Source organism: Thalassophryne amazonica, chromosome 1 (assembly GCF_902500255.1).
Source record: "Thalassophryne amazonica chromosome 1, fThaAma1.1, whole genome shotgun sequence".
Taxonomy (NCBI): Eukaryota; Metazoa; Chordata; class Actinopteri; order Batrachoidiformes; family Batrachoididae; genus Thalassophryne; species Thalassophryne amazonica.
Window position 1 is genome coordinate 149693889 of NC_047103.1, and position 72089 is coordinate 149765977.

General features: G+C 40.7%; 1 protein-coding gene across 1 annotated transcript; it reads left to right on the forward strand.

The window, feature by feature from the left end:
* Positions 1-31671: 31671 nt before the first annotated feature.
* rnd3a (Rho family GTPase 3a) lies at positions 31672-52287 on the forward strand. Its single transcript, XM_034175808.1, has 5 exons — positions 31672-31912; positions 33802-33889; positions 47226-47335; positions 49016-49150; positions 50651-52287. The coding sequence occupies exons 1-5, from the start codon at positions 31763-31765 to the stop codon at positions 50897-50899; spliced, it is 732 nt and encodes a 243-aa protein (XP_034031699.1). The 5' UTR covers positions 31672-31762; the 3' UTR covers positions 50900-52287.
* Positions 52288-72089: the final 19802 nt, after the last annotated feature.

Sequence of the window (72089 nt, forward strand, 5' to 3'; positions counted from 1 at the left end):
CAGTGGGTCCTTGTACACTCATTAAAAAAATAAGAACCCACATCTGTGCATGACAGCCACACGTTTCCACACTTTCAAGCGGAAATGTGGCTTAGATCCCAGATGTGCTTAGAGCTGGATTGTTCTCAGAGAGCAAACAGGGTTGAAGAACTCTTGATGAACTTGTCGTCTGGGCCAGTATCAGTCTAATAAATCCAGGTAATTAAAAACGGACATTAAGATTTTGCGTCATTTTGCTGGCATCATTTAGCAATTAGGCTCACAAATACCCTTTGTTCAAGCCGTGTAACTGACAGATATGATTATCGTGCGTCACGTGGCTCATCTCTAGGAAATGCTAATGAAGCCATCATTTCATGCGCCGTTAACTCCCAAACACACACACAGGAAAACACACATGTTCAAAGTTCCCTGAAGAATCAGGTCATCCCTGAAACGAGTCAGCCTTCAGTCCACACAGGAACTGCAGTGACTCACTGAGCCTCCTCACATCAGTGTGTGTCCACGCCTGAAGGGGACATGACTGATGGGAGACACTTGACGGATGGGCTGTCTACTGTGTCATTGCCTTTCGTGTGTGTGTGTGTGTGTGTGTGTGTGTGTGTGTGTGCGTGCGTGTGTGTGTGTGTGTGTGTGTGTGTGTGTGTGTGTGTTGTGTGTGTGTGTGTGTGCGCCTGCTAGCAGACAATGCACAGTGAGGACATTAAGATAATGGGTGATTAAATGAAAATGTCATGTGCTCATAAGCTGAAGGGGCGGGACAAAGAGAAACAAACCCTTTGAGGATTCATTAGGGGAGTTTCAGTGGTTTCAGTTTTTTTGTGCGCTTCAGTCCAGGGCTTTTTGTCTTGACACAGATTACAAGAAATCAGCAATGATCACATACAAACAGAATGTTTTTCACGCAACTGCTGAGTCTCCCTAACTTTCACAACCCAGCTGCCTCTATTTTATTTTTTCCTTTGTTGTCTCTCTGATTTATAGGGGTGGTGGACAAATGGTTAGTGTGCTGCTTTTAGTGCAGAAGGTTCTTTATTCAAACCCGACCCCTGCCATATTTCTCCATGTAATGTGGAATTGCATCAGGAAGGGCATCCGGCGTAAAACTTGTGCCAAATCAACATATACGAGGGCTGTCCGTAAAGTATAGGTCCTTTTTTTTTTTTCAAAAACTATATGGATTTCATTCATATGTTTTTACGTCAGACATGCCACCCTCGTGCGCATGCGTGAGTTTTTCCATGCCTGTCGGTGACATCATTCGCCTGTGAGCACTCCTTGTGGGAGGAGTCGTCCAGCCCGTCGTCGGAATTCCTTTGTCTGAGAAGTTGCTGAGAGACTGGCGCTTTGTTGATCAAAATTTTTCTAAACCTGTGAGACACATCGAAGTGGACATGGTTCGAAAAATTAAGCTGGTTTTCAGTGAAAATTTAACAGCTGATGAGAGATTTTGAGGTGATTCTGTCGCTTTAAGGACTTTTCACGGTGCGAGATGTCGCTCAGCGCTCTCAGGCAGCGTCATCAGCCTGTTTCAAGCTTAAAACCTCCACATTTCAGGCTCTATTGATCCAGGACGTCGTGAGAGAACAGAGAAGTTTCAGAAGAAGTTGGTTTCAGCATTTTATCCGGATATTCCACTGTTAAAGGAGATTTTTTTAATGAAAGACGTGCGGACGGGTCCGCGCGTCGGACGTAGCCGACGCGGCGCGGCGGCACAGGAAAAACACCTCCGTGTTGATAACCATTTGTTAAAATCCAGTTGGCTTTTGATGGCTTTCAGTGGAGTGAGTATATGAGAAATTATTTATCAGCTGGACATGTTCCACTTGTCCTCAAGGCTTCCAACAGAGGTTTTTTCCTGTGGCGGAGCGTCGCGGCGGCTGCGAGCCGACGCTGCAATCCGCCCGCACGTCTTTCATTAAAAAATCTCCTTAAAATGGAATATCCGGATAAAATGCTGAAACCGACTTCTTCTGAAACTTCTCTGTTCTCTCACGACGTCCTGGATCAACAGAGCCTGAAATGTGGAGGTTTTAAGCTTGAAACAGGCTGATGACGCCGCTGCGCGCGCGCCCCCCCCCCCCCCCCCCCCCCCCCCCCCCCCCCCCCCCCCCCCCCCCCCCCCCCCCCCCCCCCCCGAGTCTCGCACCGTGAAAAGTCCTTAAAGCGACAGAATCACCTCAAAATCTCTCATCAGCTGTTAAAATTTTCACTGAAGACCAGCTTAATTTTTCGAACCATGTTCACTTCGATGTGTCTCACAGGTTTAGAAAAAATTTTGATCAAACAAAGCGCCAGTCTCTCAAACTTCTCAGACAAAGGAATTCCGACGAGGGGCTGGACGACTCCTCCCACAAGGAGTGCTCACAGGCGAATGACGTCACCAACAGGCGTGGAAAAACTCACGCATGCGCACGAGGGTTCAAGCATGTCTGACGTAAAAACATATGAATGAAATCCATATAGTTTTTGAAAAAAATAAAAAGGACTATACTTTACGGACAGACCTCGTATATCCACCTCTGATCTGCTGTAGTGACCCCAAGTGGATAAAACAAGGGAGCAGTTGAAAGGACTTATTTTACTGCTGTCTCTCTGATATATTTTAGACAAGTGTTAATTAGCACTCGCCTCACAGCAAGAAGGTCATGGGTTCAATTCCCACCTGTGGCCTTTCTGTGTGGTGTTTGCATGTTCTCCCGTGTTTGTGTTGGTTTCCTCCAGGTGCTCCGGTTCCTCCCACATTTAAAGACATGCAGGTTAGGTAAATTGGAAATTCTATAACTGTCCAGGTCTTCCTTGCAAAAGAGGTCTTGATCTCAATGGGACTAAGTAAGTCCATTCAGCTGCTCCCTTGTTTGCACTGGGGGTCGCCAGAGCAAATCCAAGGTGGATCTGCATGTTGATTTGGCACAGGTTTTATGTCGGATGCCCTTCCTGATGCAACTCCACCGTTACAAGGAGAAATGTGGCAGGGGTGGGGTTTGAACCGGGAACCATCTGCACTGAAACCAAGCACCCTAACCACTTGGCCACCACCCCTGCCTTGATCTCAATGGGACTAATCTGTTTAAATAAAGGTTAAATAAATAAAGAGAATCACTAGTGTGTTGCCCGTTGGAATCTATGGGCTCTAGATTGGGTTGTTGTTCATTCGGCTGCTCTGGTTTTTGTTCGGGGTCGCCACAGCGGATACAGCCAGATCCGCATTGGTAATTGGCATATTTTACGCCGGATGCCCTTCCTCATGCAACTCCACATTACAAGGAGAAATGTGGCAGGGGTGGGGTTTGAACTGGGAACCATCTGCACTGAAGCCAAACACACTAACCACTTGGCCACCACCCCTGCCTTGATCTCAATGGGACTAACCTGGTTAAATAAAGGTTAAATAAAGAGAATCACTAGCGTGTTGCCCATGGGAATCTATGGGTTCTAGATTGGGTAATGTTTATAAAATAGGTAGCTATACATTTTTCAAGAATGGTAATAAATTGTTTCTATAATGAGCGTGAGTCCAGAATGTTTTCAGAACCTTAGACCTCAACAATTTTTAGAAGAAGAACTCAACCCTTTTTTTCCACTGTTAATTGTGAAATTTTTTTTAAAGTGTTATTTTACTGTCTTAATGTATTTATAAATTGTTTTGGTTCTTGCTATCATATACACTATTATTATTATTATTATTTATTTTATTTTTACTTCTGTTTTGATTTTTAAATGGTCCACAATGGAAATAAATGTTTTCACTTTCTTTTGTCATCCATGTATTTTTAACATATTTACATTTACATTATGTACTTAAATTGAACTTACTAAATAAGTTCACACATGCACACACTCTGCTTTTAATATAAAGATGATTTACTGCCCCCTGCTGGAATGGTGTTAGTCCAGAATGTAATTGGCAACGTTAGCTAATATCCATAGTTTCTCCAAAAATATTGCTACTATCAACGTTCTCTTTTGGCAGCATTCAACCTTGGGCCAAAAAATACATAAGCATACCAAACAGCAAATGTCAGCTCTCCACAGTTTGTCCGTGATTGAAGGTATACACATGCACGCATGCATGGAGAGCTTTTTGTCTTTTCTGCATTCTGCTGCGAGCAGGTGCTTTTATTTTCAGACATGCACAAACAGAGACAGTGGCATACGACATAAAATGCAATGCACTTTTCACTCATGGTACCAGCAACATGACACTTAATTCACACATGGAATAAACTGCCCTCTGATATGCGTTCTATAACTGATGTTGGTCTTTTTAAGTTGAGGCTCAAAACTTATTTTTTCAGGCTGGCTTTTAACACTGAGTAGCATTTAAAACTCCAAAACCCTGAACCCCCATGGTGCATTGCAGCACAACATCCATTGTTTACAGGTTAGCTAAAATCTATCAACTTTCTGTTTCGCAGCATTCATCCTTGACCTAAAATACATAAGCATGGCAAATGGCAGCTCTCCCCGGTTTCTCCGTGATCGAAGCCAAACTCACGCATGCACACAGAGGCCACTTGGCTATTATAATATAGATGTTATAATCCAATAACAGGTCAGATCTGGAAGCATGTACTGGTGCCATGCATCAACTCATTCACATATCCAATGAAACATGCCACATGGCTAAAATGTCTGAGCTGACTTTGGTGCTTCCAGAGTGTCAGCTTGCCCTGAAGCCTGAGCCAAAACTTCTCCTAAGCCTTCCAAAACCACAAAGTGACTATATTGTTTTAGCTCTATTATCAGCCAGGATGTACAGGTGGGAAGCAATGGACAACTGGTCAGGCTCTGCAGTCTGATCATTTTTATCTAACATTATACTGAGTGATATCAGATGAGTCCTAGAGGGTGAAATAAACAAACCGTACATTACTCATACTCATTGCTGGTAACACATAAAGGAATCTTACATTTACATTAGCAGGTTTTATGGTCAGAAATCATCATCATATAGATATTTGTGCTCTTGCATGCTTTGCTATATATGATAACTTGAAATGAGACCATCATAAACTAGGAAGAGTTATGAAAACAAGAATAAAGTATTCAGTCAAAACCCAGGAATGCTGACAATCGTATCCTACAATCAGATCCGGAAGTACTGAGACAGTGATGGTTTTTGCTTTTGCATACAGTCATAATGGAGTTGAAATGAAATAATCAAGATGTGCACGTAATATAGACTGACAGCTTTAATTCAAGGGGTTTAACACAAAGGACCATCTATTCATCCATTTTCAAGACCTACTTATTTCAGAGTAATGGGTCAAAATAAACATAATTGTGAATACAAATCACCAAGTACTGTATACAGCCAGTTTTCTTGAAACAAATCAGGGGATGGATACGTGAACCTTTCCAAATCACTGAATATATTTTGGAATTAAAATCCTGACTATCAAGTAATGCTTTCATGCAAAAGCAGATATAGATCATGGTCCCAGAGTAACATGATCTTAACACATACAGTTACCATAGTACTAAGGTCATTTTATTCTTCTTCTTTTTTTTTTTTTTTTTTTTTGGAAACAAGGCCCAGACCCTGATGTCATCCATTTTGACAGCAGGGACGTGCTGACTCTATCAGATCAGTGACAGATGTGGGTGTGTGAAAGTGTCAGAATGACATCAAGCAACTTGACATCAGGTCAACACAACATACAGTAATTCAGTGACAACATACTATTATGACTAAATACAGAACTAGATGTGCCTAAACAATTTGAATCTACCCTTAATTTTCCAGTCATGATGAAACCCCTTCAAATGGAAGCATAACTGTGACCTGCATTCCCCCCAGTAGTAAATGTCATTGCTCCCCTTGTTTGAATATATGTTGACAGGGATAACTTTGGGGCAGGGTGCTGCCAGGGCACAAACAGCGCACTCTGTGTGTGGGGGGGGGGGGCTCAGACCCAGTGACCTAGACTCGTCACACACCTCCAGCACTTCCACAACACAGCAGACCTCAGACAAATCACATTATTTGTCGTTTTCTTCCTCTTGTTCCGTAACTCATCTGGAAAATCTCAGTCCACACTTTCAAACCGTTTCCTGCAATTGCTTAATATTTCTGGAAACTGTTGCAGCAATATATCGAAACCCTCTCCTTTGGACCCGCGAGAAGATTTGACTAATAGGACGAATTACGTGCAGTGATGTATAACCCAGACCTGAACCGTGTTTTGCAAACAGTGATGGTTTCTAACTGTACCAGCCACACAGCTGTGAGGACGGCTTATTGGCAGAAACTCCAATATTGCAACACAATGAACAGTTTCACCTATTTATAGCTTTAAAAAAAACACTGGCACTCATTGCTCATGAATGACATTCATTTAAAAATGTTACAAATGTTGACTCAGTTATGAAAATACAGACATGGATTATTCCAGGCATTTCTGGCCATACATTTGCATACATCTGAACAAAAATGATTTAGAATTTTTCTATTTTATCAATTAATATGCATAAGTGAGTCATAATGTTATTTCCATATTAATGTATTTAAATAATCCATACAAGGTAGATTTATGAGTTTTATTCACCACGTCAGAGTTTGAGTGGGTCAACAACGACTGCCTCTTCAAACAGCACCAAATATTCCATAGCCTTTGGCTGTATTTAGCCTTGTCCTTTACTCTGTTAACGTGTTTGGAATACACTGCAAATTATTTGGTTCTTACCAAGAAACAAAAAAACTTAGATGTGTTAGATAATTTATCTTGCTTTAAGAGTTAATTTCTTATTTTAAGTGTTCAACATTTTGAACACTCAGAATATTTGACACTTCATCATATTTTTACCAAAACATCTGTAGAACAGCAATATTTAGGAAAAACACAGCGGTTCAAGTGGGCATATCAGGTGTGATTAGAAAGACACCTTGTTGTAAGTACACAACGTGTAAAAATAGCTTAGATTTGCTGTTATCGCAATGGAAACATCCACATCACTGAGGCCAAAGAAAACACGGCAGGTGTGCAGAAATGTCATGTTGATAGTTTTTCTGACCTCAAAGTGATGGTGCATCATGAGTATGCACTAGATTGATTGTTTGAATGATTGATTGATTGTTTTTATTAAAGTGTTATGCACCAGTTGTGCCCAGCCCACATGGTCTTATAAGACACTCCATATAGAACACAAGATAACCACATACATGTCACAGGTTCCACAATACAATACAATTTCAGGATACAACAGGGTACAACACATGTTGACTCCTTTCCCAGGCTTTGTTGACAAAAACAGCAAAAGCAAATGTTTATTTTTCAAAAATCCAACTCAAGATTTTCTCCTCAGAAAACCAAAACACATCTATATTATTTTTTTTGCACACATCAAAATAAACAAAATCTAAATAATAATAATACAAAGGACAATAAGAAACAAAATGATACTCATCTTCCTCCACAACATAAAGGTCACAAAAATACAAACTCCTGTTCAGAAAGACCCTTATACCTGCCCACTTCCACTGCCAGAGGGAGACTACCTAGATCTAATCTGGGCACAAAGAGGCTGCTGTTTCTGGGACAAATTTAACTTCACATAAGGCTCAATCTGGTATTCCTCCTTAAATTGTATATAATTTCTTAGTTTTGTTTTCTTACAGATATCATTTTTTCCATTGCATTTTGTAATAACTGAGAAAAATTTGTTTTAAGAAATTTAAATTGCACTGGAATTTATTCATGTAAATGTAATTCAAACTCAAAATTTTGAATAAATTAGTTATTTCTTTGGCCCATGGATAATTATTTGAACAATTGCTTAAGAAATTTTTTTGGTCAGCCTATCCTCTGGCAGCTGAGTGAAACAGTTCCATGAATGAAGCATCTCTGCTCTCTGCTTTATAACACAGGGCCCCCACCCCATGTCCACCCTCTACAGCCAGTTTAGTAGTGAACGTATGGACACCTAAGACGCATCTAACCGCTCTGTTGTAAAGACTACTAATATGCTTGAGTTCCTCAAAGCCCCACACATCAGCAGCATAAAACAACATAGAACCAACCATTGCATCATAAAGTTTGTAAACACAGAGAAACCTATATCCAGTAAGATCTTCATTCTACTCTGTATTGAACCTTGAAACTCTCCCAGAAGATTCTGATAGGTGTTTAGTTCCCTCACTAAAACACATAAATTCATTAAAAAACCAGTCCAAGGTATTTATATGAACTTGTAAACGCGAAAGATGTCTCTCCATACATAAATTGTATGAGCATCTCTGCTCACATTTCTTTCTGAAGTGAATTACCTGTGTTTTAGTCTTATTGAGAGACAGTCTCCATTTTTTACACCATGCATTCAAATATTCAACATTTTTTGTAACTTCACTTCAGACTCTGCCAGCAAGACCAATATTATCAGCATACAACAAGATACTTAGGTTAGGTTGTTAATATAGATACCAAGGATGGGCTTCTTTGATTTCATCTACTAGGTAATTTATGTACAAACCAAATAACATAGGAGATAACACATTGCCACTAGAAGGCAAAATATTAGTGAAGAGTATTATCGGTAGTTCCTGTATCGCCTTCGTGATGCTGGGCACCACAAACAACAAGAATCTGTGGGCGGCAAAAAGTTGCAGCTCCATCTAAGGACCGTGCACCCATTCTGCTCAGCTGATTCAAGCATTCCTGGCCAAACGCAACACTCCTGGGATTTGTCAGGCTCCCTACACTCCTCACGTGCTCCCTCTAATATTTGGCTGTTCCACAAGATCAAAACGACACTATAGGGACTCTATTACAAGAAGGCATCATACACAACGCAACAGCCTAAATCAACACCATTCCAAAAGAGGCCATCCAGAAATGCTTCCAGCAATGGCAGAACCGCTGGGAGAAGTGTGCAGTCTCAACAGAACTACTTGAAGAGGATTAGGATTTCAGACCCCAGGGTGAGTAATTGTATTTTTCCACAGCCAAAGGTTGGATACTTTTCAATGCAGCTAGTATAGTTGTTATTTTCAGGAATTTACATTTTCTACACTATGTTAGAGGTTTCAGATTCTGAATCTGACTTCTCTACACTGCAAACAAAGAGAATAAGATTAGGAGCCCAAATAAGTAATTTAATTAGTCACTCAACTGGAGCCACCACTGGTTGGAAACACATTCACTAGCTCTTTCAACACACAACACACACCCACAGCTGTTATGAAGAGGATGAAGTTAGAATGAAAAGTTGGACAAATTTCTGACGTGATTTTTCACTGTACTGAGGAAGTACAGGAAGTCAGTGCACAGCATCGCGGATCACATTGTCAGAATTATTTTTGAACTATCTAACAAATGATCACTGCTGTATGACAACTGAGCCATAAATTACTTCATTGGAAGGTTTTCTTTCAGTCAGTTATCATCAGATAGACATGCAGCAAGTTGAGGTAAACAAGTACAAGATCCAGTCCTATATCAAAAACTATGAAGTTTTTGACACTGTTGGTTCTGGCATATTTGGACAATACCAAAAAATAAGACAATCTGGTGGAGAAGTGAATAGTGTTAAAATGATCTTTTTTCTTTCTTCCCTGACCTGATAATCAAGGAAAAGCTAAAAGTGAAAAGCAAAGTGCTTGTTGACAACCAGATATCATGCTTTTTATCCATCTATCAGATCACTAATCGAGTTTATTGTACCTCATCCAAGTCACTCACATCATGCTCAAAATGTCCTTGTATTTGGCAAAACTATCTGATCTTTTACAGCTGTCTAATTGATAAAACCATTTGATCTTTTTATAGATGTTTAATTGATAAAATCAATCAGCATGATGGAACACTCTTGTTATTGCGTGACACTACATTACAGACAAAAACACACACTATAAGATTTTACACAACAACCTTGAATGCAACACGGACAGACACCTGCCTATTTCACCTCACTTTGCAGCCAATCACATAGCCGCTGGCCCATGACTGGCTAAGGACCCGCCCACCACATGGGACCGGTCTTGACTCAGGAATAAAAGTTAGAGGACAAAGAAATCTGGGTTCTTTGTTCCAGGTGTTTGCATGTGACCTGGTGAAAAGATTCCAGTGCTGAGATGACTTTCAGTATCAGTGTAAAAACTTTTACAATACAACATCTAAACTTTGAAGTCTGTTTCCTGCCCAATTATTTTGGGGATCACTCACTGTGATAAAAGAACCTAACACTAATAATGTATAAAATATTATTCAAATCAATGACATTTTTCCACAAATCTGATTGGTTAATCATGTGATTTTCAGACCATATAATTTCCTGTGTAAGGTCGCAAAATATTCAACCGTTTTACATTTAGTGTATTACTCCGCACCCTGACTGGCTACGTGCACTGCTACGCAGATGTCAGTAATGGCGCTGTTAGCTGAGCGCGAGAGAAAGTTGCATATCGACAACAATGCCGAAATGGGTGATTTAAGATACCGTTACGAAAGTATTCTGATAGAGAATTACTGTTTCATATTTGATAGATTTTCACATTTCGTGGATTACTCCGCGCCCTGACTGCTGTTGGAGCAACGCTGCCATTGATGGTAAGCCTCGCCGACCGAATTACCTACAGAAAAATAACCATGGCAAAACGATGGAATTGGATTAGAATGGGAATAACCTTGTGTGTGATGATATCCGGACGTCTTAGCTGCATCGGTCAATTTCGACCATATAACAGCATGAACGTCCACAAATCAGACTATTTCCTAAGTGATCAAGCATGTTCAGACATGATACACGTCCAGAGTTTTAGAGTCAGACACTCTCACTGTCATCTCGATGGATTTTACGTAACCTCTGGTGACTTGTGTCAGAAACCATTAAAATTTGGTGACTATCTGGACCTGTCTAAACTAACTAAATCAATTCAATTTGTCCGTTATACTGTTTCTTATCATTTCTTTCAATGTCCTGATGTCTTGTGTCAGGTTTTGACAAACAAAACTGACATCACGATGGACATTAAAGCAGATGTTTTCAGTATATTGAAATGTGTGATGAATCTTATGATGGAAGCTGAATCATCCAAAATCATCGCAGAACATTGTGAAATACCACGATCTCATGAAGGTGGCGATCTCTCCAGTGTCATCACTGAATGCGTTGAGGAAGGGTTTTGTAAAAGCATGTTACTCTGTTTCCAATCAAACTTGCCATCAGTGAGATCAGTTTTCTAGTCATCTCTTGAGTGTTAACTGTCTCTTAATTATGGCAGGTCCTTTCTGGATGAGGAGTTCAATTCTGCGGATCTTAGTGAAGCTTTCACTGTCACTGAGGGACTGTCACAGGTGGAGTGACCACAGGGCACTGTTGTCCTCAGGACCTGAAGCCAGCCAACGTCTTCCTGGATAGAAGCCCAACTAAGGCTCATACAGGAATTTTGCTGAGTAAAATTTACTCTGCTAGGATAGCATTTGATCCCAGTCTAAATCAAGTAAATTACACTCTATCATAGAGTGAATCAGCTTGACAGTTGTCGCAGACTGAACGGTCCGCCCCCTAAACATTGGTCCCCCCCCGCCTATGCTGGAGCCCAGCTGCCCGTGTGACACAGAGTCTCTCCACCCAAAGTGATCAAAGGATTATTATGATTATTAACCATCAGATGACAAGGTAAAACCTCTTGAATCATTCTAAAGTCAGTTTTAAGCAGAAACGAGGCCATTTTAAGCAGAAACGAGGTGATTATCAGTGACCGTGGCTGATGACGTGAGCGCAGTGAAGGGCAGGGCTGACGGAGGACTGTTCAGTCCTGCGACACCATCTGTTCAGGGCAAGTGATTTTACTCCGATAAGAGTTGATTTTACACTCTTTTGTGTTGATTTAGGTTTAGGTTTAAGGATATGATTCCTTCTTTATGTTCTCTAATGCCATATACCAACACAGTGCAGAGTAGCTACCTAAACTCTGTAAGGGAGATAGAGTATCTCGTCAATAGTTTTACATCCTCATTGAAGACAACTTTGGATGCTGTAGCTCCTCTGAAAAAGAGAGCTTTAAATCAGAAGTGTCTGACTCCGTGGTATAACTCACAAACTCGTAGCTTAAAGCAGATAACCCGTAAGTTGGAGAGGAAATGGCGTCTCACTAATTTAGAAGATCTTCACTTAGCCTGGAAAAAGAGTCTGTTGCTCTATAAAAAAGCCCTCCGTAAAGCTAGGACATCTTTCTACTCATCACTAATTGAAGAAAATAAGAACAACCCCAGGTTTCTTTTCAGCACTGTAGCCAGGCTGACAAAGAGTCAGAGCTCTATTGAGCTGAGTATTCCATTAACTTTAACTAGTAATGACTTCATGACTTTCTTTGCTAACAAAATTTTAACTATTAGAGAAAAAATTACTCATAACCATCCCAAAGACGTATCGTTATCTTTGGCTGCTTTCAGTGATGCCGGTATTTGGTTAGACTCTTTCTCTCCGATTGTTCTGTCTGAGTTATTTCATTAGTTACTTCATCCAAACCATCAACATGTTTATTAGACCCCATTCCTACCAGGCTGCTCAAGGAAGCCCTACCATTATTTAATGCTTCGATCTTAAATATGATCAATCTATCTTTGTTAGTTGGCTATGTACCACAGGCTTTTAAGGTGGCAGTAATTAAACCATTACTTAAAAAGCCATCACTTGACCCAGCTATCTAGCTAATTATAGGCCAATCTCCAACCTTCCTTTTCTCCTCAAAAATTCTTGAAAGGGTAGTTGTAAAACAGCTAACTGATCATCTGCAGAGGAATGGTCTATTTGAAGAGTTTCAGTCAGGTTTTAGAATTCATCATAGTACAGAACAGCATTAGTGAAGGTTACAAATGATCTTCTTATGGCCTCGGACAGTGGACTCATCTCTGTGCTTGTTCTGTTAGACCTCAGTGCTGCTTTTGATACTGTTGACCATAAAATTTTATTACAGAGATTAGAGCATGCCATAGGTATTAAAGGCACTGCGCTGCAGTGGTTTGAATCATATTTGTCTAATAGATTACAATTTGTTCATGTAAATGGGGAATCTTCTTCACAGACTAAAGTTAATTATGGAGTTCCACAAGGTTCTGTGCTAGGACCAATTTTATTCACTTTATACATGCTTCCCTTAGGCAGTATTATTAGACGGTATTGCTTAAATTTTCATTGTTACGCAGATGATACCCAGCTTTATCTATCCATGAAGCCAGAGGACACACACCAATTAGCTAAACTGCAGGATTGTCTTACAGACATAAAGACATGGATGACCTCTAATGTCCTGCTTTTAAACTCAGATAAAACTGAAGTTATTGTACTTGGCCCCACAAATCTTAGAAACATGGTGTCTAACCAGATCCTTACTCTGGATGGCATTACCCTGACCTCTAGTAATACTGTGAGAAATCTTGGAGTCATTTTTGATCAGATATGTCATTCAAAGGCATATTAAACAATATGTAGGACTGCTTTTTTGCATTTACGCAATATCTCTAAAATCAGAAAGGTCTTGTCTCAGAGTGATGCTGAAAAACTAATTCATGCATTTATTTCCTCTAGGCTGGACTATTGTAATTCATTATTATCAGGTGTCCTAAAAGTTCCCTAAAAAGCCTTCAGTTAATTCAAAATGCTGCAGCTAGAGTACTGACGGGGACTAGAAGGAGAGAGCATATCTCACCCATATTGGCCTCTCTTCATTGGCTTCCTGTTAATTCTAGAATAGAATTTAAAATTCTTCTTCTTACTTATAAGGTTTTGAATAATCAGGTCCCATCTTATCTTAGGGACCTCGTAGTACCATATCACCCCAATAGAGCGCTTCGCTCTCAGACTGCAGGCTTACTTGTAGTTCCTAGGGTTTGTAAGAGTAGAATGGGAGGCAGAGCCTTCAGCTTTCAGGCTCCTCTCCTGTGGAACCAGCTCCCAATTCAGATCAGGGAGACAGACACCCTCTCTACTTTTAAGATTAGGCTTAAAACTTTCCTTTTGCTAAAGCTTATAGTTAGGGCTGGATCAGGTGACCCTGAACCATCCCTTAGTTATGCTGCTATAGACGTAGACTGCTGGGGGGTTCCCATGATGCACTGTTTCTTTCTCTTTTTGCTCTGTATGCACCACTCTGCATTTAATCATTAGTGATCGATCTCTGCTCCCCTCCACAGCATGTCTTTTTCCTGGTTCTCTCCCTCAGCCCCAACCAGTCCCAGCAGAAGACTGCCCCTCCCTGAGCCTGGTTCTGCTGGAGGTTTCTTCCTGTTAAAAGGGAGTTTTTCCTTCCCACTGTAGCCAAGTGCTTGCTCACAGGGGGTCGTTTGACCATTGGGGTTTTACATAATTATTGTATGGCCTTGCCTTACAATATAAAGCGCCTTGGGGCAACTGTTTGTTGTGATTTGGCGCTATATAAAAAAATTGATTGATTGATTGATTGATTTAGCTCTATGATAGAATATAATTCACTCTATTTGGACTGGGAACAAATGCTATCCCAGCAGAGGGAATTTTACTCAGCAAAATTTCCTGTGCAGTTCCTGCCATGTTTATTATGCATCATGCGGACAAAGTGAGGAATCTTGGGGTACTTTTTGATCCTACGTTGTCCTTTGACCTCCACATTAAAGACATTACGAGGACTGCTTTCTTCCATCTGCGAAATATAGCGAAGATTCGTCCCATCCTGTCTATGGCTGATGCTGAGACTTTGATACATGCATTTATCTCTTCTTGATTGGACTATTGCAATGCTTTATTTTCTGGTTTACCGCAGTCCAGCATTAGGGGTCTTCAACTGGTTCAAAATGCTGCTGCCAGACTTTTGACATGAAGCAGAAAGTTTGATTATATTACACCCATTTTGGCATCCCTGCACTGGCTTCCTGTCTCTGTGAGATCGGATTTTAAGGTTCTGTTACTGGCCTATAAAACTGTTCACGGACCGGCACCTCCCTACCTGGCGGACCTGGTTAAGCCTTATGTACCGGCCCTATGACTTCTCTGTGTTCCCAGGGTGAATAAAACGTCCGCCGGTCACAGAGCCTTTTCATATCGTGCCCCTGCCCTGTGGAACATTCTCCCCCTGCACCAAAGGCAGTCGGACACTGTGGAGACTTTTAAATCGAAACTTAAAACCCACTTGTTTTCCCTGTTTTATCATTAGTATATTATGTATGTTGTTATGTACATTATATTTTTTGTACTTTTTTATGGGTTGCTTTTTTATCACCTTTTCATCTTTTAAATCTTTTGTTGTGTTTTTTCCGTGTTGTCTGAAGCACCTTGAGGTGATATTATCGTGAACTGGTGCTATATAAATGAATACATTTAAATTTGAATTTGCCATTTATTTATTTATTTTTTGTTTTGATTATTTGACCAAAGTGAAATGATCCCTCCACCCCACTTTGCAGTCACAAGCCATAGCTAATACTCAACATATCAGTCAATTATGGTGATGTAATACATAATAGAAATGTTTTACGTGTTTGGCATAATATGACATCATAACCAGGATTATACAACCAACCCAAATATCTGGTCTGGGGGGTGGGGGTGTGAGGGAGCAGGGGTAGTTTGATGTTTTGGTTTGTGGACTGTCAGGAAAAATTGGCATTATTTTTATCTCAACAGAATAACCAAATGGGTTTTTGTAGAGAAGTAACATTTTAAAAGAGATTTACAAGCAGACTGGGCGGATTAAGGACATAAAATACGAACTGCAGCATTTCCTCACAAAACACCACCTGGAATCCTTTGACCCCTGTTTAGCCAGATGATATGGAACCACGGATGGAATATTCCTTTGAGATATTTCTGCATGATGTTGATGTCAGCCAATCTGTGCAGTCACCCTCTGGTCCAAATGTGTGGCTGCACCCAAGTGAGACTGGCAATGCTGCAGGCAACAGCAAGAGAGGAAACACACACACAAAAACAGTTGTTTTTACCAAAACTGGCAGGTAAAAGCAGAGCAATCCTCTGGATCTATTGATGTTTGAATGAGGTCAAATGTATACAGTGCAGAGATTAGAGCCAAATAACCCAAATCTAACACGTAAGTCCTGATTTTTTTCTTCTGCTGGCAGTGTTGAGTCCTGGAGGCAGAGCTCCCACACAACAGACGGGACTCCCACCACACAGCCTGCAGGGTGGAGCTGTCTCACTGTAAAAACGCTGCCAGCGACAGAGAGTGCAATCGCATCTGTCACTGAGGGCAGAGCCACTGATGCAGAACACTGCTGTTTTTAGGATTTTTAGAATATTAGCGGTGATACCGTTTAGGGAAAGAAGCTTGTCCAGGCTTTGACAATTTTTAAAATTCCTAGACAAGGATAAAAATGTTAAAGGAAAGGAAATCCATTACAAAATAATGGGTGTGCACTCGTGTGTGCTTAGTTAGTTCACTGCAAACAAACAGTGTAATGTTAAGTTCTTCCACTTACATGATCAAACTAGTGAGATGGTTATGATGGATTATGGTTTTTTATTGCACATTCACCTAATAGAAGATTTCTGAATGACATCTTCAGATCTTAATTGAATAAAATATTGCTAGAATCAATATATGTGACACAACTCACATACAAATGCAAATGATTCTCCAGCTCATTCAAACCAATCTCACACTGCACAGATATTTTGAGGAGCAGATATTCAAGCCAAAAAAGGGCACATAGTTATTCACACACACACACACAATAAGGACAATGCAAATAAAAAGAAAAAGCAGTGATCCTTACATTTACTTTAACTTCTATTTCACTGGAGACTGTATGAACACAAAATATTTTATGTTTTGTGCTCATCTTCATTTCATTTGTTAATATACATACATTCCTGCATTTAAGGCCTGGAACACATTCCAAAAAAATGTTGGGACAGGGCAATTTATTCTAAATATGAAGATTAAATCAGCACTTTTACAGCCAGTTTGCTTCAGACAATTGAGGGGATGAACTCATGAAGTCGCTAACTATGTCCTGGACTTCATTTTCTTCAATCATGAAGAAATACAAACAGTATGGTACTGTATGGTAAATGTGTGTCAAGTAGGAAGTTGTCAAAAATGGAGTTACTGTGCTGGAACGAGACAAGTGAGGGAAGCCACCAAGACACCCATAACAACTCTGAGCGTCTGTGGATGCGATGTGAGTGGAGAAACTGTGAATGGTACCGTATTTGCCTGTTGCAGCCCTATTCACAACCTAATGTTGAAATGGAGCAGGATGGTAAAACAGGAAAACAAATCAAATCTGACCCCAGGTTTCCCATGTGCCTTTTGTCAAACTGCAGCTGAGGTTTTGCATGTTCTTGTTAAGAAAATCCTCATCTACACCACTTCATCATGAAGCTGAATCCTATTGAAAAGTGTAACCCCATCCCTTGTCTCAAGAGTGTTTTTGATGGTTAAAGCTTGTTAAAATAAGTTGTAAATATGACGCAATGCTAAAATACCTTTGGCCGTATGAGTATTACAAATAGGAAAAAGGATGTGACCTCTGAACTCTTAAAATAGGTCAAGGTTAGCCATGTTTGAACTTGTCCAAGGTCTGTGTCCCAAGAATGTTCCCTGTGAATTTGAAGAGCCTGGCAGTAATTGGACTGGACTTATGCTGAGCACAGACAGACAGGCAGGCGGACACAAGGCCTTCGCAATACATTTGTATGTATACGTTTGGGCACCCCTGATGATTTCCATGATTTTCCTTTATAAATCATTGGTTGTTTGGATCAGCAATTTCAGTTAAATAAGTCATATAGCAGACAAACACGGTGATATTTGAGAAGTGAAATGAAGTTTATAGGATTTACAGAAAGTGTGCAATAATTCTTTATACAAAATTAGGCAGGTGCATAAATTTGGGCACCCCAACAGAAAAAAATACGTCAATATTTAGTAGATCCTACTTTTGCAGAAATAACAGCTTTTAAACGCTTCCAATAGCTTTCAGTGAGAGTCTGGATTCTGGTTGAAGGTATTTTGGAGCATTCTTTACAAAACATCTCAGGTTTGTTGGTTTCTGAGCATGGACAGCCCGCTTAAAATAACACCACAGATTTTCAATAATATTCAGGTCTGGGGACTGAGATGGCCATTCAAGAACATTGTATTTGTTCCTCTGCATGAATGCCTTAGTAGATTCTGAGCAGTGTTTAGGGTCGTTGTCTTGTTGAAAGATCCAGCTCCGGGACAACTTCAACTTTGTCACTGATTCATGAACATTGTTCTCAAGAATCTGCTAATAGTGACTGCAATCCATGTGACCCTCAACTTTAACAAGATTCCCAGTACCTGCACTGGCCACACAGCCCCACAGCATGATGGAACCACCTCCAAATTTTACTGTAGGTAGCATATGTATGTCTTGGAATTCTGTGTTCTTTTTCAGCCATGCATACCACCCCTTGTTATGTCCAAATAACTCAGTTTCATCAGTCCACAGCACCTTATTCCAAAATGAAGCTGGCTTGTCCAAATGTGCTTTAACATACCTCAAGCGACTCTGTTTGTGGCATGTACGCAGAAAAGGCTTCCTCTGTATTACAGCATCATACAGCATCTCTTTGTGCAAAGTGCGCTGTATAGTTGAACGATGCACAGAAACACTATCTGCAACAAGATCATGTTTTAGGTCTTTGGAGCAGGTCTGTGGGTTGACTATGACTGTTCTCACCATCCTTTGCTTCAGCTTATCTGAGATTTTTCTTGGCCTGCCACTTCAGGCCTTAACCAGTACTGTGCCTGTGGTCTTCCATTTCCTCACTGTGTTCCTCACAGTGGAAACTAACAGCTGAAATCTCTGAGATAGCTTTTTGTATCCTTCCCCTAAACCATGATGTTGAACAGTCTTTGTTTTCAGGTCATTTGAGAGTTGTTTAGAGGCTCCCATTTTGCCACTCAATAGAAGAGATGAAAAGAGGGGAAACATTTGCAAATGGCCACCTTAAATATCCTTTCTCATGACTGGATTCACCTGTGTAAGGAGGTCAAAGGTCAGTGAGCTTACCAAGCCAATTTTGTGTTCCAATAATTAGTGCTAAATGTATTCAAATGAATAAAATGACAAGGGTGCCCAAATTTATGCACCTGCCCAATTTTGTTTAAATCATTTATTTATTTTATTTATTTTTTATTTATTTATATTTATATAGCGCCAAATCACAACAAACAGTCGCCCCAAGGCGCTTTATATTGTAAGGCAAGGCCACACAATAATTACGTAAAAACCCCAATGGTCAAAACGACCCCCTGTGAGCAAGCACTTGGCGACAGTGGGAAGGAAAAACTCCCCCTTAACAGGAAGAAACCTCCAGCAGAACCAAGCCCAGGGAGGGGCAGTCCCCTGCTGGGGCTGAGGGAGAGAACCAAGAAAAAGACATGCTGTGGAGGGGAGCAGAGATCGATCACTAATGATTAAATGCAGAGTGGTGCATACAGAGCAAAAAGAGAAAGAAACACTCAGTGCATCATGGGAACCCCCCAGCAGTCTAAGTCTATAGCAGCATAACTAAGGGATGGTTCAGGGTCACCTGATCCAGCCCTAACTATAAGCTTTAGCAAAAAGGAAAGTTTTAAGCCTAATCTTAAAAGTAGAGAGGGTGTCTGTCTCCCTGATCCGAATTGGGAGCTGGTTCCACAGGAGAGGAGCCTGAAAGCTGAAGGCTCTGCCTCCCATTCTACTCTTACAAACCCTAGGAACTACAAGTAAGCCTGCAGTCTGAGAGCGAAGCGCTCTATTGGGGTGATATGGTACTATGAGGTCCCTAAGATAAGATGGGACCTGATTATTCAAAACCTTATAAGTAAGAAGAAGAATTTTAAATTCTATTCTAGAATTAACAGGAAGCCAATGAAGAGAGGCCAATATGGGTGAGATATGCTCTCTCCTTCTAGTCCCCATGTCTTTATGTCTGTAAGACAGTCCTGCAGTTTAGCTAATTGGTGTGTGTCCTCTGGCTTCATGGATAGATAAAGCTGGGTATCATCTGCGTAACAATGAAAATTTAAGCAATGCCGTCTAATAATACTGCCTAAGGGAAGCATGTATAAAGTGAATAAAATTGGTCCTAGCACAGAACCTTGTGGAACTCCATAATTAACCTTAGTCTGTGAAGAAGATTCCCCATTTACATGAACAAATTGTAATCTATTAGATAAATATGATTCAAACCACCGCAGCGCAGTGCCTTTAATACCTATGGCATGCTCTAATCTCTGTAATAAAATTTTATGGTCAGCAGTATCAAAAGCAGCACTGAGGTCTAACAGAACAAGCACAGAGATGAGTCCACTGTCTGAGGCCATAAGAAGATCATTTGTAACCTTCACTAATGCTGTTTCTGTACTATGATGAATTCTAAAACCTGACTGAAACTCTTCAAATAGACCATTCCTCTGCAGGTGATCAGTTAGCTGTTTTACAACTACCCTTTCAAGAATTTTTGAGAGAAAAGGAAGGTTGGAGATTGGCCTATAATTAGCTAAGATAGCTGGGTCAAGTGATGGCTTTTTAAGTAATGGTTTAATTACTGCCACCTTAAAAGCCTGTGGTACATAGCCAACTAACAAAGATAGATTGATCATATTTAAGATCGAAGCATTAAATAATGGTAGGGCTTCCTTGAGCAGCCTGGTAGGAATGGGGTCTAATAGACATGTTGATGGTTTGGATGATGTAACTAATGAAAATAACTCAGACAGAACAATCTGAGAGAAAGAGTCTAACCAAATACCGGCATCACTGAAAGCAGCCAAAGATAACGATACGTCTTTGGGATGGTTATGAGTAATTTTTTCTCTAATAGTTAAAATTTTATTAGCAAAGAAAGTCATGAAGTCATTACTAGTTAAAGTTAAAGGAATACTCGGCTCAATAGAGCTCTGACTCTTTGTCAGCCTGGCTACAGTGCTGAAAAGAAACCTGGGGTTGTTCTTATTTTCTTCAATTAGTGATGAGTAGTAAGATGTCCTAGCTTTACAGAGGGCTTTTTAATAGAGCAACAGACTCTTTTTCCAGGCTAAGTGAAGATCTTCTAAATTAATGAGATGCCATGGTTCTCTGGGTCAGGGGAGAGTTACTGCCCCAAGTGTAGGAGTTCAAGTATCTCAGGGTGTTCTTTTACAGGAGTGTGTGTGTGTGTGGGGGGGGGGTAAGCGCTGTACTAAACCATTGTGGTGAGCAAAGTCTTGGGCCAGAAAGCAAGGCTCTCGATTTACCACTCAATTTATGCTCCTATCCTCACCTATGATCATCAATCAATCAATCAATCAATCAATCAATTTATTTTTATATAGCGCCAAATCACAACAAACAGTTGCCCCAAGGCGCTTTATATTGTAAGGGAAGGCCATACAATAATTATGTAAAACCCCAACGGTCAAAACGACCCCCTGTGAGCAAGCACTTGGCTACAGTGGGAAGGAAAAACTCCCTTTTAACAGGAAGAAACCTCCAGCAGAACCAGGCTCAGGGAGGGGCAGTCTTCTGCTGGGACTGGTTGGGGCTGAGGGAGAGAACCAGGAAAAAGACATGCTGTGGAGGGGAGCAGAGATCGATCACTAATGATTAAATGCAGAGTGGTGCATACAGAGCAAAAAGAGAAAGAAACAGTGCATCATGGGAACCCCCCAGCAGTCTACGTCTATAGCAGCATAACTAAGGGATGGTTCAGGGTCACCCGATCCAGCCCTAACTATAAGCTTTAGCAAAAAGGAAAGTTTTAAGCCTAATCTTAAAAGTAGAGAGGGTGTCTGTCTCCCTGATCTGAATTGGGAGCTGGTTCCACAGGAGAGGAGCCTGAAAGCTGAAGGCTCTGCCTCCCATTCTACTCTTACAAACCCTAGGAACTACAAGTAAGCCTGCAGTCTGAGAGCGAAGCGTTCTATTGGGGTGATATGGTACTACGAGGTCCCTAAGATAAGATGGGACCTGATTATTCAAAACCTTATAAGTAAGAAGAAGAATTTTAAATTCTGTTCTAGAATTAACAGGAAGCCAATGAAGAGAGGCCAATATGGGTGAGATATGCTCTCTCCTTCTAGTCCCCGTCAGTACTCTAGCTGCAGCATTTTGAATTAACTGAAGGCTTTTTAGGGAACTTTTAGGACAACCTGATAGTAATGAATTACAATAGTCCAGCCTAGAGGGAATAAATGCATGAATTAGTTTTTCAGCATCACTCTGAGACAAGACCTTTCTGATTTTAGAGATATTGCGTAAATGCAAAAAAGCAGTCCTATATATTTGTTTAATATGCGCTTTGAATGACATATCCTGATCAAAAATGACTCCAAGATTTCTCACAGTATTACTAGAGGCCAGGGCAATGCCATCCAGAGTAAGGATCTGGTTAGACACCATGTTTCTAAGATTTGTGGGGCCAAGTACAATAACTTCAGTTTTATCTGAGTTTAAAAGCAGGAAATTAGAGGTCATCCATGTCTTTATGTCTGTAAGACAATCCTGCAGTTTAGCTAATTGGTGTGTGTCCTCTGGCTTCATGGATAGATAAAGCTGGGTATCATCTGCGTAACAATGAAAATTTAAGCAATACCGTCTAATAATACTACCTAAGGGAAGCATGTATAAAGTGAATAAAATTGGTCCTAGCACAGAACCTTGTGGAACTCCATAAGCCATAATCATGAGCTTTGAGTAATCAATCAATCAATCAATCAATCAATTTTTTTATATAGCGCCAAATCACAACAAACAGTTGCCCCAAGGCGCTTTATATTGTAAGGCAAGGCCATACAATAATTATGTAAAACCCCAACGGTCAAAACGACCCCCTGTGAGCAAGCACTTGGCTACAGTGGGAAGGAAAAACTCCCTTTTAACAGGAAGAAACCTCCAGCAGAACCAGGCTCAGGGAGGGGCAGTCTTCTGCTGGGACTGGTTGGGGCTGAGGGAGAGAACCAGGAAAAAGACACGCTGTGGAGGGGAGCAGAGATCGATCACTAATGATTAAATGCAGAGTGGTGCATACAGAGCAAAAAGAGAAAGAAACAGTGCATCATGGGAACCCCCCAGCAGTCTACGTCTATAGCAGCATAACTAAGGGATGGTTCAGGGTCACCTGATCCAGCCCTAACTATAAGCTTTAGCAAAAAGGAAAGTTTTAAGCCTAATCTTAAAAGTAGAGAGGGTGTCTGTCTCCCTGATCTGAATTGGGAGCTGGTTCCACAGGAGAGGAGCCTGAAAGCTGAAGGCTCTGCCTCCCATTCTACTCTTACAAACCCAAGGAACTACAAGTAAGCCTGCAGTCTGAGAGCGAAGCGCTCTATTGGGGTGATATGGTACTACGAGGTCCCTAAGATAAGATGGGACCTGATTATTCAAAACCTTATAAGTAAGAAGAAGAATTTTAAATTCTATTCTAGAATTAACAGGAAGCCAATGAAGAGAGGCCAATACGGGTGAGATATGCTCTCTCCTTCTAGTCCCCGTCAGTACTCTAGCTGCAGCATTTTGAATTAACTGAAGGCTTTTTAGGGAACTTTTAGGACAACCTGATAATAATGAATTACAATAGTCCAGCCTAGAGGAAATAAATGCATGAATTAGTTTTTCAGCATCACTCTGAGACAAGACCTTTCTGATTTTAGAGATATTGCGTAAATGCAAAAAGCAGTCCTACATATTTGTTTAATATGCGCTTTGAATGACATATCCTGATCAAAAATGACTCCAAGATTTCTCACAGTATTACTATAGGTCAGGGTAATGCCATCCAGAGTAAGGATCTGGTTAGACACCATGTTTCTAAGATTTGTGGGGCCAAGTACAATAACTTCAGTTTTATCTGAGTTTAAAAGCAGGAAATTAGAGGTCATCCATGTCTTTATGTCTGTAAGACAATCCTGCAGTTTAGCTAATTGGTGTGTGTCCTCTGGCTTCATGGATAGATAAAGCTGGGTATCATCTGCGTAACAATGAAATTTTAAGCAATACCGTCTAATAATACTGCCTAAGGGAAGCATGTATAAAGTGAATAAAATTGGTCCTAGCACAGAACCTTGTGGAACTCCATAATTAACTTTAGTCTGTGAAGAAGATTCCCCATTTACATGAACAAATTGTAATCTATTAGACAAATATGATTCAAACCACCGCAGCGCAGTGCCTTTAATACCTATGGCATGCTCTAATCTCTGTAATAAAATTTTATGGTCAACAGTATCAAAAGCAGCACTGAGGTCTAACAGAACAAGCACAGAGATGAGTCCACTGTCCGAGGCCATAAGAAGATCATTTGTAACCTTCACTAATGCTGTTTCTGTACTATGATGAATTCTAAAACCTGACTGAAACTCTTCAAATAGACCATTCCTCTGCAGATGATCAGTTAGCTGTTTTACAACTACCCTTTCAAGAATTTTTGAGAGAAAAGGAAGGTTGGAGATTGGCCTATAATTAGCTAAGATAGCTGGGTCAAGTGATGGCTTTTTAAGTAATGGTTTAATTACTGCCACCTTAAAAGCCTGTGGTACATAGCCAACTAACAAAGATAGATTGATCATATTTAAGATCGAAGCATTAAATAATGGTAGGGCTTCCTTGAGCAGCCTGGTAGGAATGGGGTCTAATAAACATGTTGATGGTTTGGATGAAGTAACTAATGAAAATAACTCAGACAGAACAATCGGAGAGAAAGAGTCTAACCAAATACCGGCATCACTGAAAGCAGCCAAAGATAACGATACGTCTTTGGGATGGTTATGAGTAATTTTTTCTCTAATAGTTAAAATTTTGTTAGCAAAGAAAGTCATGAAGTCATTACTAGTTAAAGTTAATGGAATACTCAGCTCAATAGAGCTCTGACTCTTTGTCAGCCTGGCTACAGTGCTGAAAAGAAACCTGGGGTTCTTATTTTCTTCAATTAGTGATGAGTAGAAAGATGTCCTAGCTTTACGGAGGGCTTTTTTATAGAGCAACAGACTCTTTTTCCAGGCTAAGTGAAGATCTTCTAAATTAGTGAGACGCCATTTCCTCTCCAACTTACGGGATATCTGCTTTAAGCTACGAGTTTGTGAGTTATACCATGGAGTCAGACACTTCTGATTTAAAGCTCTCTTTTTCAGAGGACCTACAGCATCCAAAGTTATCTTCAATGAGGATGTAAAACTATTGACGAGATACTCTATCTCCCTTACAGAGTTTAGGTAGCTACTCTGCACTGTGTTGGTATATGGCATTAGAGAACATAAAGAAGGAATCATATCCTTAAACCTAGTTACAGCGCTTTCTGAAAGACTTCTAGTGTAATGAAACTTATTCCCCACTGCTGGGTAGTCCATCAGAGTAAATGTAAATGTTATTAAGAAATGATCAGACAGAAGGGAGTTTTCAGGGAATACTGTTAAGTCTTCTATTTCCATACCATAAGTCAGAACAAGATCTAAGATATGATTAAAGTGGTGGGTGGACTCATTTACTTTTTGAGCAAAGCCAATAGAGTCTAATAATAGATTAAATGCAGTGTTGAGGCTGTCATTCTCAGCATCTGTGTGGATGTTAAAATCGCCCACTATAATTATCTTATCTGAGCTAAGCACTAAGTCAGACAAAAGGTCTGAAAATGCACAGAGAAACTCACAGTAACGACCAGGTGGACGATAGATAATAACAAATAAAACTGGTTTTTGGGACTTCCAATTTGGATGGACAAGACTAAGAGACAAGCTTTCAAATGAATTAAAGCTCTGTCTGGGTTTTTGATTAATTAATAAGCTGGAATGGAAGATTGCTGCTAATCCTCCGCCCCGGCCCGTGCTATGAGCATTCTGACAGTTAGTGTGACTCGGGGGTGTTGACTCATTTAAACTAACATATTCATCCTGCTGTAACCAGGTTTCTGTTAGGCAGAATAAATCAATATGTTGATCAATTATTATATCATTTACCAACAGGGACTTAGAAGAGAGAGACCTAATGTTTAATAGACCACATTTAACTGTTTTGGTCTGTGGTGCAGTTGAAGGTGCTATATTATTTTTTCTTTTTGAATTTTTATGCTTAAATAGATTTTTGCTGGTTATTGGTAGTCTGGGAGCAGGCACCGTCTCTACGGGGATGGGGTAATGAGGGGATGGCAGGGGGAGAGAAGCTGCAGAGAGGTGTGTAAGACTACAACTCTGCTTCCTGGTCCCAACCCTGGATAGTCACGGTTTGGAGGATTTAAGAAAATTGGCCAGATTTCTAGAAATGAGAGCTGCTCCATCCAAAGTGGGATGGATGCCGTCTCTCCTAACAAGACCAGGTTTTCCCCAGAAGCTTTGCCAAAAATGACCAAAAGACCTAGGTCACAAGCACGAGTGGTGGAAGTGAGGTTTCTCCTTCAGGTATCTGGGCTTACACTCCTGGACAGGGTGAGAAGCTCAAACAGTTGCTGCTTCTTCACATTGAAAGGCGCTAGCTGACATGGTTTGGGCATCTGCTGAGGATGCTCCCTTGTCGACTCCCCAGGGAAGTCTTCCAGGCACATCCAACTGGGAGGACGCCTTGAAGAAGACTCAGAAGGCTGTCAGAATATTCCATGATGCACGTCCAAATGTCCTCAGACCACTTAGTGTTACAAACTGGATTTGACATGACCGCTTTACGTACAGCCAAATGCCTCATTTGCGTGAAGTCTAAACTGATAAAACCAAGTGCTTCATATCTGTCTGGGTCAAACCTCTGCACCTGATGGAATGTTCCGTTATTGCTTATCACGCTGACACAAACACATTCATCACAAAGTTTTAGTATGATACATGCTGCCTGAACAAATGATGCAATCACGTAACCTCCTTACCACATCAACGCACCAGTATTTTGCAGCCAATCACATAGCTTCACTGATACACACAGCGGGGAAAAGACCACTCACCTGGTGACAGGTCGAGTGCAGGCATAAAGAGCAGCTTGGCCCTAATGTTGGGGCTCTTGTTTTGCAATGGTGCATGTGACGTTTGCTTCAAGACCCAGAGCTGTCTTAGTGACTCGGTTATCATTATAGGCATCTCTTAATGCAACATCTGTTTTTTAAATCTGTCTGCTGTCAGTTTTTGAGTTCGCTCACCACATAAAAGATGTGTTTTCTTTTCCTTTTTTTTTTTCTTTTTTACAATCAGCCAGAACCTTACGTTCCTGGGTCAAACATACGAGGTCTGTTAGAAAAGTAGCCGACCTTTTTATTTTTTGCAAAAAACCAGTGGTGTCAAAAGTACACACATTTGTTACTTAAGTAGAAGTATAGATACTGCAGTTTAAAAACACTCTGGTAAAAGTTGAAGTATCAACTTGACCTCTTTACTCAAGTAAAAGTGAAAAAGTATGTGCTCCAAAACCTACTTAAAGTATAAAAGTATAAAGTAACCTTAAAAAAAAAAAGAAAAAAAAAAAGATGCCACTATATGAATTGAAAGCTTAATTTAAAAACTGATTCGTTCTACATGTGGCCCAAGACCTAAAACCCCAAATTATCCCCCAACACCACCTGCACGAAAATGTTTCAATTCTAGAAGCTCTGAAATGCAATCTGGGACTATTCCAGACAATAAACTGCAGTGAGTGCAGCATGCATTTAGTGAAGGAAAAACAAAAACAAACAAAAAAAACCCACAACTTTCCTTATTCAAATTGATTCCAGTAGTTTTCTGCTCTTACTAGGATGCAGCAGTTTTCTAGTTTGGCAGATAGTTCTGGAGGAAATCACTGAAGAAATTAACAAATTGAAAATATGGTTTGACCGAAACAAACAGTCATTAAATAAGACAGGGATGAAGTGGAGGTGTAAGAGTCACTAGGTGTTCACAGGAAACACTTATTTATTTATGTATGTATGTATTTATTTATGTATGTTCATTGTTAGTTGCTTTTATATTTTCTGTTGTGTTTCTATTCAGGTTCTTTTTGCCTCTTCCTCTAAAATTGTATATAATAATCATTAGATTATTAATATATAAACAAAAATAAATTTAAGAAATATTACAATTTGAAAACAAATGCACCCGAACGTGATGAGAGCTGCAATTGCTTAATGCTAAGTTTTAACATTGAAAATGCCATAGACATGCTAACGCGTTAGCATCGCTCCGTTTTTAAGTTATAAAATACATCTATCAGCTGTTTCAGAAGACCATAACAGGTCGGTTTAACATAGAAAAGGTAAATAATACTCACAGAAGTATGCTCTTTATGGTTTTAGCGGGGGAAATTAAGCGAAAGAAAGAAAGAATAAACGAAGCAATAGGTCGAAGCATTGCTTCAATCTGCGAACCACTGCTTCGATTGGTTCACGGTTCAAAGCAAAGCCGTGCTGCAGAAAAGGTGATTACAGGCGCACATGACGTGAAATATATATATAAACATTAAACTGAAGCCAAGAGTAACGAGGCTGTTTGTTTTAAAAATGTAAGGAATAGAAAGTACAGATACTTGTGTGAAAATGTAATGAGTAGAAGTCAGAAGTAGGCAGAAAAATAAGTAATGGAGTAAAGTATAGATACCTAAAAAGTGTACTTAAGTACAGTAACGAAGTATTTGTACTTCGTTACTTGACACCTCTGCAAAAAACTGATGGATTTGAATCACGTGTGCTTGCATGAGCAAACCTTGAACGTTTGTGCGCATACGTGAATTTTTTCATGCCTGTCGATTGCGTCATTTGCTGGTAAGCAGCCTTTGTGTGAGGATGGGTGGAGTCTCTCATCGGATTTTCTTTGCAAGGAAAATGGCGGAACGACTGGAGCAGCGCGACTGCATCAAATTTTGCCGGAAACTGGGCGACAGCCAAGTGGAAACCATTCGGATTATTCATATGGCTTTCGGTGACGATGCTATGGGCATCACACAGATTAAGGAGCGGTACAACCGGTTTAAAGACGTCCGCACAATGGTGGAGAGCGAGCCGCGCTCCAAGCGGCCATCAACATGCCGAAATGACCAGATCGTGACATGCTGTGACATGCCCACCTCTTCCACAATTTCTCGGATAGTCACACGACTGAAAAGCCACCGAAAGCCGCCTGAATCTTCCGAATGGTGGAAGAGGTGGGCATCATTTTTTGGAGTCCAGCATGTCCTGTGAGACTTCAATGCGGAGGCGCTTTTGCTCCGTCAGCAGCTTTGTGCCGAAGCCATCGGCATGAATTTCGCTGCAACTCTTTTCATGGCCAAATCTTCTGTCACAGTGAAATTTGCCGAAAAAGTGCTGATGTCCACCTTTTCCACAATTTCTCAGATAGTCACATAACGGTCCCGTATCACCACAGCGTTCACTTTGGAAATGATCTGGTCGTTTCAGCATGTTGATGGCCGACCGGAGCGTGGCGCACTCGTCTTTAAACCGGTTGTACCGCACCTTAATCGGTGTGATGCCCATAGCATCGTCACCGAAAGCCGTCTGAATAATCTGAATGGTTACCACCTGGCTGTTGCCCAGTTTCTGGCAAAATTTGATGCAGTCGCGCTGCTCCAGTGGTTCCGCCATTTTCCTTGCAGAGACTACACCCATCCTCACACAAAGGCTGCTTACCAGCAAATGACGCAATCGACAGGCGTGAAAAAATTCACGCATGCGCACGAAGGTTCAAGGCTGGCTCATGCGAGCACACATGATTCAAGTCCATCAGGTTTTTGCAAAAAATAAAAAGGTCGGATATTTTTCTGACAGACCTCGTACTGTAACAGCAAACCTTTCTGTCCTCCTAAAATCTAAGTTGCATGCTGCTTAAGGTTACAGAGAGTCTGAATCTTTCTTCACAATCCCTTTATGAGCAGTCGGCGGAGCTCAAAGAATAGTGACTGGCCCATCTAATGTGCTCCATTCTGAGCTTTTACCCTCAGGCAGATGGCACAGAGTGACCAACTGCAAACTCAAAAGGTTTAAGAACCCTTTTGTGGCCGTGCCTATTCACTTTTCCCCAGAACACAGTGAACTAACTGTGCATTATGCCTGTAAGGATCCATACAGACGTGGGGCCATGTGGCCCTGCAACACTGAAGCACTAAGACGTGTATATGGGTTATGAAATGTACAATTTTGAGGTAAATAGTTTGATGATCTGTATTGCTCTTTTTATGGTGTGTGTTTCTGTGTTTATAGTTATGCTGCACTACACTGACTCCAAAGGGACAAAGAAAGGATGCCCTTTGTTATTTTTTTTATAACAGTAATAAAGGTAACATTCATAAATAAAAAGGATCATTAATGATATTTGCAGACATGGGGCCAAATACAAAAGTATTTGTATTTGAAAATACTTAAATACATTTTTTGGAGTATTTGTATTTGTATTTTCTGATTTTGAATTCAAAGTATTTGTATTTGTATTTCAAATACATCACCGATCCCAAGTATTAACAAATACTTTTTCAAATACTTTTCAAACTTGGGAATCTCTGTGACACCATGTTGAGACACACCAGAAAACTATCAGCTATGTGTTATTGTGATTGAGATACAATAATACAATATGATGAGACAAGAAGATATGACATTTTATTATTGTTTTGTGATATAGTGGATACAAAAGGATGCAATATTGATGGAAACAGAATATATATTGTGATAGTTTGATTATTGCCTGTGATATTATAATAGTGAATTTGTGATAAAACAGTCAATCCTTTACTTATCAATAGTATTTGGTCATGCTATTTTCACAATAAATTGTCACCGGTTTAGCAGTTTTTGTGTTGATTTGTTGTTTATAGTTCATAGAAAGTATTTGTATTTGTATTTGAAATACTCAAAATATAAAGTATTTGTATTTGTATTTGAAATACTCAAAATATAAAGTATTTGTATTTGAAAAAGTACAAAGTATTTGTATTTGTATTTGGAATTTGAAAAGCTAAAGTATTTGTATTTGTATTTAAATACAATGCAAAGTATTTGACCCCATGTCTGGATATTTGGTGCACTGATAATGAGCAAGATGGGGCACTAAACTGTCCCAGGTTTTGACAGAAAATGCGTCTATGTTTAGTAAAACAATAACTCATTTTTTTTCTTATAATACCAATTTATCAGATGATTTGTGCACTATTATATACCCTTTCACTTTGTTTAATAACCTCTAGCTGAACCTGCACACATGACCCACTTATGTACTTTTATTTTTTTCTAATAATTTTATATATTTACCTTTTTTTTTCGTTCCCTTGATTTAACACAAGTTTTACACCAGATGCCTTTCCTGTCACAACTCCAGGTGAATATGGAGAATAATTCCATCCATTTTTCAACCTGTTTATTCCAGTAAATGGTCATGGGGAGGGTATTATTATTTGGTTGTTAATAATAATAATAATAATAATAATAATTGTTTGGACAATGTTTTGTTTTGCACCACCAACAAAATATGGGATCACGTTTGTTCTTTTTCTTTTTCAGTCCTCAAGAAATTGTATTTCATAATTTTGGAGCATATTTAATTCTACAGACAAGGCAGTAAATAGAACACATATGCCGGAGCCACAGAATGACACATCACTGAAAAAAAAGAATAAAAATGCTTTCATTTTTTTCTGTGCGCTGAGCAGTGAAATCTGTGGTCAGTCCAAAAGGGGGCGCTCTCTAGCAGGACTGTCCCCAGGCTGAGGGATCGTGGGCGTGTCCAGGCGGGGGGGGGGGGCGGGGCGCTGCCTTTGGCCCGTGCGCGGTAATAAATGCAGGCAGATGGCCTTCACCGGTGTTCAGTCAGTGCAGAGTGCGAGCAGTTGCTGTTTCTGCCTTCGACCTCCGCGGCTCATCCTCACCGTCGGATCCGTATTTGAACTCAGAATCCAGGCTGGAATCAATGAAGGAGAGACGGTCGTGTCAGAAATTCTCTCTGAAGTCCGGCATGGATCCCAGTCAGAGTGTGAAGTGTAAAATAGTGGTGGTGGGGGACAGTCAGTGCGGAAAGACGGCGCTGCTTCACGTGTTCGCCAAGGACTGTTTCCCCGAGGTGAGAGACAAAAAACACCCGTCAGTGCTTTAGGGAGGGGGCTTATAAAATGTGCTTTCACAACAGTTATACACCGGCTGTGTGTTTGGTAGTACTGGTGGTGGTTATACTAACCTTGTTAATTAGTAAATAATCACAGTACTTGTCCTAATATGGATGCTGCTAATAATTTATGTATGACTGGTTAAGTCTGTTGCATGGTTTAAATTAATTTGTCTCAGAAGGGTGAGCTAAAGGGCATTTAATGAGCACCAAAAAAGTGGCGTGACGTCATAAAGCCAGCCGTAATTTTAACTAAATGGGTGAAAGTGAAACCTGAAGGTCATCAAAGGATTTAGCATCTCTTGTTTGGTTAGAATTCTCTGTCCTCCTATCAATTACAGGAAATAAAAAAATGGCAATTACAAATTTTCTTGATTCCAGGGCCATATTTGTGTATTAATAGTTTTGTTTTTTGTTTTTTTTTTCCAAATTGTCTTAAAAAAAAAACTAGGAATCTAGAAAATTGTCAAAAAGAGCAAATCTCATGAGAAACTGGGATTGTTTTCTTTCTTGCCAAGTTTAATTGAGAAACTGATTTTTTTTTTTTCCTGTTCATGGACTGTAATTGTCTAAAAAGTTTAAGACAAAGTAAAATTTGGCTGAACCAACAATAACTTGCGTTACGTCTATATTTGTAGTATTCTGATTATCTTTAAGCAGTAGCTCCTGATGTATTGAAATATTTTCTTGGCCCACCCCTAGTCAAAATGCTTCTTCCTTCTTAAAGATGATAAATTAGCTCCTATGTTGTGATCCGCATACCAGCTCCCAGGCTCATGTGCCATTCATGGCACATCTCAGCAAAGTGTATCCCCACCCCGCCCATCCCAGAAGTCATAACTAATTTGGATGTCTACCCAGCTCTGAACCGTATAACCTTATCTTGGCCTAATCCTGCCTCTGAAGCCTGGTTTTGCCAACATGCACAGACTGTAGTCCGTCTGCTCTCCTTCCTAGTTAATCACTAGGGGGCAGTGTTATAGCCCAAAAGCATTCAGAAATTAGCAGCCTGTTAGCCTCGCGTAGTATCTTGTGTTTCTGAAATTCATCTGCAAAACTCTTCACAATTTTCGCATTTAATTTTTTTACATTTTGAGTTTATGCAATGTAGATGATGTGATGTTATGAGCTAAAGTGGAAAAACTGAAGGGTGCATTGAAAAAGGACTCAAGTGCACATACTGAACCAACCTGCGTATTCTAATCCAGAGTGCATCGCTGTGTCCGCTACACTTTATCAAATGTATTGTAGCATATGTTTGTATTTATGCCATTACAGTGTGCGAGTTTAGAAGCTGGTATGAGGATCGCAGCATATTTAGAATCTTTTGATTAGGGGTCGGCCAAGCCAGTATTTCAGGTTGGCATCGGTCTAATATTGGCCAAAGTTAATGGGCTGGATGTCAGAAATTTAAAGAATTGATCTGAATCAGGGCTTCTGTTGCACATCTGAGTCATATTATTGGTTATGTAGGTTTTCCATTAGGGAAAAAGAATGTTTCCCAGTTTGAGTTGTTGCTAACAAAGTACATCCAGACAAATGCCCCTAATTTGATAAATCGACCTTCAGGAACTGATTTTGAAATGCTAAGACACGCAAACAAATCTTTAAAAATTCCAGGATCCTTTACTATCCCAAATTCAAATCTCATCGCTTATTCCAGTTTTGAGGCCTGTATTTTAGCCGTTCAGTGTCAGTCCTTGTAGCTGAACCATTTGGTCTTTTTTTTTGGAGTGGATACACCAAACTACTGTCTGAAATCCACTGGTAATCGAGCTGGTCAGTGACCGGTTCAGCTTGTGTTTAGTGTGGCTCTTAATGTACACTTGTCCTCTGTTCCTTCTCAGAGCTACGTCCCGACAGTGTTTGAAAACTACACTGCCAGTTTTGAAATCGACACTCAGAGAATCGAGCTCAGCCTGTGGGACACCTCAGGTAATCTCCCATGTCTGTGTTTTCTTCATGTTATGCGTCCTGATGTAATGTTCAGATGTGCTGCTCCCTGGCCCTCATCCTCGCTGACCTCTGAGTATTTGCTAATGGGACGAGATTGAGTTAATATTCCCGCTGTTTGGCCATATCTTTATAAACTACCCTGTGTGACACTAATGCTCCGGTTTTGTTTTTAGAGCAATGGCATTAATCTGCGACCCATTTTAATCAAAGCCAAATTAATCCTTTCTCGTAGTCTGGAGCTGCACATTTCCCGTCGGATCAGCGCGCCCTCTTTCATCACCTCTTCCTGAATGGTTTGGTGTTGTCTGTGTTACACACATTCAGCCAAAGTTTGGATTTGATTCACAGATTTAGTAAGAACTGTTGTAAAAGCAGGAATTGTATGGGAACAGGATAAATCGAGCTTTGATAACATTTATCACACAGATGGACACATCTGGAGAACACACACTGAAATTCCTCCAAGTATGTGTTTTTGTTGTGCAACGTGTATGAGCTCTGGAGCTCTAATCACTTTTTTTTTTCTTGCTTGGACTTTGTTTCCAGGGTCTGAACCATCTGCTTGTGTGCGAGTGGGTAAATAAACCCACTCTGCCATCCCTCAGTGCCCAAGCAGTGAATAGCAGTCAGGCGTGAGTGATGCTTGTGGTGGTTTTTTGGGGGGGGAGGTGAGCCAGCTGTTGCTAGTCTTCGGCTTGGAATTTCTGAGAAATGACGATGCAACTTCTGAACTTCCAAGATCAGCACTTTTCCTGATCAGTGTTATGGGAAATGACAGAAGCAACGGGGAAAAATTTAAAATCTGAACAGCACTCGGACTTCCCCCTAAGCACCATCCCAAAAACTGGCTTTACACAAATGCCTTTTGAATAACTCTTTGTCTTTGGAAGAATTAAAAGTGAAAGCTGAAAAAAAAAAAATCCCCACCCACTTCCAAGGTACTGTGAGGAAAAACAAGCAGTTGGAAATTTAAATTCTTTGGTTCTTACAGCGTGTTATGAGAAAGTAAGTGCAAAGTGAAGGAATGAAATCCAGGCAGTGAGAATTTTTGTTTTATTGCTTTGTTGGCCGGATGCCTGGAGCCGTTTTTCTTTTCATCCCTCTGCTTCATAAGAAAGTGTGGGTGTGTGTGGATCCTATTAGATCAGTAGGTCTGAGACAGAAACAGACCCCCACCAACTCACTCCCAAAGACAGATTTGTACAGGTTTTGGCTTGATTGGTCCTTTTGTATCGACACCCATTGACTGTGACTGTTCCAATCGATTGTTTATCTCCTGAGGTGAGGCTGGGGTGGGGGGGTTCGTTTGACCCCTGTGTGCTCTCGGACAAAGACCAGGATGCCGATATGAAGACAAACACGCACACGCTCTGGGCTGCCTCCCCCTCCCTCACATCCACACACACACACACACCTACAAACGCTGTGACGGGTTTGTCTTTGTTCCACGGTGATGAGTGGGCTAATGACCAGCCTGGTGTGGCTGTGGAGGGGAGAATGAGAGCAATTCAGGTCATTAAGGTAGATGCCTGACATTTGTATTGCTTTCCATTTGTCCCTCTCTGCCGGCTCGTCTTTCTGGGTGGGTCTACTGAGGCTGAGACCTTTTATCTAGGGTTTACACTTTGTCTGTCTGAAGCCCTTTTCAGATATGAAAGCTGTAACGTTGCAGGCATTATCTTCTCAATACTCATATCTGTTCTGGAAGGTTACTTGACAAGAGCCATTTGCAGACTTTTGCAGTTAAATGTTTGTTTTTATATCTAGGTCACAAAGCATTGAGAGCACTTATCCCATTTTGGTGTTGGTCCAGTTCCAGCACAAAGTTGCCAACAAATGAATAACTTAGGAACATGGATACTTTTGCTGATGTGCCTAAAGCTGAGGACACACTACAAGATTTTGTGCCTGATTTTACCCACAATTCAGTTGGGTAGAGTCTGCGTTAGTCAGAGGGGCTAGTTGGCACAGAAATCTGCTAGTGTCTGGGGTACAGACCTGAATTGGCAAGTGTGTGAGGGGAACAGACCCAACCAGGTTTCAGTTGGTCAGTCAGCCATGTTTGAATTTTTTTAGTTTACTCTGGACGCAGTCGTATAGTGCGTGCCGATTACCGACCTGACTGCAAACACAGTGCCAACAGCCATTGAAAAGGTAGGTGAGATGCAGGAAAAGGTGTCACAAGACAAAGATGACAGGAAGTAGCCAACGGGAATCTCAAAACTCCAGTTTCAGTATCAAAATATCAGGGGTTTTTTTTTTTTTTCTTTTTAATGGATTTCTCAGAGTAGATAGCTGTGCAGATGGTAACAGCGAGCAGTTTGTCGTCCATCTACATTTACCCTTGAAATTGATACAGTTGAGTTTGAAGCAAACTCTCACGAGTTTAGTTCATCCAGCTGGTTTGACAAATCATGTAGCCTGTGGTCCATCATCAGGTGCAGTCATTAAATGTGTGATCCCGTCTTTCAGTCATCATAAAAAAAATATGCTGAAACCAGTTGATTAGTTGTATAATCTGCCTTTTCAAAATCTCTAACGACTGTGAAAGTTGTGTAGTATTGTTCCTCCTGGTTCTTTCTGTAGATACTGCTCCTTATAAAGAACAAAATCGATATATTCCTCAGTTTGAATTTATTGGAAGTAGCACTGAAAACCAGGCCCGGTCCCCAGAGACGGAGCCCACACATGGACTCCATTTTCTGAAAAGACCTTGAACATGGCCGGCATAATGCTTTTATACAAGACTATATAGGTGGTATAGTGGGTGTGGTTGTCACAACAAACCTAATCTTAGTGGCTCCCCAGACTGAGGGGAAGCGTCACCCCTTGCCTTCAACCAAGTTGTTTGGCACATGGTGGAACCTAATTCCTTTGTTGCTGATCAGATAAAACCAGTTCAGACCAGTTGACAGTCATACTCAAGCAGATGACCAAAACTCACCAAAAACATAACCATTTTTTACGCTTGGTAAAGTTGAGCAAAATTTTCAGCACGAAGTACATGAGAAGAAATGGCAGAATTGAACCGAACAAAAACGAAGTCAAAGAGAAACTTCCTGCCTACATCATTACAAGGAATTCCATGGGAAATACCCCAGCGACACAATGAAAACAGTGATCTTTGTGGGGAATCCTCTGCACACCGCACACAGTGATAAACACGCATCGATGGAATGCGCATGCAGGCCTCGATCATGAGATTGTCTCGTCCCTCACATAGTGAGTCAGGGCCTCACTGGGACATCAAAGTAACCTTGGCCGTGCCTCTTAGGTTGTCCTGAGTTATGAGGTGGGATCTTACCTGTCATAAGCTGTCCAGCCTTCCATACTCACCTCACAGTAATGTGTCCCCAGCTTTAGTATGCAGTTGGTTCATGCTCCCTATCCATAGATGTCTTGCCATGTTGTGTGCATCTAAACCTGAAAAGTGGCTGCCTCTTATACAGTTTATTTTCAAGCTGGTAAAATTACCATGTGGATCCTGGACTTGTCGTCAGTCATGAATGACACCATGGAGTAAAGTTGGTGACAGACAGGATAAAGTGTATGTTTGAAAGACCTCTTTAGGGATAAGAATGCTAAAAGAGGGAAGAAAAAACTCATCAGGCTGATGTCATGGATTATAGTGCTTTAAAATGTGCCACTCTGTACCAGTAGAGGATGCAAAGTGACAAGTTGCGCCTTAAGTCAGGGATGTTCAGTGCTGGAAATGCCAGTACAAGAACCCCTTAATAGTCTTTAGAGTAGCTTGTGTTACTATACCACATGTGGCAATTTGATTGCAGTGCGCCTCATCACTGGGAGCTAATTTGATTTTATTTGAAGCCATTATGTGATATTTGTCAGGCATTTCATTTTGTTAGCCCCAGGAGAGCAGACAACCATTTCAAGATCTCTAGTACTTAAGATGTGGTCATTTTTAGACAATGACCTGATTTGATGTTGATATGACCTGTGTTGTGAGAGGATGGTCCACTGAGTTTTGCCACAAAGTTTGCTTAAAATTGTTCTTTGCCCGTTGATGTTGCCATGGACTGACCAACATGGCCCTTACAATAGTCTCTTTACACTTCACAGAAAGGCTAAACATACTACTTTTCTTGTGCTAACTGTAGAATTTGGCATCTTTATTGGTAGATGTAGGTGTATTTTTGTAACACTATTAATAGCATGGATAAAAATGTTGTGCTCATATATAGCAGCAGTAGTAGTGAACCAGACCACAATAAACTGGAATTCTGGCACTGGCTTGTCAGTGGAGATGGATGTCTCCTACCTGGATGACTGAGAAGCATCATTGATAGAAAATGCAAAATTCTACAAAAGAATATAAAAAAATATGAACTAAGAGCTGGAAAGCTTGTTTGTTTTTTAAAAAACAAACAAAACCTGGAACTGAAATTTATCAATTAGAACTGCCAGTAGATGATCTCTAGGTGTTTGAGAGTCAACCATGAGAAAACAGTAATGTTATGTTCGCATATTGGCAGTATGTACAACCCCTGGCAAAAATTATGGAATCACCGGCCTCGGAGGATGTTCATTCAGTTGTTTAATTTTGTAGAAAAAAAGCAGATCACAGACATGACACAAAACTAAAATCATTTCAAATGGCAACTTTCTGGCTTTAAGAAACACTATAAGAAATCAGGAAAAAAAAATTGTGGCAGTCAGTAACGGTTACTTTTTTAGACCAAGCAGAGGGGAAAAAAAAAATATGGAGTCACTCAATTCTGAGGAAAAAATTATGGAATCATGAAAAACAAAAGAACGCTCCAACACATCACTAGTATTTTGTTGCACCACCTCTGGCTTTTATAACAGCTTCCAGTCTTTGAGGCATGGACTTGAGTGACAAACAGTACTCTTCATCAATCTGGCTCCAACTTTCTCTGATTGCTGTTGCCAGATCAGCTTTGCAGGTTGGATCCTTGTCATGGACCATTTTCTTCAACTTCCACCAAAGATTTTCAATTGGATTAAGATCCGGACTGTTTGCAGGCCATGACATTGACCCTATGTGTCTTTTTGCAAGGAATGTTTTCACAGTTTTTGCTCTATGGCAAGATCCATTATCATCTTGAAAAATGATTTCATCATCCCCAAACATCCTTTCAATTGATGGGATAAGAAAAGTGTCCAAAATATCACCATAAACTTGTGCATTTATTGATGATGTAATGACAGCCATCTCCCCAGTGCCTTTACCTGACATGCAGCCCCATATCATCAATGACAATGAAATTTACATGTTCTCTTCAGGCAGTCATCTTTATAAATCTCATTGGAACGGCACCAAACAAAAGTTCCCGCATCATCACCTTGCCCAATGCAGATTCGAGATTCATCCTTAACCTTGTTTTTTTCTGTTTAGGTGTTAACGATGGCTTTCATGTAATTTTTCTGTATGTAAATCCCATTTCCTTCAGGCGGTTTCTTACAGTTCGGTCACAGACGTTGACTCCAGTTTCCTCCCATTCGTTCCTCATTTGTTTTGTTGTGCATTTTTGATTTTTGAGACATATTGCTTTAAGTTTTCTGTCTTGACGCTTTGATGTCTTCCTTGGTCTACCAGTATGTTTGCCTTTAACAACCTTCCCATGTTTGCGTTTGGTCCAGAGTTTAGACACAGCTGACTGTGAACAACCAACATCTTTTGCAACATTGCGTGATGATTTACCCTCTTTTAAGAGTTTGATAATCCTCTCCTTTGTTTCAACTGACATCTCTCATGTTGGAGCCATGATTCATGTCAGTCCACTTGGTGCAACAGCTCCAAGGTGTGATCACTCCTTTTTAGATGCAGACTAACGAGCAGATCTGATTTGATGCAGGTGTTAGTTTTGGGGATGAAAATTTACAGGGTGATTCCATAATTTATTCCTCAGAATTGAGTGAGTCCATATTTTTTTTCCCTCTGCTTGGTCTAAAAAAGTAACTGTTACTGACTGCCACAATTTGTTTTTTTTTTCCCTGATTTCTTAGTGTTTCTTAAAGCCAGAAAGTTGCCATTTGAAATGACTTTAGTTTTGTGTCATGTCTATGATCTGCTTTTTTTCTACAAAATTAAACTGAATGAACATCCTCTGAGGCCGGTGATTCCATAATTTTTGCCAGGGGTTGTAGTAAAGTGCACTATACAGTCTTATGTCTGCAAGGATGTAATAAAATAAACGTTTATTTGTCTGTCTTTTAGCAAGATTACGTCAAAACTGTTGCATGGATTTTGATTAAATTTTCACCACAGATGCACATTATAGGCCATGGAAGAACCATTACATTTTGGAGGTGATCTGAATCTGGATTCTGGCTCAAGTTTCACTTTATATAAGCTTTGAAGGATTACATCAAAACTATTTCAGATTCTCACCAAATTTGCGCTACAGATAGATATTAGGTCATGGAAGACTCCACTGTATTTTGGAGGTGATCCAGATTGGTGGATGACAGAAATCTCTGATTACTCTTCTTTTCAATGAGAAGGTGATGGAAACCTCCACCATTGACTGTGCGCCATATCTAATGGCTCGTGCAATCAAAACTGGAAGCTTTTCAACTCTTTACAACTGCTACATCAATGACAAAGTTCAGCTTTCACGATTATTGAAGGTAAATCAACATTCAGTTTAACTGTCTTGGTGCCGAGACAGTTTTCAGATAATGAATGTGTAATAATACAATCAAAAGTTGACTTATTAAGCAACAATGGCAGCAATGGTTTGCTGTTTCAATGAAACGTGCAAAACACAAAAACAGTTGTACTTTAGTTGCTTATTGCTTATTTTGTAACTGAGCACAATACTCCTGAGTAGATGTTGGGCAAATCACTCCTCTGTGCCCAGCTCAAATGGGGTAGTTTGGCTTAAATGGGTCTTGCACCTTCACATTGAGTTAGTATTGTTACATTTGAACATAACTGTAAAACAGCTTAGTGGGCTTTACTTTAGATTACCAGCATGTTTTTCCAACTTGACAGATTCCTAAAAGTAGGACAAATAATGGCTCAAATGAAAATCATTATCAAAAATGCAAGATTAGTACCAACTTTGAGTCATTTAAAAAACTGATAAGATGCCCATTGGGGCATCTGGGTCTGCTTTATCATGGGAAATTCTTTGTAGTTAGATTGTTCAGAATATATCAGATTTCTTCACTGCTGAACTGAAGATGACCCACTTTGGCAAAGAGGAAGCATCAGATAAGTCAGTTGGTTTAGAGGAGCTGGGATAATCAGACACTTTCCTCCTGCAGGTTTCAGAGCATACTGCATGAGCCGTTTCTCTGACAGATTAGCGATGGGACGTTTTTCCTGCTCATACAAAGCTAGTCTGCTGCGCTCACACGCCACACCCCTCCATCCGCCATCGGCAGCCATTGTTGCATTGGCTCACATTTCTGGGCTCGGCGAATTGGAGCCGCATGTCTGGCATTCTTCAGACTAAAGATTTCTGCTGCCTCTGTTACAAAGACCTCTATTGTACCAATGGGCCCTGAGCGTTAGCAGAGTGAAAGGGAAAGCGGTGTGGCTCACCAAAGCCTCACCTCGTTTTCAAGGAGAAATTGAATAGCTGTGGAATTTGCCGACTGTTTCGAACCTTGTGGTGCTCCAATGTGTGTGAACTGAAGGAGTCAAACATGGGAAGAGATGAATAGATTGAATGTCCAAGTGTTGAGGAATGACTTTCTGTTTACAGACTTGGCACTGAACACCTCACATTCTAGGATCTCGACTTGCATGTGGCCTGCTGGTCCACCACAGAGAAATGGGAATCTGGTCATAATGCTGACTTGGTGCCTTATCAACAGCACCTTCAGATCTTGTTTTGCTGTTCGGAGCCTAAATGTGTTTGGTGCCTCTGAATGCTTTCATATCAAACTGCAATCTGATAACCTGTAATTGAGTTTATGTGCTTGAAAAGGTTAGTTGATGCATATATTTGTAACTAATCTGAGGAATCCATGAATTTAAACTGAGCCTTCAGAAAAGATGTAGCTGCAGGCACGAAACTTTGATCGCAAATGATTGCCGAGGCTTTCTGCACGTGCATGGGGCACTGACAATCTGAACAGTTAAGCTAGAACCCAGTAGCTTTATTACCTCGTCCAGTGAGTTTGGGCAGAGGTTGTTTTCACCCCTGTTTTTGGTTGTGAACAGCCACAAACCCACAATTTTACATATATTAAATTTTGAGGATCCATATCGTGATAGGCAATAGGAATTTTAAAAAATTCATAACTGTCAAAAAAAATATCGAATTTCTTTCATATTTGAGAGCATTATGTAGGGTGGCATCCTTTATCAACTGGCAAAGTTTGATCTGGATCTGATCCAAATTGTGGACTTTGTAGACATTTTAATTTAATATTGAAAAGCCCATTTGGTGTACATCTTGCAGTATATCTCAATTAAGTGCCTCAGTTACACTCATTTCTCTATCAATTTACCTACACCACCAAAATTGGATGGAGGTTCCAATTTTATGCCTGTTTGTGTCTTTATCAGTCGGAAACCAAGTGCCAAAAAGCAATGATGATTTGCGCACAGCTAATAATCAATGTTCTGTGAAAATTATCTGAAAAAGAATTCAGAAACCAAAGAAATGTCAGTGGGGGGGAGAAATGCCTAACACCACAAAACTCTGATCCAAGTGCATGAACTAAATACATACTCCTCACATTTGATCACATCATTTTAGTTTATGAAAAGCCAGTTCTCACAGGACTTTGACCTTCAATTTTTCCAAGGTAAAAATTTGTGGAATTGAAAACTAGTGTTGACGTAGGTGTGCGTGGTGCTCTAGTTTTAGTTTCAGTTTTTAATGCAGTGTTACTTCAGTGCCTTAGTGTTGGGCATCAAATGAAGACTGGCTCACAACCAAAGCAAAATCAAAATTGACACCACTGAGTGGCACTGGGATGTGCTCTCAGTCCCACTACAGGAGAAAACGCTTGAGGCAAAATAATTTCATAGAAGACTGGTTGTATTTGTTTAAAAAAATCTAATAAAATTGTTACTTGCGATGAAACTTGCAGGGCATATGTGGTAGTAATACGAACGTGGCTGCGTAAATTTATTACTGCCCTCACTTATGACTCCATTGACTCTCTGGAATTTAAGTACCATAATACATTAATACTGGGTTTCTTTCATAGATGCTCAATGTTGGAGCATCATGTACTCTGTACTACTGTGGTCATGTGTGGAAAGATGGGGATCATCCATTCAGGACTGGGATATGTGGGGTCCATGTGAGCTGTTGAGAGCTGGAGCATGCCTATGGGTTAGGTCCTTCAGGTATGTGAGCACACCTCAAGTTGCTAATCAATGTGTGGCAAAGCAGGTAGAGATGGAAAATGTACAGGCTAGTGGATCTCCAATGATTAAAGTTGGGGACCATAGAGTTTGTGAATTGAGCACACACTCACACATTTAGTCAAACTGCATTGAACCACAACCATTTACAACTGGAGGAGGGATTTGAAATTAAAACTAGCCTCTTCGTTACACGTGATGTAGGTCCACTAGGTTGTAGTGGCTCAGGTATCTGGTTGATCTGTTGGGTGTGTGACTGCTGCTGACATTGTAAAATGGTCAGATGTGCTTGTTGCAGTTTTTCTCAGGTGTCCAGTAGGGAGAGACACACACACACACACACACACACACACCACCCTCATCCGTTTGGGCTCGTCTGTTAGCCATGCAGTAAATCTGCAGGCCTGCTGCCAGACCTCCAGTCTGTCAGCTGCAACTGTGTGCATCAGAACTGTCTGAGATAAATTATCATCCATGACGGCATGCCACTATCATGCAACTGCTTCCTGCTGAAAGCAGGAACTTTTGAACATGATGGAATGTTCTGGAGCTGTATTCCATACAGGCACAGTCAGGAAAGCTGATAGTCTGTTGTGGTCTCCTGATTTTGACAGATGAGTCATGTTACAGGAATAGAACGGACTGTGTTCCAAACTCTTCATCTGGACTTGGAAAGGCATCTTAAATAATCTTAAACCTGGAAGAAGGAATGATTTTAAATCTAGGAAGTGTCTGTTTAAATGTTTCATTTTCCGGCCGTGCCGGTGTGCATAACTGTGCTGGTGTCCTCTTGGTGAGACACAAGGGATAATATGTTCAGAAAGATTGTGCTTTTAAAGGACAAAGAGGGAGGGTGGGGGTGTGTATCTTGATTCCAGATTTGGAGATCCTGTGGGAGAACAATGACAGGAGCTAATTAGATGACGGTCATCAGGTCTTTATGAGGCTGTTGGCTCTGGGATTTCCTCCCATCTTTCCGGTTGATAGGAGATAGGAAAGAGCAGAGTTTCGTCTCAGACACAAACGCCTGACACAGCCTGGATGCTGGTCATGCTGTTATAAACACCAGATGTGAACGAGACCGTCCACTATTAGTCTAATCACTGTTGCAGAGCTCAACGCAGACTGTAAACGTGCTATAAATTCAACTCTTCTGTGGGAGTTGCTGCTAAATGGCATCAGACATGTAAACATTGCAGGCAGCATCAGGCCAAACAAGCTGCATTTGGACCTTTTTCAGGTGTGCTAATTGTCTAGCATCAAACATGGCATATTACCCCCCCCCCCCCCCCCCCCATTAGACATTTCTTCCAGACCTGATTGAGTTGGTGGGATTACTGACAACCCTGGTGCCAGATTATCTAGCGTTGTTGTGGTGAGGTAGGGCGTTGGGCCAAGAAAAAGCCTCTTGAATTTGGGTGTGACTAGGAAAAATTCCAGTTATGGTCAAAGGGCTGGAATATTGACTGGATGACTTAAATTCCACATGGCATGCTACATTCCATCGGGCCTGTGCCACGGCTGCTGGAGCTGAAGGCATCTGTTCTAGACACAGCTTGTGATTCCACCAGCAGCACGTTTCAGGTGAACGCGAGAAGCAGTAAATGCATGCAGTCTGTTTTGTTTTTAAACAGATGTTCCTTCTTGCAAATGTCTGACTGGCCAATCAGGTGGCACTTTCTCCATTATTATTACAAGGGTGGTTGTCCCTCCCATCCTTTCTTATCACTACAATGGTGGCTGTATAGTTGTTAAAAATCTAATCTTTGATCCTTTAATATTATAAGCTTATACAGTAAATATTTTAGTCATAAAACAGTAAATGTTTAACACAGTTAAAACTTAAAAAAAAAAAAAAAAATCCATGTTACTATGTAGACTAATCACACAAATTTCAAGGAAAAATAACAATTAACTTAAGGCCATGGCTGAATGGTCTGTTGCTTGTTGGCACCATGAGGGGAAGTGGATTTTATTTAAAGACTTGCAGGTCTAGAGCCAGAAGATGGTGACATCCCAGAACCTGGAAGGTGAATTGAAGCACTTTAAAACAAAATGGCAGCAGCCAAATGTTTAACATTAAACTCCACATGATCCTGACATCATTCAAACTGTCACATTTGTATTTAGTTTCATTATTTGCACGTTACGTTTCTGAGCCTCTGCGTCTGTATTACCATCGGAGGGTAATCTCGCTTCTCGATCAGCACAAATGTTGGTTAGATTTTCAGGTAAATGCACAAGTCTGTGCAAATTCAGATTTATTGACAAAGTCTCACACACATCATTTCCTCACATGGGGTTGAGTCAAACCAGTAGATTTGTTTCAACATATCAGCCAGCTCTGCAGTTTTTCTTGGTCACGGCGGCTGTCGTTTTTTTTTTTTTCCCCCAGTGATTGCTTCCAGGCAGCAGCAGCTAGAACCCCTCCCCTTCAAACAATGCTGCACCGGTGTGATTGATTACAAGACATCCCTGGGGGGGGGAACTGACTCTTTATGGCTGATCTCACATTCCCTCCCTCATGGTTTGTTTTTTCCTGCTCTGTGTTCACAATCCCTGTACACCCCCATCAGAACAGCTGGGTGGTTTCACCGATTCCCTGCCTTTGTAGACTCAAATCAGTCAGTGAGAAATGACAAAACTGTGCTCCCTGCTGAGACAGGATGACTTTGTCCTGTGTATCTACTGTTGTCACCTGAAGCATTTCGGTATCTATACTTGGATTCTGATGTATTGAGAAAAAAAAATCAGTCTGGACAGGTATTTGCGTAAATGCATGAATGTATGCGCTGATATGGTGGTTTTCCTCGTTTGTTTCCATTTTAAACATCTCACGGGGTTGTGTCCTGTTATGTTGTACCACGGCTGGATGAAAGCGTTGTTTAAACTGTCTCTCACCCAGACTGTTTGGATTATGAACACCAGACCTGTGTGTGAGAGAGACGCATTGCATTCCTGAGTTTGTTTAGAAAGGACCTCCCAAGGGGACCTTCACTAACCAAAAACAAAATTCTCCAGATTCTTGGTGGCCAGTTGAGTGTGTATGAACAGCTCTCACTTGTCATGTGATCCTGACTCACCTTGACACGCCGCCACCATCCCTCCCTTCCTCTTTGGAGATGTTGGGGTCTGGCAGAGAGAGAGGGGTGTCTCCATCACATATGGCTTCCATTTGAGGAGGGAGTTATGTTGTTGCTCTGCACTCAGCTTGAAGTTTTGAGTTTATCCAGGGAGGATTGCTTCAACAACTGAACTTGTCATAGTCAGCACCCCCCTCCCCTTTTTTCCCTTATTTTTTGCAAACCATTGTTGCATTGTTTTCCTTGCTTGGTTGCTATGGGTTTTGGGTGAGCTGCACAAGTGCTAAGAGTGAGTTGAAAGCAAAATTGTGGCCAACTGAACACATTCAGGCTTACTTCAAGACACCAAATGCCATTTTTGTTGCATTCCTGTAGATTTGGTTTTCAAACAGCTAACTTGAATTATAATTTATAATGTCAGAGTGAACTGGTCAGAAACTAAATGTATGTCATAATGTCTCAATAGGAGGTTCTCTGGTCCTGATATGCATGTTGGAACTCAAATTGAGCCAAATATGCAGTAGTTTAAGGAGTTATACAATTTTTGAGTACCCATCCACTGACTGACTCCCTGAATCCTATGTTGTCCCTGTTAATCACAGGGACTGACTTTAAACATTTTCAAAATGCTGCTCCACAGTCAAGTGAGTTTTCTTCCAGCTTTTTATTTTTTTTGCATTGGGGCAGGGGGGGAATGTGAGAGTTGATGTATGATCGTAAGGAAAGTGGTTGAGTGGATTCTGCAGGGTGATCTTTAATTTCTAAGGATGCCCTGAATCAGGTTCAGTGACGTTCTGCTGCATAAACCTGAGTTTCTACATCACCCGGTGACAGGAGTCTGAATATTCTTCAGTCCAGTGTCAACAAATGTGATCTGTTTACATGATAGATTGGTTAATTTCTCAATCTGTTTCAGGTTCTCCATACTACGACAATGTGAGGCCTCTGTCCTACCCGGACTCTGATGCTGTCCTCATCTGTTTTGACATCAGCCGCCCTGAAACTCTTGACAGTGTACTGAAGAAGGTTTGTTGCTTTTCAGGCTGTTAGGATGTAACTGTCAAGATCGTGTGCTCTTCACTTTTATTAGGAGGGTACTGTAATCAGCTCTGTCGCACAGTTGATCTGAGTCATGTGACGTTAGATAAGCGACTGGGTTTTTACTCCAGATTTAATCCAGATAGTGTGGATGATTTGGTCCGAATGCAATGAAAACTTTTGCCATTGCTTTGCTCACAAACTGACAGACGACCCGCAGGATCAAAAATATGCATTATTACTGTGCGTGAGTGTAATCGTGGAAATAAGACCTCCCTCAATGTTATGTAGGAATACATATGAAATCAACAAAATACACTGGATCTGTTCAAATCGTGCACCACCTTATCAAGCTAATATGTAGGTCACAAAAATAGATACTGTAATTTTTAGACCCTTAAATATCTAAAGGTCTTGAAATATTCATTTTTCTATACTTGCTTACTCCAGTTAAAGGTCTCAGGAGGGCTGGAGCCTATCCCAGCTGTCATCGGGTAAGAGGTGGGATACACCTTGGACAGGATGCCAGTCTGTCGCAGGGCCACATATAGACAGACGAACCCATGCACACTCGCACGCACATTTAAGGTCAAATTAGGGTTTCAAATTCACCAAACCTGCATGTCTTTGGATGTGGGAGGAAGCCAGAGCACTGGGAGAACCTGCAAACTCCACACAGAACGGCCCGGGTCAAGGTTGTGGGATCAATTCCCATGTTAGGTGAATCTTAAGTTTGTGAAAGCAGTCTCTCCTGAGGATGGTGCAGGTGTCACACCGTGTGCACGGAACAGTGAACACGTCTCTTAGAGGAGGCAAGGGTTCAAATCGTGTCTAAAATTAACAATTACAGACTTAAGTGTTGCATATTTTGAGTTTACACGCACAGAACTTTGACTGTTTCCACATAACTCCAAACATATTTGACAGTATAATCTATTTTGTCTGCAACTCCCCATTAGTTTGTTTGCTGGTAGCTTTTTTTTTTTTCCTGTGGTTTTGTGCTTTAAACGGTCTCTTTCAAGCAGAAACGGCAAAAAAAAAAAAAACTGGCAACAAATCAGACAGTTGCTGTATCACTGTAGACTATGCAGCTCAGATGGGTAAATTGGCAGCAGTTTGTTCTTGGTCTGCGTGCGTGCAAACAGATTGTGCTGATGTAAGGAAAGTCACGAACAAACTGTTCAAAACAACTTCATCTTTGGATGGTGATGAACCTGATCCCCTGACCATTCAGCCCTGAGGCCCATTAAAGACCTGGGAGAAATGCCATTGATCACAAAGCAGTTATTGTTGTCAGGGAGCGAACTTGGACTGTTTCGTGGTTCCTTTCCCGAGTTCAAAGCATTAGGGGCTCCAGGAAGTAGCCGCTTTAACACTTGTACTTGAAGATTGAGGTCATGAGCCGGTGCACATGAGAGCTGCTCATCAACTGCCACATTTCAATTAACATTTTTCTTATTTTTAACACCTGAAATCACACTTTTGAAAAATGCTCTCTTGCTTAGATGAAAAGCATTTGTGTTAAAACTGAGCCACATATTTGGCAGATATGAAAAAACTCTTTCTGACAGTGATTGTTTTTTTGCCAGTTACTACCTGTGCATTTGTTAATGTATTATCGCTGCTTCTATGATTTATGTATGACTGAGTTTGTATCCATCTCCACAGTGGAAAGGGGAGATCCAGGAGTTTTGTCCTAACACAAAGATGTTGTTGGTTGGATGCAAGTCAGACCTGCGCACAGACCTGAGTACGCTGGTGGAGCTTTCCAACCACAGACAGACACCAGTTTCTTATGACCAGGTATGCACATTAAATTGAAATCAATTTACTGACCCCTCCCATCGTATCAAATGTGACTTATGCTAGATTGTCACTTATGCAAGCCAACCAATGTAATATTTGAGAGGAGTCTTTAATTGAGGTTGACAACTGGTTTTGCCAAGTACCATGGGTGTAGGCTAAAGCCCTGTTCTTTTCTTGCATCATAACCTTTGACATATGTTGGGAATCCCTTAGAGTCCATAATGTTTTCCAGTATCATGTAAAGTCATCGGCTTTTCTAGAAGTGCTTGCTTAAAGCTTTACTCTGGACATGCTAATTGTTTTTCCCCCCTTGAATTCATCCCATGGTATAAGTGTAGCAGCTGCTCTCTGCGTTATGTTTTGACTGCTCCCATTCGTTCCCCTAGGGACGCAAACCCATGATCCCTGGCATGGATTCTCTAACTAGAAGGCTAAAACCCAGGGCTCTGACCTTGTGACCAGACAATCCTTTTGAACTGTTGGAGTGAGATTTACTAACATATGCACAGCAGCTCCTGCTGGCCTCATTAAACTCACTCCCATCCGGGTCACGGCACCACTCTAGTGGCTGCACTCTGCATTGTTTTGACTGCGCCCATTCACTCCCCTCAGGACGCAAACTCTCGATCCTTGGCATGGGAGGCGTTCACTCTAACCAGAAGGCTAAAACCCAGGGCTCTGGCCTTGTGACCAGAGGATCCTTTTGAGCTATTGGGGAGTGAGGTTTACTAATGACATATGCACAGTGACTCCTGCTGTCCTTCGTTACATAAGACTGGCATGTCAAGTCATTTGTGCAAGTTCACATTTATGTGATCTGTGCATTCCAGTTTCTCACAGTTATAGATGTTTAATTCCAGATGTAGGCTTCAGGTTACATGTCTCTATCATTGGCCAAAATTCATCTGCGTTGTCATACTCCACCCAGCTGTGAATGAGTGCATCCGTGACTGGGAATGGACTGACGCACCATCCAGAGAGTTCTAAATTCTTATTCTTCACCATGGTGTCTCTCTGTATAGGATGGACTACTTCTTGTTGGATGCACAAAGGGGAACAAAAACCCATAGTAGCCTCCAGGTTTAGATTGTTGCTTTTCTACAGACAAGTGCTCTCTAAAAGACATGTGCTTAGATTGTCTTTTGACCAAGAATTAGTCCTATAGAATGAGAAAGCAGCATGCACTTCTTGAAAGTGAAAGCTGATAGCCAAATTTGTGCATCTGGGAAAGGACAACAATTCCAGACCACATAAAACTTCAGTTATTAAAAATCAGTTGGTATAATCCAGCTAACAGACAGAGGATGTAATCTGCTTGATGGGGTAATAGTTTTGTGAAAGAAACGGCCATAAATAGTGTGTTCTCGATAGACCTGCATCATTGATTCGTCTAAAAGGGAAAAATCTAGGTATCATTAAGAGGACCATTTTAAAATCTTCTGCCGACCTGGGCAGCACAGGTTTTCTTCCCTGACCACATTTGACCTTTGTTCTCAGGGTTCCAGCATGGCTAAGCAAATCTCGGCACCCTACATCGAGTGCTCGGCTCAGCAGTCGGAGAACAGTGTCAGGGACATTTTCCATGTGGCCACACTGGCTTGCATCAACAAAAACAACAAAAATGTCAAGCGCAGTAAGACCGCCCGCTCTACCAAGAGGATTTCACACATGCCCGGAAGGCCTGAACTGGCGGCTGTGGCCTCGGACCTCCGGAAAGATAAAGCCAAAAGTTGCTCCGTCATGTGACTTATAAGCAGAACTGAACTGAGGACAGAGCACAGTGCAAGCAGGAAGCTGGAGGGCAAAGCTCTTTCCTGCATGTTTAAGACCCCTTTTTTGTCTGGTAAGGGGTTTTATACGCTTCAATTCATGTACATGTTACTGGAATATTCTGCACCAATGATAACACTCTCAATGCGTAGTGATGTCCCAATCCGAGCAGCCCCCACCAGAAGAAGCAGCCATCTGTCAGCAGGCTACCTGCTCGGGGAAATGACACTCTTCCTCTGGGAGGATGAAGCGGATACAGTCAAGGCAAAATGGAAAAGGGCAGGAAATGTGGTGTCACTAGACGCTGCTCAGATTTGTGAAAGAGGATCAAAACCGGTGGTGAGGGGGTTTGGTATGTAGGAAAATGGAGCTCAGAGGTCTTCGACTCGTCACTGTGGATTGGAACTGATTTGCTCCTGGAACAGTTTGTGTGGAAGATGAGATTCTTTGTCCTGCACAGTGGAAACATGCAGCTGTTTGTTCTGTCTTTGATATGTTGTCAGTGTAATGTGAAGTCATTGGTGTGACGGTCATGTTTTAGCCTCACTCGTAGCAGCTCACTGACTAAACTGATCAGTGTTGTAGAAACCTTCATATGATCTCTCACTATGTACCCCTGATTTTATTTTTATTTTTTTAACTTGTCTGTTTTTTGCTAATAATATCCAAACAGACATAAAATCAAAATAAGCTTATTACCATCCAGTCATTCAGTGTGTACAAAAATGATTATATTTATGTTGAACAAATGACCTGAACACCCCCTCCCCCCGTCACAACAGGCCAGAAAGCTTAACAAGTAAAAATGATTCTGAACCATGGTAAGTCATGACATGTTTAAATGGTGAATCATCCACTGAACTTGGGGGTGGTTGAAGAATGTAGCAGTTACAGAACTTGTTTATGCTCCAGAAACATGTTTCTGGTACTACTGTTGGTTATAAGCTTCATAAATCCCACAGTTTGAAACAGTTGGGTCACTTCATTCTGGAGTTTGATTTGCAGCAAAAAATGTGACCAAGTAATAGTTTAACATTAAGGATTTATGAAAGACTTGATGTGTGTTGGCTGACTTTAACATAAGTTTCCCAGTATGTCTCTAAAAATGATTTGTGACCCAAATTTTTGTTTTCTGATCTGGTGTCGTTTCTGTGCAAGTCTTTTCTTGATTGTCACTTTCAAATGTCTTTGCCATTAATGTTGCAACAGTATTTATTGAATTATATTTTCCCTTTAGAATAAATGCAAATTTACTTGAGGTGTCTTGTTTGATTGCATGAAGAGTATGTTACCATGTGAATGAAGGTACAGTTAAGTAAATGTAAAGGTTTTCCTATGCCTCATTAAATTAATTTGGACATTTTCATGCTTTTTAATGTTTATACTGGAAGCTGAATACTGACAGGCTGTATTAGAGAACTGACCAAAGTTATGACAAAATCTGCTCATACAAACTGATATGCAGCCACATGCATGGTGTTATTTTATGCGGCCTGTCTTGTCAAACCCACCAATTTCAATGTAATTGACTGTATAGAGCAAAAAGCTTCACATCTTAATCTGTTAATTTGTGTTACGCATTGGAACTATGGTGTGTCAGCTTTGTTGCTTATTCCACATTTGCATACACTGATAATCATTGGGACTGTTCTATAAACAAAGAAATTTAGCTTTGCTTCAGCCATGTATACAACCAATCAGGTCAGGCTGACCCTTTACAACTGATGGCAACTCATTCACCTTATGTATATTAGTAAATCTGATCTGGGGTGAGTCAGAACAAAAACAAAGCACTTACTACAATATTTGCATATTTGGCACACACTTTTACATCACACTTTTGATTTAAAAACTTCTATACAATAAAACATCTAGGCATAATGAAATAAAATTCAACATAGAAGTGAACATCCTAATATCTGGCAAGCAAATCCACAAAGTAGAATGACAAGTAAATGAAGCCCGCTGACCTTTTTAACCTTAGGTGCACAAAGTGAGCCCACATCCTGACCCTGCAAGGCACGAACAGGCACATAAGGCTGAACAGTTCATGAAGATAGGTGGGTGCACAACCATTTAGAGCCCATGGCAAACCTTAAAATCTGCTCTTGCATTTACAGGATGACAGTTAAGAGAAACCAACATGGGTGCGATTTCATTAAATCTCTTACTGAAATGTGTAGCAGCCATTAATTCTCTCAAAAGGTGACAGCAACTCCTATAGGTAGTGCAGCAGATAACTGAAACACTCCTTCAAATGGTGATACAAGCACCAAATTTGGCACAAATACTCCTAAGACATTAGTCTTAAAAAAAAAAAAAGATTGGCCACTTGAATTTTCAATAGGCGGCCAGGTAGGGGTCAATTGAATTACACGGGGGTCAAAAATTTTAAAATGCTCCAATCCTATGTTAAACTATGCTAGATTATTTGTCTGCTCATAAAGATTCTGAGATGGTTTAGTTTGGACTATCTGACTGAATGTTATGGGGTAAAAACAGCAAGAATGGTGACAAAGGTCAATTTCAGTTTGTACAGTAGTCAAAAGTTAAAGTAAAAATTGGTGCAAATTATTGGTTAAGCTAATAGGATTAATAAATGGAATAGCTCTGACTGTGTTGAATGCTTGGTCTCCAAAGTAAAGGTCAAACAATGTCGACATCCATTGGATTCTATGATGTGACATGTTACCCAGTGACATAGCTAACATGGTGCAAACTACTCCTTTTAAAACCCTATTAACCCAAAAGAATAATGTCTAGGGAGTATTTGTGCCGAATTTGGTCCTTGCATCACCATTTGCAGGATTAGCCTCCGTCACACAGCAAGAATGTGGAGAAGCCATTCCGACACAGCAAATATTGCCATTATCCGTTGCCATTATTATTAGCACTGGAGCTGTCCATCTGGCCGCACAGAAAGACTGACAGCTGTCAGTGATCACCTGCTTGTGTACAGTCGAGTGAAAAATCCTTTTAGGTGTTTGATCAGTATATACTTGCTAGATTTTATTTGTCCGGCAGGACTCTATAACTGCTGCTGACTGTGCTGGCAGTGCGCCAACTTCCTACATGTGCACAACATTCAGGCTGCAGCCAGTGGACTTTCTCTTTTTTTAAACTCTTGTGGTCATTTTACTTGATATGCATCATAACACAACTGTAGTTGGATTATCGGTGTGGGACGACGCTTCACATGGGATTTATTTATGCCAGAGGTGGATTATGCTTTTGTCATCTGATCAATGTTGCCAGCACGCAGCGCAGCGGGTGAAAGGGACTTGACCGGCTATCTGCGCTGCGCTGTGGAATGCGAGGTACCGGAGGTGAGTTCCATGTTTATTTATACAAAAAATGTTTGCTATACAAACATTTCCGCATCATACCTGCTACAGACTTAGGAGGTGGACGTGTAATAACACGTGCGTTACAGCAGTGACATCCCGTTCGGCTACGTTGCGGGGCGCTGCACTGAGCCTCTGACGCACGCACAGTGCCACTTACATGTTATTACATAATATTTCCTTTGCCCTCCCTGGCCGTGGTCCAGTGGAGGTGGACAAACGTAGCACAGCATGTTGGCAGGCTTTGCTGTGACCGATCGATCTCAGAGCTCAATCAACTGCAATCGAATCGTTTCAGATCCTGTTTATGCCAGCATCAGAATATGTAAATTGCGGTCAGATGGTCATCAGATTACACATGGATTGCTGTCAGATAGGTGTCCCATCTCAATGGCACCCGGAGAATTATGAACATGTATGTCACACTCGGGGCCGCCGGCCAATTTTGACTAACTGTGTGGACTTCCGCAGATGACGATCACAACGTTTTGGAACTGAAATCCAACACCTTTCGGATGTGCGTCAATTCATAACTCCGACGGCACTCTGCGTGATTCCGGCTATGTGTGGCAGGGGTATAAATATTGTATCATCTCCTGCACTAAGGGGAGACCCAAACTTTTCACAAAGTTTTGGAAACCAGTTTAGTCTTTTTTGTGTAACCCTAATATATATATTAATGAAATAAATGGTTGAAAATTGTACCCTTCTTTTTATAGGCAATTTTATGTAGTTGAGCTCTGGTATAATACAGTTTTAATGGTAACTTAAATTGAGGATTCACTTTAAGATAAGCAGCACTGACCTGAGTGGCCACCAGCACCCTGCGATTAGCAACAAGACCTCATAATCACATGCAAACAAATCAGATCTAGTTTACATGTGCCTGCCGAAACGAGCCCAGACATGTCCCACTGTGCCAACATTCCTATTTGACCTAATAGAAGAACTGTAACTGTTAACAGTTGCCAACATGCCCCAAATTAGGGCGTTCCATGACAGCTCACAGCTGTATCTAAAAGAAGCTAAAATTTAAAAGCTGAATATGCAGTCATCTTTACACAATTACTGAAAGAAATTTTGCAGAACCACTCACTCACATACTGACTGACTCCATGATGCCGATGCTTGCACTGCTAATCACAGGGACGAAGAAACACCAGCTGGGATGTTTGGATGTTTGGTCCAAGACGTGGCCTGATTGTTTCCTGATGTGGCACATTGTCACAGCTGAGATGCAATGCAGGTTTTAAAGCAGGATTTTTACATAAATGTGCTCAGACATGCCTGTGATCAGGCACGTTTCATTTCTGTTTATACTTTAACTATTCAATGTTTAGGGTGGGTCTCCTTTTTTAATGACCCAGTTAACATGTTTAAAGCATGTTCGCAAGGGTGTTCCCTCCAAAAAAAGAAAGGAAAAAAAAGTCTTGTGATCATACTTGAAAATGAATACACGCTGATGTAAGAGTTAACGTCCAGCTCCACAACTTTGTTTTTACAGTTGTTCTCCTTCCAGAAAAACAAGTTGAACTTGAGCAGTGCCAGCATCCGAGTCAAAAGTAGCTTTTATAGCAGCTGAACTACACAAAATGCTCTTTGTTAAGTCCGACTGTAAAGAGTCGCAGTATCACAATATATCACAGAGGCCTTGATAGATTCTCAGGGGGCCACAGGGGATGCAAAGTGCTTTGTTCACTCGCCGAGCCTATATATCACACCATGACTTCATCACATACATACAGTCTCGGATGTATGAGGTTGTCAGGAGCTGGGAAATGGGGCCATCAGGTGAGAATAAATGTCATCAGTGAAGGATTCACAACTCTGTTCCTTATGGGTGCTTAGAAATAAAACTTTGGAAATTCAATATTTTTCAACCTGGTCTTTGTGCACTAAAACTTTTTGTCCAGGTTGAAAAAGTGCACCCCAAAACATCTAAAAACAGTCTGTATTTCAACCAAAAAAACCTACATGTAAGGTCATTATATTCTAGACATCGGTTCATGTTGGCTTCTGTGGAGGTTTATCTCAGGAACTGTTGTTCGTAATGATCTTAATTTTGGTGTCAGTATTAAGACAAAGTACAACCCTGCATCTAATTACTCAGTATGTACTGAGGTTGGTGAGGAACCAACTGGAGCCCTGCATTGGACTAATTTCTCCGTCCAGCTCCCGCTGAATTTCGGGCGTTAGCATTCGAACGGACCCGGAACGGACTCTGCTGCAGGAACAGATCCAACAAGTGGATCCGGCGGGACCCAATCCCAATGCAGCCCTCTAGAACCAACTACTGAACCTACTGCCCAACCATTACTGTAGTGTAGAAATAAGTGTACAAGTAGTAAAGTAACGACATACTACGTTGCTCCCATATTACGTGTCCTTTGACCCAGACGTTTACAGCCAGTGCATATGGGCATACACACATATATGCCTCAAACATGATCATTTTGCACTTTTCAGACTTTGTAAAAGGGTTTCTGGTGTATATTTTTATAATGTCTGAAAACTGCTGTTTTTATGTATATCCACAGTCTTTGAATTTTCCAGGGAAGTTATTCTTTATCGTTTGTCAGACTACATCACTGCATAGCATACTGCAAACTGTTTGTATACTATGGACATAGTAGATCATCTAACATTTGACTACTACTAAATGCCTACTGAGTATTAGATAACCCTACAGATTGTGACCCACTGTTTTTTTTTTTTTTGTTTTGTTTTTTTTGTTTGTTGTTGTTTTGTTTTGTTTTTTGTCTACTATATAGTACACTAGCATGTGTATTTGGATGTAGCCCAAGTTTTGGTGGGCTCTGGTGGAACACTCACAAACTATAGTGTTACCATGGTAATGGCCAAAACAACAAAATTCATTCATTACTTAGATCTACTCCTTAGCTTCAGTAGAGACAGATCACTACAGAGCTGATCTTGGGCTTAAATTACTCACAATAAAATAATTCTTACAATAAAATCATACTTAAAATCTTTTCAGTAACAGGTCAGCACAAATCACACGCTGTTTCTCTGGACTTCTGATCTGCACCGATTTGTACATTCAACTTTTTCACTTTTGCTGTCAGGGTTTGAATTCTGTTTTGGTTATCTGGTTTTATTTTCTAGTCCATTTTGTTATTTACTGTTTCTTTGCTTTTCTGTGTGTTTATTATCTTGTGGGGTTTTCCTGCTTGGGTCTTTGTTGTCTCTATTGCTCTTGTCTGTCTCTTGGTTCTTGGTGGTGGGTGTTTCTCTCCATAACAAATGTTGATACTGTGTGAATTGTATACATCCAGTTACATTATAATAACAGCATGTCCAGAATCACAGTTGAGTACCTAACATGTGACTTAGGGTACCTATTATAATGAAGAAAGGAAATGGGTTTTGGATGTTGGTTTTCTATATAGTACTAAGATACAACTGAATGTGTGTATCTGTCCCTCTCTTGTCCAAACGGTACATCAGAATTGAGCCAAACTTGGCACACATATACTTTGACATACAGGGAGAGTGAGACATAGGCTACTGAGCACTTTAGTAGTAGTAATAGTTAAAGCAAGAGACATTTCTGCTGTAGAACTGAGCCAAACCTGGTGCACACTTTATTTTATTTAACTTGTTATTGTCGAGTTTGTGTGCCAAAATAAATACTTTGTTTTTCTTTCAAATATTCAACAAACATGGGAGAAAACACTTTCTCCATATACATTCCAGCCTTAATGCACTGGACTGTGAGGGAATTCCCTGCTTTTAAAGGAGTTTTGCGTTTCTGAACTAGATGTCATTGATCATCATGATCACTGTTCTCCTCATCCATGCAAGATACGGCTGAATGATGAAGTCCAGGCATGTTCTGTAAGGGCACTTCAAAGGTATTGTACATATCTTGAATTTATGTGGTGATGTAATTTAGCTGTCATTTATTTTAATAGATGAATAGTGAGAAGGGGTTAGGACTTTACAAGGGCTTTCTTCTTCCTACTCTTTTTCAAGCATTGTTTCTTGGTTGACATATTTTTATTGTGGATTTTTTTTGTGTGTGTGTGTGTGTGTGTGTTTTCTTTGTTCAAAATAAATTTGTTCATTCATTCATTTTGGGAAATGTAATAGGCAAAGTGAGACGGAATTAACCCGCAAATTCTCCAGCTGTGGTTTCAAGTACAAAGCAACTGTAGGCTGTTTCAGTCCATGTTAAACTTCAGACATTCACTAATTGTAAAAGAACAACTGAGTTATACAAACATGAGGACATCTCTGAGAATGCTTAGTCTCGATTTTTCTGTTGGGTCAAAGCTGTGATGGTATTTAGCCTGACCCAGATACAGTAATAACAAAAGAATCCCACTAAATCAGAGTGCCTGAACATGGCTCTACTCTTAAAATCTCCCCATGGGTGGGCTGTGTTGGCAGAAAATCAGTTTTCACCAAGTCTCCCTACAGTCTGTCCTGTTTTGTGGGTCCCCAAAAGCTCCATTTTATCCAAGTGTGTTGCATTAGCATATAAGCACTGGGCGGTGGAGTGAGCAAATTCATTGATTGCAGATGTGCTGCAAGTCTTTCCGTCCAAGGTTAGTGTTCTTATGATTTGCAGCTGTTCCCATGTGGCAAAGACTTTTTTTAAACTGTCTCTTACCCCTGCAAGAGAATCTGACACAAACATAATTCACATGTACAAAGTGTGACAAAAATGTTAGAAGAAGCCATACTCTCAGATTTGACCCCATTTGATCTTTGCCGCCTACATGGACTTTTGCAAAGCCTCAGATTTGGACTTCATGGTTGAGCGTGTCTACCTGGATGTCCCTGTTATAGCGCTTGAGAAGTTGTAAGGTTCTGCTACTAAACCTATAAAATTATTCATGGACTGGCACCTCCCTACCTAGCTGACCTAATTAAACCTTACGTACTGGCCCGGGCTTTATGTTCTCAGGGCGCAGGACTACTTTGTGTCCCTAGGGTGAATAAGACATCTGCGGGTCACCGAGCTTTCTCTTATCGTGCCCCTGTTCTGTGGAATGGTCTCCCTGCGTCAATAAAACAATCAGATTCTGTGGAGACTTTCAAGTCCAGACTTAAGACGCACTTCTTTTCCCTTTCATATGGCTAGCATACTGGTACAGTTTTGTGTTACGCTTTTTACTCTTTTAATTCATGTTATTAGTAATTGAAGCTTAAGCCCCGTTTACACATAGACGGTAAACTCTCCCGGAAGCGTCCCGGCAGAGATTTTGCCCCCTCCGGGCCGTTTTAGGGATTAAACGCCGTAGTTAACGCCGACGCACGGGGGCGTGGTTTGGTTCCGGCTTCACTGGGAATTGTCGAAAAAAATTATTCAACATGTCGAATAATTCCGGGAGCGCTCCCGGAGAAGTGGCCTGACGACAGAGACAACGCGAACAACAGCGTTTGATACTTTTTAATTGCCGTGTCATCCTGCCCCTTCCTGTAGTGCCGCAGTTTACACCGCCGTAATTGGCGGCCGGCGTTGTATCCCTAACCAACGGCGTCTAAAATGGCGATAGAGCCCACATCGGCGTCTTCAAAGGTGTTTTAACCGGCGACAGAGGCAGACAAAACGGCAGCGCTAGCGGACAGTACGCTGTTCTAAACGCCACCTCCCGGTTAACGGCGTTCCAAATGGCTGATAGGCGGCGGTCAGTATAGAAAAGCTAGCACGCTGCATGCAGGCCTCTCACTCGCAGCCAGCTCCAGATATTTTTGCAGAGAAGCTCCAGTATGCCTCCTAAAATAAAATTGGCAGCGGCAAGGACTTACTGAGAGGTCTGGTTCAGAAGCAGAGGATAGCCCTGTGGTGGAGACGGAGCAACACGTTGAGGAGGGGAAAAGGAGAGAAAAGAAAAGGCTGAGAGATGATCGAGCTCCCTCCCCCTGCAATGACAGCTGCTTCAGCCTATTATATTCTGGGGGCGGTGCCTATATGAAAAGTTCCTGGAGGAACGCAGGATTTGCCTGGATAAATCCAGCGGTACACAGGGCATTATCGGCAGCAGCAGAACACCGCCATTCTCACGCGCGTCTTAACGTGCGATTGTAAAGGATAGAACTGGGTATTAACCCCCATTGCCTGACGTGTGCCGGATGCTACGGCGTCAAAACTCCGCTTTATTCGGCGGATTTAGCGGCGTTTTATCCGCGTATTTGCGGCTAGTACAGCGCTCAAAACGCCGGTGAAATGCTCCGTCCCTTTCCACCGCGAAAACAGACGGAACTACTGTGAACTTCGGTCTACGTACTACCCACCGACCGTCTATGTGTAACCTGGGCTTTAGGGCTAGCAGCCGGCGATCACCTTAGTATTTCTTCTGTTTTTCTTGTTGATTAATGCTGGCAAATTATACAGTATTTTTTGTCTTTCTGATGCCTGATTCTGTTTTTTCTCTGTTTAAAGTGCAACTCCATCCAGAGATGGGAGTTGTATTTGTGTTGGCGACCCTCCTGTCCTGTGCACCAACAGTAATTCTTGTATATTCCTCCATGAAATGTTCTGTGAACTGTTTCTGTAATTTATGTTTTTAGCATGGCCCAAGCAGAGGGTCCCCACTATATAAAGGAAAATAAATTGAAATTGAAAAATTTAACAATTGTGCAAGTAGTTGGACTGTCTGGGCTTGCAAGTGTCTTAGAACAAAAACAACATCCAGAATTTCACCTGAATGTTGGTTTCTGGATGTAGACATCAACAGTGTGTCTATATGTGCTGAGAATGTGAAGACTTGAGGGTTCTTTATTGGATATGTTTCTTAAAGTTATATAAATATGTGAACCCAAATACAGAAAAATTAAAATTGTATGACAGTTTTCTTGCTAGTATTTCATGATCCGTAAAAGGAAAAACGGACAGACAACCATTGTGCCAGTTTAAAACCAAGACCTCCACATCAGCCTCTCTGATGCTAACAGATGATAAACTGTTTTAATATAAAAGCCAAAGTGCTTTTTCTACACTCTCTGCAGCAAAGCGAGTTACAGACTTAGAGGTAGACAGATGCTGTTCTTCACAATATTTGCAGGACTGAAAAGGTTCATCTTGATTTCAAAATAAAATTGCCTTGAACCCTTATGGCACAAGAAACAACTCAATTGAGCATGAAAGGTCATCTATCAGCCACAGATTGCTTTTAACGTGCAGTAAACTTATTGAACACGCCGGGTCATGGCTATAGTGAAAGTCAGCTGCAGTGATTCACAGAAGACACAATAAGGCAGACATCATTTGGCAACTTTTATCTGCCGACTATTCAGTATCTAAATTCCAGAAAAGTGTAATTCAATTCTGACTGCATAAAATAATATTTCCGAATATCATCATTGTAGTTCTTCAATATTTAAAAATGTAAAGGAATGAATGAATATATTCAGCCCATACAGACTCAAAATAGCAAAGAAAACTTGTAAAGAATACAATTTAACAATGTACTCATGTGCCCAAAATGGCGCAGGCAGAAGCAACAGCTTACACCCCCCCCCCCATTTTAACCAAAAAAAGAAGTATACATAGGTATATAAAAATCTACATACGAGGTCTGGTAGAAAAGTATCCGACCTTTTTATTTTTTTCAAAAACCATATGGATTTGAATCATGTGTGATTGCATCAGACAAGCTTGAACCTTCGTACGCATGCGTGAGTTTTTTCATGCCTGTCGGTTGCGTCATTCGCCTGTGAGCAGGCTTTGTGTGAGCGCTGGTGGAGCCGCTCCTCTTTCCATGACAAAAACTCCTGTAACAGTGGAATGTGCCGTTCATTTCTAAACTGGACGCTGTCTTGATCCGGTATGTCATCTGACTAGCACAGGAATTGTGAAAAGAGTGGACATCAGCATTTTTTCGGCACATTGAGACAGACATGCGGAGGAATTCCGCGCGTCGCGGTGGAGTTGCATGGCGCAAAGCAACGCCGTGATGAAGCCTTCCAGGACATGTTGGGGCAGGTCCAGCTCATGCACAATCACAATCGGATAATCACACGACTGAAAAGCAACCGGAATCCATCTGAAATCCACCTTTAAGCCGTCCTGTGAGACCAACACCGAGGTGGTTTTTTGCCGCGTAATGAACGGCTCCGTGGCGCGTCCCTCCGCTTTTCTTTCCATGAAAAAAACTCCTGTAACGGTGGAATGTACCAAAAAAGTGCTGATGTCCACATCTTCAGCCTTTTTGTGAAAGTCAGACGAGGTCCCAGATCAACAAAGCCTTCACTTTGGAAATGATCTGGTTGTTCCAGCGGGGTGTCAGCGCCGCGCTCTCAGCAGTTGTGGCCGGTCTTTAAATTGTCTGGATCACTCCTTAATCTGTGTAATCCCCATAAAATCGTCCCTGAAAGCCATATTAATTTTCCGAACGGTGTCCACCTGGAGGTCTCTCACAGTTTCTAAAAAAATTCTGATGGAAAAAAGCCCAAATCATTCCGCCATTTCCTGACAATGAAAATCCGCCAAGGGGGTGGACCACTCCTCACTCAAAGCCTGCTCACAGGTGAATGACGCAACCGACAGGCGTGGAAAAACTCACGCATGTGCACGAGGGTTCAAGCTTGTCTGACGCAATCACACATGATTCAAATCCATATGGTTTTTGAAAAAATAAAAAGGTCGGATACTTTTCTAACAGACCTCGTATACCCATGATAACAAATACAAAATATCAATTAATCACTGAGCCAAAATTTCAAAACACAACAGTGCACCAAAACCAAAAACAAAACAAAATCATCAAGCTACAACAAATAATTAAATCATTTTTCCAGAGCCTTTTAAAGCCAACCAAGTTAAATGATTTAATGTTAAGTTAAAAAATGTCTGAAACTGTGCTTTGGAGAAATTAGTCTCCAAATTTTCACCATGAACACCTTAGTGTTGGCTATATCTCCTGCTAGTTAGCGATGCATTTAATTTAGTTTAGCAGATTTAAGTTTAAATTTTAAATTCCTTCATATGGTGTTACTGTCGGTAAAACAGCCTCAGTTGGTGATTTTACTGATGAGACAGACATTTTCCCTGCTTTATTCAGAGTGCTACCTAATGGTTTTAGTCTCTAGTTGTGCTAGCGGTGCTATTTTGAAAAGAGTGCTAATTCAAAGAAAAACTCTTCTTGAAGAAAACTAACTAAATGTAAGAAAGTTTTGTTTGTATAAGTCAGGGGATGTATATAAGTCTGTTTCAACCACAGCAACCCGCAGGGTTACGTTTTATCTGACACCTTTGCACGTGTCACCACTGACTGCATTTGAAAGGTAATTTTCAGAGAAAAATTAATCCCTGCTCCAGAGTAGGTGCTTCTGAGTGCCCTTAAAAATTGTTGGGTGGTGCCCAATACTCATTGTTTGTTAAGTCACGCGGGAGAAGATGACAACAAGCATCAAGCTACACTATGACAGAAACAGCAGATGAACCCTTAATTTAGTTAATTTAGTCAGAACTGAATCAGCGATATCTCAAATGATCATTCAGGATAAATAACAAGCTATGTTAATATGATTTTGATGTTGCTATTTTAAAACAATTTCAAATGAGTCAAAATGTAATTAGGGATATCTTAAACTAGTGGGTTTTTTTTTTTTTTTTTTTTTGCTAGATTTGCACAGAAATGTAATTAGGGATACCTTACATTAGTGGGGTTTTTTATGCTAGATTTGCACACATCTCTTGAACATCACTTGAACAATCAAAATACATCTAAAATGTAACTGTGGGACCTCAAGTAGAACCTTTTAATCTTTCAGAAAAATCATCTCAGAATAATCTCATACACTCAGAAATCCACAGAATTTCAACTGTGACAATGTCTATGTGTTATTGGTCTGGACGTGGGACCAGCCGCTTAAATCAGTCCCACCACAATTCCTGCTTTCCTGCAAGACCAGCTGGGACGGACGCAGACTGGGTGCGTGTATATCAACTGGTGGTGCATTGTTTGTCCTCCAGCCCTCCTGCCTCAAACAATCAGTCATGCACAGCTGTAAAATAGAGACTAACCCAAACTGAAACAATGAGCGTTTTTAATCACAAAATCTGCTGCTGGACTTGGACTGAAGGGCTTGAGAAAAGAGGATGAAGAGAAGAACATGTTCCCTGTGGCTCTTAGGCACGCAGACAGCTTGGACTCAATTACAAGGCTTTCGTTCAAAATGAATGGACTGGTGTTCCCCGGGAAAAAAGTCGCCTAATCTGACCTGTTCACATAAGCAAGGAAAGCAACAATGTGGAATCCAGCTATATCCATAAATTACCAGCTATTCATCTTACAATGAATAGATAAGAAGGTGACAAGGTTTTTTTCTTTTCTCGTCATCTTATTTATGTGTGGTTCACATTCTTATAATCTATTACATTCCTTTCCTATAGATGCCACAGATGGGCAGACAAAAAGGAAAATGGTGTTGACCACAGAATAATAATTTAAAACACCCAAAATAGCAACAGATATTCGTAATAGCATTCTATGCTACCAAAGCGTAAAATGTTCTAAAACCAAATCAGTGTAATTTAAGTTCTAATGCCATACTTGTTATACTGTTTATCATGTTTCATACATCAGTATTAATTATTGGCTAGCAGCTGCTCTACATGCTAGCTAAATAGCTGCACAGGCTACCTGCTGTTCTTGCTAGCTTATATGAGCCACAATATGTCATCTGATTTTATAAAATTCTGCACTATCAAAGTATAAACTGTTCTTAAAAACAGGTGAATAGAATTTGCATTAAATCATAAGATAGTATGGCATAAAAATGTCCCTTGATGTTAGCTTTAATTTATTGTAAAACTGGTGCTCACGCTAGCTAGATTTGCATATAGCAGTATCATGAGTTTCAGAGGCTAATATAGTCAGCAAATACGAGGTCTATTAGAAAAGAAACCGACTGTTCTATTTTTTTTTTAAACTATATGGATTTGATTCATATGTTTTTACGTCAACCAAGCTTGAACCCTCGTGCGCATGCGTGAGTTTTTCCATGCCTGTCGGTGACGTCAATCGCCTGTGAGCACGCCTTGTGGGGGGAGTGGTCCAGCCCCCTCGTCGGATTTTCATTGTCTGAGAAGTTGCTGAGAGACTGGTGCTGTGCTTCATCAAAATTTTTTCAAAAACTGTGAGGCACATCCAAGTGGACACCATTCGAGAAATTAAGCTGGTTTTCGGTGAAAATTTTAACGGCTGATGAAAGATTTTGGATTGTTTCTATCGCTGTAAGGACTTCCCACGGAGTGGGACGTCGGGCAGCGCTCCGAGATGACGTCATCATCCTGTTTCAAACTGAAAACCTCCAAATTTAAGCCTCTGTTGACCCAGGACGTTGTGAGAGAACAGAGAACTTTCAGAAGAGGTCGAAATCAGCAGTTTATCCGGACATTCCACTGTTAAAGGAGATTTTTTTAATGAAAGACGTGCGGCTGGATTGACGCGTTGGCTCGCAGTCGGCGCGGCGCGCCCGCCACAGGAAAAACACCTCCGTGTTGATAACCATTTGTAAAATCCAGGCAGCTTTTGGTGGCTTTCAGTTGAGTGAGTATCTGAGAAATTGTTTAACAGCAGGGCATGTTCCAACTTGTCCTTAAGGCTTCCAATGGAGGTGTTTTTCCTGTGGCGGAGCGTCCCAGCGGCCAATCCGTCCGCATGTCTTTCATTAAAAAAATCTCCTTTAACAGTGGAATGTCCGGATAAACTGCTGATTCCGACCTCTTCTGAAAGTTCTCTGTTCTCTCATGACATCCTGGGTCAACAGAGGCTTAAATTTGGAGGTTTTCAGCTTGAAACAGGATGACGACGTCCCGCTCCGTGGGAAGTCCTTAAAGCAATAGAAACAATCCAAAATCTCTCATCAGCCGTTAAAATTTTCACCGAAAACCAGCTTAATTTGTCGAATGGTGTCCACTCGGATGTGCCTCACAGTTTTTGCAAAAATTTTGATGAAGCACAGCACCAGTCTCTCAGCAACTTCTCAGACAAAGGAATTCCGACGAGGGGGCTGGACCACTCCTCCCACAGGGCGTGCTCACAGGCGAATGACGTCACCGACAGGCGTGAAAAAACTCTCGCATGCCCACGAGGGTTCAAGCTTGGCTGATGTAATCACACGTGATTCAAATTCATATGGTTTTTAAAAAAATAATAAGGTCGGATACTTTTCTAATAGACCTTGTACAGTGTGCATTCATGGAGTAATACCAGGCTTGTCCTTACACCATTCACAGTCACACACCTGATATAGGTGTGTGTGTGTGTGTGTGTGTGTGAGTTAGAGAGCGCGAGAGAGAATGAGTGAATGTGAGGCATCACTGTAGAGTGCTTTGACCATAAAAGTGCAATATAAATGCAGTCAAGCTACTTACAGTTGTTACATATTCGTGTATGTACCACAAACACAGTAGTCATAGTTTTATTAAACTGCATATATAAAATTTGCTAATGTGATCATGTCATTCATCAAAATGGAAATATTGTTGAAAATTAGGAGACAATACTAGAAAATGCAATGTATTTATACCTGAATGAGACCTGAATTCTGTATATTGCGTTTACTTGTTTGGACAAAAACCAGCCTTTGAGAGGTAAAGCGGGCTACCCTACAAAACACTTTTGAGATGAAGTAATTGTAACATTCCCATTATTATAAGCTTTAGCAATATATATAATTTATTATGATTTATGTTGTCTTTGACATCCACAATTTGTCACTTCCTGTAAAATTTCTTTTATTGTTCTTTGTCTTTTCTGAAGTTCAAACACTACAACCCCTGGCAAAAATTATGGAATCACCGGCCTCGGAGGATGTTCATTCAGTTGTTTAATTTTGTAGAAAAAAAGCAGATCACAGACATGACACAAAACTAAAGTCATTTCAAATGGCAACTTTCTGGCTTTAAGAAACACTATAAGAAATCAAGAAAAAAAGATTGTGGCAGTCAGTAACGGTTACTTTTTTAGACCAAGCAGAGGAAAAAATATGGAATCACTCAATTCTGAGGAAAAAATTATGGAATCACCCTGTAAATTTTCATCCCCCAAATTAACACCTGCATCAAATCAGATCTACTCATTGACATTGACCCTATGTGTCTTTTTGCAAGGAATGTTTTTGCAGTTTTTGCTCTATGGCAAGATGCATTATCATCTTGAAAAATGATTTCATCATCCCCAAACATCCTTTCAATTGTCCAAAATATCAACATAAACTTGTGCATTTATTGATGATGTAATGACAGCCATCTCCCCAGTGCCTTTACCTGACATGCAGCCCCATATCATCAATGACTGGAAATTTACATGTTCTCTTCAGGCAGGCATCTTTATAAATCTCATTGGAAAGGCACCAAACAAAAGTTCCAGCATCATCACCTTGCCCAATGCAGATTCGAGATTCATCACTGAATATGACTTTCATCCAGTCATCCACAGTCCACAATTGCTTTTCCTTAGCCCATTGTAACCTTGTTTTTTTCTGTTTAGGTGTTAATGATGCCTTTCGTTTAGCTTTTCTGTATGTAAATCCCATTTCCTTTAGGCGGTTTCTTACAGTTCGGTCACAGACATTGACTCCAGTTTCCTCCCATTCGTTCCTCATTTGTTTTGTTGTACATTTTTCGATTTTTGAGACATATTGCTTTAAGTTTTCTGTCTTGACGCTTTGATGTCTTCCTTGGTCTACCAGTATGTTTGCCTTTAACAACCTTCCCATGTTGTTTGTATTTGGTCATCAGTTTAGACACAGCTGACTGTGAACAACCAACATCTTTTGCAACATTGCGTGATGATTTACTCTCTTTTAAGAGTTTGATAATCCTCTCCTTTGTTTCAATTGACATCTCTCGTGTTGGAGCCATGATTCATGTCAGTCCACTTGGTGCAACAGCTCTCCAAGGTGTGATCACTCCTTTTTAGATGCAGACTAACGAGCAGATCTGATATGATGCAGGTGTTAGTTTTGGGGATGAAAATTTACAGGGTGATTCCATAATTTTTTCCTCAGAATTGAGTGATTCCATATTTTTTTCCTCTGCTTGGTCTAAAAAAGTAACCGTTACTGACTGCCACAATCTTTATTTTCTTGATTTCTTATAGTGTTTCTTAAAGCCAGAAAGTTGCCATTTGAAATGACTTTAGTTTTGTGTCATGTCTGTGATCTGCTTTTTTCTACAAAATTAAACAACTGAATGAACATCCTCCGAGGCCGGTGATTCCATAATTTTTGCCAGTGGTTGTAATATCACAAAATGGCCTACATGTGGGAGAGCTCACTTTCCCTCCCAGTGTCTCAAATGATCCTCTTCTCTTTGCCATTTGTCTGATCGTCACTGTGGGTGCTGACAAGACCACTGACCTCCTCCATTGCTCTCCTCTTTGCCATCTGCTCCTTGAGTTGGCCTTTTCGGTCCAAGGCCAAATGTTCATTGACTCAACACGTTTGAACATGTTGTCAGTAGAGTCCTCATCGAATTGATCTACTTCATATCAGTCAAGATTATGTCCATCCAGATGTCCCACGAGGAACACGTGCATCTTTTTCACTTACTGTCATTTCATGCATAAAGTGCTCAACAGTCCCTCACAAAATCCCTCATCTGCACTTGGTTAGGTTGATCCAGAAAATGTTTATAAAGTACTTTTATTCCAAATAAAGCTATGAAAAAAAATTAAGTCTCCCCACTGACTCATTTTACCTGTAAGTACTGTTAGTATTGTCAACTGACACAGTAGACCTAAATGAGCATTTGCTGACCTAAATCTAGCAGATATCCAGCAAAACTTTCATGTGAATTTTGGCCAAAATCATCCATAGTAAGAAATTAAGTTCCTTCGGCTGCTCCCTTGTTTTGCACTCAAGGTCACCACAGCAAATCCGAGGTGGGTCTGCATGTTGAATTGGCACAGATTTACACTGGATGCCTTTCCTGATGCAACTCCACATTACATGGAGAAATGTGGCAGCGGTGGGGTTTGAACCAGGAACCTTCCGCACTGAAACCAAGTGCACTAACCACTTGGCTGCCACCACCCCTGCGTAGATCTTCCCAAAGGTATATCTGGTGGCCTGTGATTATCAGGTATGTCTGTCACTTTGGGTCACAATTGGTCTACTCCATTTCTTCAGCTTCATCTTGCTACTATTAGCATATATAGGCTGTGTCCCAATTCAGCGACTGCACCCTTCAAAGGTTGCATTCTTCAGCTACGTATGTCATGAGTGGCACGACTGGGTGGTCCCATTTCGAAAGCTCCTTGAAATGCAGTCGATATGTGTGACCTTCTTTCTCCCAGAAATGAAGGATGCTACAAGTGTTTCCTTTATGGTCCAAACAGTCCCATAAGGTATTGCGTGATTAATTTTTTCCAAGACAAAATAGTTGGATTTTTTTTTTTTTTAAGTAATGTTTATAAGCATAAATATGCACTGAAAAATGATTACCAAACTGCAGGATTTGCCCACAAAGCCAGCTTGCTGCATACAGCGACACAGGGTTAGGGTGGGATAAGATAGTAAGTCTCTTGTTTTCACTCAGGGTCACCACAGCAGATCCAAGGTGGCTCTCCATGTTGATTTGGCACAGGTTTTACACCGGATGCCCTTCCTGACACACATTATGTGAATTGTTGCAGGAGTGAGGCTTGAACCAGGAACCTTCTACACTGAAACTAACTTGGCCACCACCCCTGGTCTAGACCGTCTCATGTCAGAGCGGTTTGTTCAGCCTGAGCAGTCTTTGAAGAAATCTTTGTGTCACACAGCCAGAGTGTAGCAGTGCCCTTTGACCTTCAAGCAGCATGTTGGGAAACTGTTTCACAGTGTCTCCTGGCTTCTTTTTTCTGTCACTTCTTTTGAAATCCCAAATTGTTTCCATAATTTTGAGTTTACTGCACTGAAAAAACAAACTTTACTTGATTAAATCCTCGTAACAATTTGCACTAACATTTTTTAAGTAAATTTTACTTCTGTAATATCAAGTTCAACTTACTTGGCACTATCAAGTAAAATGTACTTACTAAAGAACTTAAAGTTCATGAAGATATTAAGTAAATGTTATGCTGTTCTACATAATTTAGATGTTGTATTTACGCAAACAAATCAAGTAAAAAATGACTTTTTTTCCATAGGCAGGAAAATCAAACATGAAAATATTAAGTAAATCTAATATATTTGTAATAATTACTGTTATGAAAAATATAAGTAGACCTTAATGTTTCTACCATTTAAAATTAAATAAATTGTATCATGTTTTATTACTCATTATAATTATGTAAATTATGCTTATTTTGATAAATGTAACCAGATAATATACTTTTATCACAAATCACAACTTGAGTACAGAAGAATAAACATTTATTTACAAAAGTTCACATCTGAACAGGTCGTTTTTAAAACATGTTTTGAACAAACTGAACTACTGTACAACAATGGAAAATGTCAGCTTTTCAAAATAGAACTGTTTTTCTTAAAATACATGGTGAACACAAAAACACTCATTTGTTTCAATTATTTATAATATCAAAAAGTTACATGAATAATTTCACAATTTTGATATCTAGTTATAGAAACTCAAGTTTTTTTCCTCTATTGCAGATTCTTCTTCAGAATTGTAAAAATATTCATGTAACTTTTGATATTATAAATATTTGAAACCAAGGAGTGTTTTTGTGTTCACCCTGTATTATAATGGCACTTTTCTTTAAATACTGTAACAGTGCTTTTCATAAAATATAACAGCATTTTCTTCATATATTGTAGTTCTTTTCATAAAATATAACAGAAATTTTCTTCAAATATTCTAAGTGCATTTCTTCAAATATTCTAACAGTGCATTTTTCCAAATATAACTGTTTTTCTTCAAATATTATAACGGCATTTTTCAAACACTATGCTTTTCAAATGCTATAACAGCATTTAGCTTTTCAAATATTATAACAAAACTTTTCTTCAAATATAACAGCCCAACAGCAACATTCAAAATAGCACGATGTCATTGTACTTTAAACCAGGGGTATCAAATGTATGGCCCGGGGGCCAAAACCGGTCATCGATAACATCCAGCCAGCAAGCTGAAGTCCTCAAAATGTAGGGACAGTGAAGCGCACAAACAAAAACAAGCTGCCGTCTGAACAGAGGGTCCAAGAAAGATGCTATAGTCTTTTCAGTCTTTTGTAAGATAGAGAAGCATGGGGAACACTGGCAGCTAAGATTATATACCAGCGGTGGGGAATCGTGTCATGAAGGGGTGGGACACTGCAGGTTTTCCTTACTACCAATCACCTCAGCAGGTGATTTCAGTGACGATCAGGTGTCTCAGCAGGTGATTTCATTGACCATCAGGTGTCTCAGCAGGTGATTTCAGTGACGATCAGGTGTCTCAGCAGGTGATTTCAGTGACGATCAGGTGTCTCAGCAGGTGATTTCATTGACCATCAGGTGTCTCAGCAGGTGATTTCAGTGACGATCAGGTGTCTCAGCAGGTGATTTCAGTGACCATCAGGTGTCTCAGCAGGTGATTTCAGTGACCATCAGGTGATTTCATTGACAATCAGCTTTTTATGCTCATCAGCAACCCACCTGCTGAGGTGATTGGTTGCAAGGAAAACCTGCAGTGTCTCAGCCCTCACTGCCCACCCCTGTTATATACCGTTTCCTTGGCTACAAAATTTAAGACAACAATTTCAACTTTAAAGCTTGCACTTTTGGGGATAACTTAATCCCATCCAGTTCCAAGAAAAGTTTCTGAAAGACCTCACAGGTATAGCGCAGTGGTGAGGGGTATGCAAGGTTGAGGGCATAAATCAGTCCCATTAGCAGTGCACAAGCTTTGGCACCAT

Bases quoted from the DNA above. Each gene is read 5' to 3' on its own strand.
- rnd3a (XM_034175808.1), top strand. From the start codon at position 31,763: ATGAAGGAGAGACGGTCGTGTCAGAAATTCTCTCTGAAGTCCGGCATG. The intron at 47,336-49,015 runs GTTTGTTGCTTT...CCATCTCCACAG, and splicing joins TTGACAGTGTACTGAAGAAG to TGGAAAGGGGAGATCCAGGA. The intron at 49,151-50,650 runs GTATGCACATTA...CTTTGTTCTCAG, and splicing joins CACCAGTTTCTTATGACCAG to GGTTCCAGCATGGCTAAGCA.